The sequence below is a fragment of the Equus asinus genome, chromosome 20, assembly GCF_041296235.1.
Source record: "Equus asinus isolate D_3611 breed Donkey chromosome 20, EquAss-T2T_v2, whole genome shotgun sequence".
NCBI lineage: Eukaryota > Metazoa > Chordata > Mammalia > Perissodactyla > Equidae > Equus > Equus asinus.
This window is the reverse complement of record NC_091809.1, coordinates 112,279,306-112,348,565: the sequence shown is the minus strand read 5'-3', so window position 1 is coordinate 112,348,565 and position 69,260 is coordinate 112,279,306. Positions and strand designations below refer to the sequence as shown.

Here is a 69,260-nt window from a genome sequence, read left to right as displayed (position 1 = left end):
TAGTTGTGAGTCCTTCTAGTTGTGGCATGTGGGAGGCCGCCTCAGCATGGCTTGATGAGCGGTGTCATGTCTGCGCCCAGGATCCAAACCGGCAAAACCCTGGGCCGCCGAAGCAGAGTGCGCGAACTTAACCACTAGGCCATGGGGCCGACCCCCAGGCTTAATATTGTAACAGCTTCTTGTCCTTCCCAGATGCTGGCAGGTGAATAGTCTAGGCTGAGAATAGACTGAAACTCAGAAAGCCTCTCACAGACACCATCCATTTCATCCTCCTAAGAAGCCCAAGGATGGACAAGATCATGAGTCCCACCTCACAGATTTGGAAAATGAGATGAGAAACCTAAGGCTCAGCAAGCGAAATAGAGCTAGTCAGTTGGGTATCCTGACACCTAATGACACCACTCACGAGGGAGAAGGAAGAGACGGAGGAAGGGGGACCTTGAACAAAAACCAAAGACTGCCTGTAAATTCACGCCTGGAAAGTCTGAAGGAGAAAGGCAGGAGTGAGGTGAAGGAAGTCAGACCCCAGTCAAGCTCCCGTTTGCTGCTGGTTAACGAAGGGAGAGCCAGTGGGACGATGTGCGCCCCCTCCTGTGGATCCCTTCCTTGGGCGCTCGCACGCGCCACAGTAAAGTGGGGGTGACCCCAGTCACTACTTCTCTCTCTAAACCTCGTGCTCTCACCTGCGCAGCTGTCTGGGCAGGTGAGAGGTTCCTCTGTGTGACAGCGACCATCGACTGCCTTCGTTTCCCACAGAAATATTTCCCTGAGGAAGTTGAAAGCCAGAGTGGGTGGGCAAATCAGCCAGGGAGAGGCACGGGGACCACAGTGAAGTGAAGCATCTGTAGCCGGAGAAGTGACGGTGGAGAGCGAGAACAGCGTGCCCACCTGTGGACTCCTCAGCTCGCTTTTCACACCGTATTCTCCCCTCTTCCGAGACGCTGTCCATTTCCGCACAGACTGCATTTCCTGTCTTTCTGCTTCTGCAGCCTACTCGAAGTTTCCGTATAGTGCAGGTGACACTACAGTCACCAGTCTTGGCAACGACAGGGCCATCAACACTGCGTGTAGACGTGGACAGCTTGTTGAAAAGCCTGATGCAGACAGAGAAACTGAGTGTGAAACTAGCATTTGGAATTTCAGAATACACGCCCAAGCAGAGGTTCTCAGATATGGCTGCACGTCACAGCTGCCTCAGGGGCTTAAAAAAATCCAGATGATTAAATGGTTATTTCTGCGGGTGGGACCCTGGCGTCAGATGCTCTGTGGTCTGTGTGTAGCCAGGACTGAGGGCTAGTACTTTCCAGAAAGGACTCAGTGAAAAGAAAATGGTACCAGTACCTCACTCCACATCTTGTGTGGATGGTACAATCTATATTCACGCTCATGTTATAGGATGAGGCTATGACAAGGGTATGGATGTTGAAATTACTGGAGTAACTGGTAGTGAAGAAATGAGAACAACCATTCCATCGACCACGCGAGGTACTGGTAAAAAACTGACTGTCAGAGTGGTGCCAGCCTGTTCCACCTGGACACATGTCATGGTGCTGCCAGTGTATTCACACTGGGGGACGCTGGCGAAAGGTAGACGGGAGCTCTCTTACTGTCTTTGCAACTTTCCCGTAAATTAAAATTATTTCAAAATAAAAAGTTTACTGAAAAAAATGTTTTAGTGACTTAATCAGGATTTCTAGGGAAATTTCCTGTGTCTAATACCGTCACTATAGGCTGACCACATTTGCATCCTGTCGTTATCATGGGATTCATAACACCCCAATGAGATTGCTTTTTCCACGAGCCTAACTCTGTGTGCTCCTTCATGTTAATAACAACAGCAATACTTAGTGGCATTTACTGCACACTAGGATCTGTGCCAAGCACATCCATGCATTATCTCTGTAAATCCTCACTGACACTTTTTGTATAGGTGCCCTTATCATCCCCATTTTACAGATGAGGAAACTGAGAATCAGAGAGGTCAGATTATTCACCTGATATCGTACAGTCAGTTAATGACAGAGCTGAAACTCAAACCTATATCTAGCTAATCACAGAGCCTACAATTTGAACCTCTATGTTGACATCATCTCCCAATCCATTGACTGTTTTCTACTGCGATGCCTAGACTGCGAAATCAGAGACACGGACTGTGCAAATCCCGTGTGTAGCGCTGTCCTCACCAGAGTCAGAGACCTGAGGAGGCTCCGTGCCTCCTCCTCCCCCCTCTCCTGCCCTAACTTCCAGCACATTCGCTCTCTCCCCAGGTGTTTCACGCTGTCCAGTCATCGTCTGCTTCAAAATTACCCAGTAGATTAATTTGCACTAAGGTATGAATGATTAATAGCAGCTTCATGTGTTGGTCCTTAGAGGAATAAATACATTTTTAAGAGAATATCTGAAGGGAGTAGTATTTATCCAAAAATGTGAAAATGGTGGAATTTACTCACTGTGGCACCTTAATGGGGGAGATAATTGAGAAAGGGGCCCTTAAAGAGACAAGCACACTGTTATGACAAAAACCACTCCCTGCGTGGAACAGACGTGCACAAGGCACCACGGTTGGCGTCAAGGAGAGCTAAGGACCAGGAAATGAGATGTGTCATTCCCTCCTTCAGAAACTTGCCACCTGGTCAGAGATACCAGAGCACTCACAGGATCACACAGCAATGACCAGGCACCCAGGTGGGGTGCAGCCTTTGCAAGGGAGACAGACAGGAGTTGAAACAACAGCCCAGGTTCACGGGTCCAAAAGCCAGCCTGAATCATCAGGTTTGTGCTGAAAACCATCGCTGGTGGTCTGCCCCTACCTGTGACGGACGTGAATGTTCGTAGCACCGTTTCTGGGCCTTTCTGTCACAACTGATGCTGTTGCTGTGGTGGTGGTTGTTACGGGAGACCCGACTGTGTGCAAACCGCTTTCCTCACACCATCTCACTCTTCTCTCCAACACTCCTTTGAGGTAGGTGTTAAACCTCTTAGATGAGGAGACAGCCTGAGAGAGAAAGCGATCTGCTGGGGTTTTACACGAGTAGGTCGTGGCTCTAGGCTTCAGTTGCTCCCGTGAACGCCTCGCACTGTGTCCCAGCTCCCATGGGTGCATGTGCCCCTGGGCATGGATCCAGCCGGGAGATACGTGCTACACGAGGAATTTGAAAAGGGACTATCTGACACCAGGAATTATCCACCAGCAACAGGGAATTTAATGGTATGTGATTACTCCTTGCTCTAAGAATTCCTGGGGTGTTGTCTGTCCCCAGCCAGACTGTCCTCTCCAGGGCATGCAAGGCGTTGGTGCTCCTCTCAACCCCACCAACGTCAGGCGCAGTGCTGGGCGCTCAGATCCAAGTTTCAATCCTTGCTCTGCTCCTTCCTCACTGGACACCCTCAAGCAAATCACTTAGCCTGTCTGGGAACTGAGAATAATGAAGCCCATATTAAAGGAGTATGGAAAGAATTGAGTCAATCAATGCAGATAACTCAGCTAAATAAGTGGCAGCCCCACTGATATTACAATTATCATCGTCACCAACATTAACAGTCCCAGGTTCCTTGTCTTCTGAAATGCTGCGCCATATAATAATTGGGACAATATTTGAAAGTCAACAAGACATCATTTGACCTCATTTGTAGGCAGTGCTGTCCTTTGCTTGGCCAGAAGGAAGGACCATATGTTAGGCAGCGCTATTTTGAGCACTGACTTTTTTTTGACTGAATGTCAGTGTTGGGTCAGCATCCACCTTCCCCATCAAAAATCTCTCGCGCGCCAGCCTACCGAGCGCTGGGCTTCTTCAATCCCAGAGTGATGCTTCTGTGCCTGTTTCAACTTTCCTTGGGCCAATTGGCTGTAATCACAGGATGTTATTGAAAAAGATTGGGCAGATTATGGGTAGTAATAGAGATAATTGCCAAGGAGAAACAAGGAAAAAAACAAATGAATCTTCCATCTCAGGGAGAAATAAGTGGCTTTATTATGGGGTCAGGAGGAGCGATCCTAAAATGCCCTGTCCGAGAGAAAATGCATATTGGTAGTTTGGGAGTTGGAGAATTTGGCAGCAACAACACGGATCAAAACAGCTTTTAAGGACCAACCTCAGGGGACTGCACTTCTATAAGAGGAATGAGATGTTTTTCTTCATGCTGCAGAAAATGCAGAATCAGAGCCATTGGAAACACAGAGAGCTCATCTGTCACTATTTGCGAAGGACTGAGGAGAAAAATGACGTTCCTCTCCTTCAGGGGGACAGGCAAGGAATGTCTCCAAGTCTTCTGAAACCCATTTGGGCAAGTCTCAAGAAGCAGGACAAAACAAAACACTTGGACATAAAACGTTGTTCAGAGTGAGTTTTTCTGGAGTCATCTCTGTAACATCGGGTTTAAAGAGACCTTTTGCTCCTGAGCCCACTCCCCTTCCTCCAGACACACTGGCCGGCAGCGTGGGGTGCGTCTGTCCTGACCGGCGTTGGGGACGAGCTGGTGATGCGAGTGTTCCCGCACTGCAGGGCACTGTCAACTCTGCACAGAACGTCCCCAGGCCTGCCCCTGGTCAGCGCTCCACAGGCCTCACGTAGGGCTGCCCAGGGGCACTCCATGAATCCCCATGATGGGGACTCAGAGACAGGCCATAGAGTAACCACGTGAACACTACAGGATGCTGTTTCCCTTTACACTGAAATTCTTATCTTCTCATCCACTGACTTATTTCAGGACCACTTTGATTCCTCATCAATATTCAACGTCACGTTTTCTTCCAATGACTTCCTCCATCCTTAGATATTTAAATGCCCTCTTGAGCAGGAGGAGACAGCCAGGACTCTGAAGTGATGTGATCGGTTCCAGCTTGTCTCCAGGGGAAGGGAAGCTGAGCGTCCCTTGACCTCACAGACGAGCTAGCCTGCCTCCCTCTGCTCCCCAGGGAGGCCCACTCAGAGTGTCAGCCAGCCGGGGACCAGCACTCGGGGGTTTCCCGGGCTGCCTCCAGGGACTGGTGACTCCTTGAGGGGAAGAGATCTGAAACAGCGCACTGAGCAAACACCTAACACGGGGCAGAGTGGGTGGCAGGCTTTCATACCCCCGGGAGGAAGAGGGGGCTGCCGACCCCTGGAACTTGCTCAGCTGACTCCCAAGGAGTCTTTTACTTAGTAATGTGGAATACCAAATGCTCACATTCTTTAAACAAATCATCAGCCTTGTTGGTATCTTGGATTCATCTTCAACAAATAAAAGTTCTTTTGTACATTTAGAAATACTTGGAAGACCAGCATTACAAACGTTGAACATGTGGGTATAAATAACTACCAGGATTTGATTACATCTCTCACTCTCCACCAAATGCTGTTTTTTTACTGGAATTCCATAAATCTTGTCATTATTTCTCCTACAATCAGCTTCAGACATCAGGCTTAACTAGAAGGAAACTGGCGCCTTGGACAGGTGTTCCATCCAACATTAACCTGCTGGATCTAAGGCCACTGATATATAATCCATAACATAGACATACCTAATAGCAGGACTGAAAAAATTGTAGCCCAAGTCGCAGGATCTGGTTTTAAAATCCACTACAAGGATGAGAAAATCCATGTATTGTACTGAACTCCATCCATTGTACTGAAAGAAAATGTTCTTTTAGTAACCGCAGAATGCGCACCCCTGGAGAGGTGAAGTGCAGCCGTCTCCCACCCAGGCACCTACGTTCTCTGTGGGTTTAGATTGCCTCCCAAGCGTCTGTTCCCCACACAAGGCCCTCCCTGCTCTGGCTCTGAGCCTCTGGACTCGAGTCCACTGGAGTATCATCCGCACTTTCTCTGAGCGGCTGCATCTACAGGCCTGCACAGAATCACACTGATGACGGGTATGACCAAGTGTTCCTGTGACTGCCATCCAGCGATGAGAGCATCTTCCCGGGGGCTCTGCCTAAGAGCGATCACAGCGTATTACCCGTCTATCGGAGATTCGAGCCTGGGTGGCTTTTAATTTTTTGATGCTTAATGAAGAGAAAATAGAATTGCTTTTGATTGATGCTGCCAAACTCTGCGATGCGTGCACATCTTTTATTGTTCAGTGGATCATAGGAGGCCGTCAGCACAAGGCTGTCTGACTAGAGGGGCCAGTGCAGTGGGAGGACTGGGAGAGGGGCCACGTTCCAGTCTTTGGCCACCAGCTCTGACACTATCTGGTTAGCCTTATCCAAGTTACTTAACATCTCTGAGTCTCAGTTTCCTCGTCTTTCAAACTGTGCTAAACACACAGTTGTTAGAAAGAGCAAATGAAACTATGTGTGCCTTGTCACATATCTATAAATGTGGGGCATTGTGATCATTTACAAAATACAAAATATTCCTTGAAAGATTATGTACACTGTGCCTTACCCTCACCACCAGAGCCCTGCTTTGTTAAACTACAGAGAACGTCGTCTGCTGTCAAGAAGTGTGCACCCATCACCTTAGAGTAGGTGTGTTAATAGAGCTACAGGGAAACCTTTAACAAAAAACACAAGCTCTTGAGAAAATGCAAGGCAGTGTTCCCTTTTCCAAGTTTTGCTCTCCGTTAAATTGTCAGTAAAGGCTGATCTGGTTTCCTATAGATGTCTGAGCCTGGAAGAAGCCCAATTACCTCTTCATTGACAAACAAGTCCACTCCTTCTATAAATCAGCATCATTTCCTCCTGGCCCCTCCAAGAGTCAGCAGCTGTCATAAGGTTGCCAGGTAGAGTAATGACTCGGGACCCGCAGACCACACTCTTATTGAACTGCTCCCAAGCTCACTGGCTCCGGGACCAATAAATCATTGCTTTACAAGTCATCTGGAACGCAAGGCACAGCCCAGAGTCAAGAGTCAAGGTTTCATGATACTGTTAGCAGGTTTATTTTTGAAGGGGGGATAGTATTGTTAGTCACAGAATAACCTGATCCTTTGAATGGTTTCCTATCTGCATATTTTTCATCCTCTGAATATTTAATCACCCCGATTCAGTGTGCAGACACCATTGTGGGTTTTTTCTCTTGACTCTGAAGCTCTTCCAGAGCCCTGCCGCTTTTTTAAATATTGAACTCGGGATTCTTTCTGGTGCGGCTCCCACCTCATTCTCTCCCACCGCCCATGGAGGTGACACACTCAGTAAAGAGTCAGTCTGTTTTGGGTGTCCCTAGCAGATGGAGACAAAGTTATTCTCCACTTTTGTTCCAAGAAACAAGGCAATGTTGCATCGCCAAGTTTTTGCTTTTTTGTATTGAGTAATTGGAATAGTAATAACAATGATACCAACCTCACCTCTTTGTAGGAACTTCACCATTTATGAAGTTCCTGCCCCTCCGTTCTCATACCATCTGGGTCTCTCTTGGGAGAATTGACTACAAAATGTGCTTCATGATGCCAGAGAGAGTATGGGTGACGGATAAGGACTTTGTATTGTTAGCAACATCTAAGACTCCAGAAATTTTGAGATTTGCTGATGAAATGGAAAACACTAGCTTCTCTGTGTCTTGTTAATGTCTGCCTAAGTACTTAATCAGCCCATTTCATTGATGGCACCTCTTCTGGGTCTTTCAACTCTCTTGTCTTAATTTTCAGAAAAAAATATTTGATCTGAAAACTGAGAACTGTCCTTGTAAATTAAGGGCTATGGTTTGACTTCAAAGTTAGGGCTAGAAAAAGGCAAAAAAAAACCCCAAAACCCTGAAAAGCCCTCATTCTCATTTCCTCCAGGATGAATACTCTTCACCATAGGAACAACGCCTCCAGCCTATGAGCAAGAATTTGCAGTCTTTGTACAAAAAGGAATCAAAGAATCCATGAACACAATAATACTTGCTACTGGGCAGGCAAGCTCTCTGATGAATGATAAAATTAGTGGGTGAAATTTTAAGGAGCCGTAGAATAGTAGTATGGACTCAAAGTGTCTCCCCCAAAGAAGTTGCTGGGGTGGTTTTTTTTTTTTTAAAGATTTTATTTTTTTTCCTTTTTGCCCCCAAAGCCCCCCAGTACATAGTTGTACATTCTCCATTGTGGGTCCTTCTAGTTGTGGCATGTGGGACGCCGCCTCAGCGTGGTTTGATGAGCAGTGCCATGTCCGCGCCCAGGACTCGAACCAACGAAACACTGGGCTGCCTGCAGCGGAGCGCACAAACCCAAACACTCGGCCATGGGGCCAGCCCCTGCTGGGGTGCTTTTAACACACGTCCATAAATTGTTTGATTCTTCTGTCTCCAGGTGGTGGGGTTTCATTCCCCTCCCCTTAAAGGGGAGCTCAATTTAATCACTTGCCTCTACCAGATGAAGCACAGAAAGGGAAAATCTGTGACTTTACACGGCAGAATCTGGCAGACACCACCTCAACTGAGGGATCAAGGTGAATATCGCTGTAATAAGATATATCAACAGTGTGTGCCCCCAGATACAACGGGATGGGAAGGGCACATCACCTCCATATGCATCTCCCAAATCCACACCTCCAGAAAGCACGAGGAAACATCAAATAAACCCAAATTGAAGACATCTTACAAAATAGCTAACCACTACTTCTCAAAAGTGTCGAGGTCATGAAAGACAAGGAAAGAGAAGAGAGAAAAAAAATCATGGCTGGGAAGAGACCAAGAAGACATGGTAATTAAATGTAACATGGCAGTCTGGATTGAATCTGAAACAGAAAAAGGATATTAATGGAAAAACTGGTAAAATCTGAATAAAGTCTGTATTTACTTACTAGTGGCAATGTTAATTTCTTAGTTTCAATAAGTGTGCCGTGGCTATGTAAGGTGTTAACATCAAAGGAAGCTGGTTGAAGGGTTTACCAGAACTCTCTGCTATCTTAGCAACTCTTTTGTAAATCTAAAATTACTTAAAAATTAAAAAAATTTAAATAACCTGCCTGTTTATGGGTATGTTTAGTGTATGCATGGGCGAGGCTAACATCCGTTCTCTCATTCAGTTCCTTCTCCACCTGTTTGCTCAGTGTCTGCTCTCTGCCAGGCACTGTCCTAGGGCCTGGGGAAGCACTCATGGACCTGACCCCCGACAGCAGCTGGAGCAGGGATAATGAGCCACACAAAAAACACAGGCTGCTCCAGGTGCAGATAACAGGGCACTCCACCGAAGCTGAGGGTTCAAGAAGGCTCCCCTGAGGCAGACACTGTGTTTAGTGAGACCCGGGCAGGGTCAGATGGGGGTGGGGGCTGTCTGGGCAGAGAGGGGACCCTCCAGGCAGAAGGAGAAGCCTGACAAGAACCTGAGGCGAGGAAAGAGGGACAGAAAGAAAGCCGAGGTGGGGGGTTACAGGGTGGAGAGAGGGGTCTGGATGGGAAGGCAGGGCTAGATCTTCAAGGCCTCACAGTTCAGGGAAAGGATTTGGGATTTCATCCTAAAGTAATGGGAAACGACTGGAGCATTTAAATAAATTATTAAATATGTTGCAATCTCCCTCTGTTAATTCATGTAGTTCCTGGCTTCCTAAGTCAGTACTGCTATGTTTGAGAATGGGTTACATTTCCTAATTGTTAGTGGACTTTCATGGGAAACGTATCATTAATCTTTCCCCCGACCCCATCTGCCCCTTCAGTTCTTATTTTACGGGTGGGGAAGGGAAGGACATGTAGCTAATTGCAGCGGGACCCCGTCCCAGGAAACAAGGTAACCCCATCACTGACTTGAGCCATAGTCTCAAGCCCAGGCTTTGTTGTTCAAGGGATCTTTTAGAGGGAAAAAATGGCCCCAGAAGGTTTCCCTTGGGCATTTGTGCTAGTACAGGGAACTTGCTGTTTGTCAGATAAGCTCTTTTCCCTTCCAGCAACGAGCTAGGTTGAAATCTCCTTTGCTGACTGGCCCCCACTGTGGGTGAGGAGGCGTCTCTGAGCAAGTGAAGGTATTTGCCAGGTGGCTCCCCAGCCCTGGCACAGCCTTCCCATTTGGGGGCACTCTCCCCATTGTCAGAGCCTTGGTGAGAGGCAGGGCCCGATCCCCATTAAAGATGCAAGTGACTTAGCTCAGCTCTCTGGGTGTCCCCACCCTGGTCTTCGACTCTTAAGTGCATGATGCAGGGACATGAGGACTGCCTGCAACTCTTCCTGGGGAGGGAGTAGGTCCAGCTCCAGGGGCGTTGGGGGCGGCAGTACCCGCAGAAGTGTCCCGAAGTCCCAGGTCCTGTGCATGATTTGCGCTGGTTCTGCTGCATCCCTCTGCTCCTCCTCATTGGTCGATCTTAATTCTCTGTGGTTAACCCAACATCGTCCCCAGAATTTCTTTATTTACAGTTCTTTTCCTGACATTGGTGACAACAGACACTGCCGTAAAAATAACAGTTCACATTTATATGGCACTCATTATCTGCTGAGCACATTCTAAGTGCTTTGATAACATATATATTATCTCCTTTAATATTAGTAAAAAAGAGAAGTGATTTCTTTGCTGACAGAGGGAAGCCATGTGGCAGAATAATTTACTTTAATAAGAAAAAACTAAAGTAAGGATGGAAGCCCTTTTTCAGGCCCAGAAATCAAAAAGGCACTTTTCTCTAATAGCAAAAATTGGGAGCAACCAGAAATCTCTGAGAATGGGGGAATAAATAGGCAAATTATACAACCACTCAAGGGACCAGTATGCAGCCATTTAAAATGATAATCAGCAAAACTGACTTGTAAAATGAGAAAAGCTTGTGATGGCAGCGGTGTGAACATGGGAACGTAAATGGTGGAGGAGCAGGAAGAACCTCACAAATGCCCAGAGCTGTGGGTCAGGCAGTACAGGTGGGGTTTCCCCTGTTTCTAAACGCTTTTGTTATATTGTATCTATCATTTCAAAAGGAAACCCTCCCACACCCCTGCTCTATATTTATCCAGCTCTCCAGGATGACTTCTCCCAGTGTGGAGAAACCCCTGTCCTCAGCCCCTCAGCAACCATTTACCACAGACAATGAGCTTCTGGGCCACTTTTAGGTCTCTGCTAGCACAGCAGACACTGACTGCCATGCTGAACTGAAGTTTTCGGTACCAAATCCCAAAATGGACCAAAATTTCAATCCCTGTCAGCTTCTGTTTGAGGTTATACCCGGAATCCAGATGCACGTTTCTGGAAACTTCCTGCTGCCCTGCAGTTTTCGCCTGCACCCGGGGAACTGGACCGCCAGCTTCAGTTCATGAAAATGTGTTGAAAGGAGATGTCACTGCTTTGGCTCACACGTTACCTTCTATGCAGCCTCGTTCCCAGGGCTCTCCTGCAACCTCAGTTTGTGATGCTGTTGTCCAGTTTCCCCACCCTCACTCGGATCTCTCTGCTTCCCAGGCTCCGAGGTCTACCTTCCCTGTGAACCCTCCCCGTTCCCTAAGGAATTCTCCCTGAGATACCAAAAACAAGCTTGATATTAGTTGAACTGCTAATGAAATGGAAACGAAAATACACTTTTTGTAGGTCAAAACTGGTCTAACATCTTCAGTTTCGAATGGTCCAGCCTGATGATTAGCAGGCAGCCCTACCTACAGGTGCGACATTGGGCCCCCAGGTCACCGTCAGAGCCTCCAGGGTCACTCCCTGTGCCATCAGGCTCCGCAGGGCTCCGAGGGTCTGCCTGGACATCACCTTTGACAGGGGGCCCCAGCTTTCTCATGTGTTCCAGAGATTTGTAGTTTGTGCCTAGTTGAGACATTTCCAGAAAGGAACTTTGAGTCCCTTCTGACCTCGACTCTACTAATTTATTTAGCAGGATGCCCTTATTAAATAAGAACTAGTAAATAGTTTTACTTAATCACACAGCCTGATTATCTGTCAAACTTAAAAAACACATGAGCGGGCCAGCCTGGTGGTGCAGCGGTTAAGTGCGCACGTTCCACTTCGGTGGCCCAGGGTTCTCTGGTTCAGATCCTGGTGCGGACATGGCACCACTTGTCAGGCCATGCTGAGGGGGTGTCCCATATATAAAAAAAAGTAGAGGAAGATGGGCACGGATGTTAGCTCAGGGCCAGTCTTCCTTAGCAAAAAGAGGAGGATTGGCAGCAGACGTTAGCTCAGGGCTAATCTTCCTGAAAAACCAAAAAACCAAAAATACATGAGCTCTGTGACCTAGCAATTTCACCTCTTGGTAATTTGTCCAACAAATATACCCACACTCATGCAAAATGATGTATATTTAAGAACATTTATTGCTACCTTGGTTTGTAATAGCAAAAGATTATTTTTAACTGATTAAATTTGGCACATTAATCCAGTGGATTAGAATAATGAGTCTCCAAAATAAAGTATTAAGTGACAAAAACAAGACAGTGTTATGGTATGTTTCCTTTTCCATGAGGCAGTGGCTCAGAGAGAGTGTGTGTGTGCATTGCGATTGTAGGACTAGACACAAAGTGTCCAGATGGAGGCACAGGACAGGGTCGTTGCCTCCTGGGGGGGCACTGGGTGGTGCAGGAAAGGGAAGGAGACATCTTTCAGTGTACAACATTTGGTACATTGTAAATTTCCTACCATGTGCCTGGGTTACTTATTAAAAAAGAAAAGTAATGGGTATTTTAAAACTAGGTTTTTCCTTCAATGAGTAAGATGAGAATTAAGAGCTGAATCTTGCTCTGATACTGACTGAAGGGGGAGCCCCCGTCATTGACTCCCGTATGGTTAGGGTGACCCGTGCCTTACACTCACCTGGTTCACTCCAACCCTCCTGAGGAGAGGTTGAAGTATTTATGCAAAGGGTCATACCTCTCCTGACGGGGGACGCCCAGACCACTCTAAGATTTCCTCTGTTTGCTCTTTCAGGCCAGGGGCGAGGGAGGAAGGGGACAATTTCAGGGGGAGGCAGGGCTCATCAAGCAAGTTTAGCACAGATAGAATGATACACAGACCCGTATCTTCCCGTAAAGCACAAGGCTCTCTGGCCCCTAGGAAATGTCTCCCAAAAGTTACACAACATTCATTTGCTTCTAGAAAATTAAATTGTTAAGACCCTTGAAAGTAGAGCATTTTTTTGAGTAGGCAACATATCTCCCCTATAATTTTGAAAGTAATTTGAGCCCAAATGGATAAAGATTTCCTATTCAGCTACCACTCTCGATTAAGTACTATAAAGCAAGCACATCAAAATCTGGGATAATCTTCTCCAATGTTGTTTTATTTTGGGTTTGGTTCCATGCCTTCAACCTCTAATTGTTGAGTAAAGCTAAATCTAGGTTGATCCCTTTGCAAAGGACCACATGCTTGATCTTTAGGCAGATTTTAGACATGAAGTCTTCTGAGGGGAAAAAAAAGAAACCAAATGATAGTAAAAAGGAATGCACCCAATTATGTCTTTGTTTCGGCAGCCGTGGTGCCATAAGTGCCCAAACTCTCTGTCAAGACAACTGCAATCTCAAGCGGCCTGGGCAATTCATGAAACTTTCGGAGAAGCAACGAGAAATAAGTTTATATTATACTTAGATGTTTCCAGCTGGGCTTTCTTGCCTTTACTTTTGGAAAACACATAAGTAAGTGGCACTGGAACATTCCAGAGCCTGTGGCAGAGTAACTGCCCAGCAGAGCCTTCCTTGTCCTCCATGGGGGACGCTGTCTGCCCTACCTCGCCACCTACTCCCATGGTTCCCTCAGTCAAAGCTCTTAGTATCATCACGACACGGGTATAATTTCCCCTTGAAAAGTGCATTTTTCCCCTTTTAAAGGGAAATGCAAAAATATAATGCTAAAGCTAATTAAAATAAAAACAAAAGTTGAAAACCAGTGGGAAAAATATACGCAACATGTATATGACAGACAAATGGTTACTATTTTTGATAAATAAATACACCAATTGTTTTAATAAGCAAAGAATATGAACTGACCATGAAATATACGAAAAAGTGTCAAACTTCATTAATAAAGAAATGCAAATTAAAATCGGTGTCACTTCACCTATCAAGTTAGCAAAGATAAACACGAATGTTACTCTTCAATGTCTGCTACCATGTGGGAAAATAACACCCTCACAATCTGCAATGGAATTGTAATTCTATACCTTTCTAAAGGGTAATTGGGCAAGTTGTGTCAAAAACTTTAAAAAGGTATAAATTCCCTCAATCCACTAGTTTTATTTTCAGGAATGTATTACATGGAAATTTATAAAGATATGTGCAAAGTTAGCTGTAAGAATGGTCATTGCAATATCGTTTGTAATCACAAGAAAATTGGAAAGATTGTAACTGTGCATCATGAGACACTGGCTGAGTAAATTGTGGTGCACCCATACAATGAAATGTTTATCAACAATAAAAATAATACACATGAGAAAGTGATAATTAATACTTTTGAGTGAAAAAAAGCAGTTTATAAGAGTATGGTCCATATAAATGAGAGTGTTTCTGGAAATACATTCCACCAAAATATTAATGTGATCCTCTTTGGGTTGTTGGGATTTTGCATGTTATTTTTTAAAATTTCTTCATTGCATTTTTCCACATTATTTGATTTTTTGCTGTAAATGTTAAAAAACAAAAATTTCTTTAAAAAAATGTAAGAGAATAAGTGGATCTCCTTTGAAAAACATCTCCTATCTGTATGGGAAGATTCGCTTTTCTTGGGGCCTTTTACTACGCATTACAATGAGCTGCACATTATTTTTACTGGTTGAAGTCCTCTGCATAAATTCATGGGTTTTCTCTTCCAAAGACACAGTCTGGAAAGATTAATCTGTGCTTTTGGCTTAAGAAATGAAGTCTATTAAATGGTCTTAAAAACAAAAGTGGGCATCATTGTTCATGCAAATTATTGGTGCTTTAAAAGTCCTAAGCTTCAGCGGCACTGCCGTCTCTTCCTCTGCGCTTGATTTAAATGCAGGAAAAGGCAATGGGAGGGAGCCCTGTAACAGAAGCGTCCACCTGTCCTGTACATCCGGAATGAAGGCCCGTGGACCTTCTAAAGTTGGGAGTCTGAGGGAGCCTCTGAGATGACAGTGGGCTTTGATTTTGTGATTACAACTAAAGATCAAGGTGAGCGCCCGGTGCCTGAAGACTCTCCTGATGGAAATGAGCAAACACTTGGCTCTAATACCTATATCCAGCTAGAATACAAATAGAGCACGCCACCAGCCATCAGAGCCTGTCGTCCCTGGGCAGCAGCAGAGTGAGCAGCAGACCTCAAACCAAAGTGAAGGGGAGTGCTCCAGTGCCCCCATCAACCGCTCCTCAGCGGGGCTCCCCATGGAACCAAGGGGGGTGACCCCGTTAGGGAGCCAGATCAGTGGAATGTGCCCCAGGACCCAGCAAGGTATCGTGTGTTCACTGCACATGGTCCTCTTCCACCTCCCCCACTGTCTGACATTGCTTCTTGCAGACCTCCAGGAGCGGGCAAGTTGCTGCGTAGGGGGCACAGAAGGGGCACGTTCACGCTGCTGGTGGGCCTGATTTGGGGAGGGGAAAGTTGGCAGTGTCTATCAGATTGTAAAATGTGCATGCAGTGTGGCATGCCAACCTTGCTTCTAGGAGTCTAGCCTCCAAAATTCTAGCACAAGGATGTATGGACAGGGAGCACATTGCAGCATTGCTTGTAATGGCAAAGTTGCAAACAGCCCAAACATCCATTTAAGTAGAGAACGTCACATCCACACAACGGAACAAGGGGTGGCCATTGGAAATGAAACACTATGGCAATGACCAGCAAAGATAGCTCTGTTAAATGATGCCCCTTGAAAAAAACTCCAACGTTTGTTTCCACAAATGAGCACAGATAAATGTGGAGGTAAAAGTCTAGTTAGCATTGAAAAGAATGTGAAAGGTTGTATACTAAACAGTTAATAAGGATTCTTTTTAAAAAAAAAAAAGACGTGGTCAGGATGAAATAGAAGAAGGGGACACTCACTTCCTACCTTACAAATTTCTGTACTGTTTAAATTTGGAATTTTTCCTTATTTTGTTGTTGTTATTATTATGTTTACTGTTTTTGTGTTTGTTTTTGTGAGGAAGATTAGCCCTGAGCTAACATCTGTGCCAATCTTCCTCCACTTTATACATGGGTCGCTGCCACAGCATGGCTGACGAGTGGAGTAGGTCCACACCGAACAGGCCTCCAAAACCAGCGGAAGCAGAGCCTGCAGAACTGAGCCACTACGCCCCTGGCCGCCCCTGTTATTTCTTGAAAGATATATTTTTTTAAGGGACCACAAGCTTATGTCTGTACACTGTCATTCGTGCTGAGGTTCTTTTCAAGGTGACGCTGCCTCATGTCCCCTTGGCTCCTCCAGCCAGGGTTCTGGCATCAGACCGGGTTTGAGGCAGGGCTGGGTCCCAGGGCCGAGGTAAGCATCCGCTCGTTACTGACCTAGACATGACATCAGAGCAGGACCCGCGGAGCTGTGCACCCGGGCCCCAGGCACACTCTGCTTCCTCTGTCTCTTAGCCTAATCGACTGGAGGCTGGGGTGGGGCCGAGCCCACAGGTGGGGCCCGATGGACTGGGCCCCGGGGATGGAGGTGCCCGAGGCAGAGGAGGCGCAGCCTGGGGAAGCTGCGTCTCCACGCGCGCTCCAGCACTCTCTGGCCGCGGGGCCTGGAGCAGATTTCTTGGTTCATCGGTTGACTCCTATAGTGTCCTCAGCTGAGGGGAGGCGGCCTCCGGGGGGACAGTGGGCTGACGTGGTGTTGGAGGCCCTGGAGCTGGGTCTCTCCTCTCCTCTGGGCGACCTTGAGAAAACCACCACGACTCTCTCAATGCCCTCACTCTCGCTTTCCTCAGCTACAAAAATAACCTCAAATGACAGGGTATCTATTCTAGTAGTACATTTTATAAAGACGCTCTCCAAGTCCCTGAAAGTCTAGAATGCAATAATTACAGTCTATATAAACAGAGGCTGATAAGCCCCGAGCAAAACCTCTCTCCACGGAGGGAATTGTGGGCCACCTTTGACTGCGGCTCTTCCCTCAGGGGTGGCCGCCTCTCTCCAGCCCCTCACACCACGGACTGCTCTCCCGCACTTTCCCACTTGTCTCTCCTCCTCCATGACTGGCAGTTCTGACTCTCAGGCCGTTAGATGGTAGCACCCACTGCCCCGACTGGTGCTGAGTCTCAGACCACAGGTCGCTGCCTGTCAGTCTCACCATCCCTCTCTCCAGCACTGATCCCACCCTAATTCTTGAGAATTTCAGGATCTGTGATGCTTCTGGTGCCTGGACTTTCAGTTCCTTGACCTCCTCTGCTCCAGCCACTCACTCTGCTGGTCATGACGCTGACATTAATTCCACCCTCCGCCATCTCCATTTCACCCCCTCTCCAACCACCACTTCCTATCTTCCAGACCACTCCAGCACTTTGACAATTCACTGACCCACTGAGATCTAAACTTCTTTAATCCCACCTCCTCTTCACTGGCCTTCACTCTCAGCTTTCATTTCCTTTCCTACCCAGTTTGGATTCCATAGACTCACTCCCTTGCACACGGAAGTAACTCTCTGCCTCAATCATACTATCCTTGCAAAAGCCCAGCCCTGACCAAGTCCACTTCAGTGCTCCTCTGCAGGGGAGCCGCCTGTGCCTAGAGGAAAGCGTGCACCCACAAAGCTGACCGGGCCCCCGGGAGGCAGAGACCTCGCGAAGTCTCCAACCGTTTCACATGCCCATTCCCCAGATGACTTTCACAACCTCCCCCTCACCTCAAACCCAAACATTTCCCAGTTCTACTTGTAGTTTGCTGTGGACGTGACCAAGCTCTGGACAATGACACGCAAGAGGAAGGGATGTGTGTCACTTCTCCAGTGGACCTAAAGACCATGGGCGTGCCTCCTGAGTTCTCTTTTCACTTCCCTTGAGCCAGAACCTGAAGGAAGCTGTGAGCCACATAGACAAAGGCCATGGCCTGGGATGGAGGATCCTGGGTGTCCAAATAATCATAGAAACAGAGCAGCCTGCTGCCCTGAAGGACACACCTCGAGCTGTTAGAGGGAGAGGAATAAATTTCATCTCCTTTAATCCACCAAATGACAGAAAATTAGACTTATCCTAATTAATCCAAGCACCTCAGGTATAGAACCTAAAATGTACAAGTTTTCCAAGGGCTTGAAAAGATGTTTGAATTTGGCCCTCCCTCCAAAACATGAGTCGCTCCAAAATATGAAAAAGCCAACTGCAAAGTCAGCATCCATAAATATTTACATGACTAAAAAAGTTACATCACGTCAACACTCCAGCTGCAACTCAAATCAGATATTCTGTACGAATGCAATAAAGTCTAAACCACAGACGCAAAATGAATGATTCACTCCCAATGAAATTCAAAATTCTTTGGAAAAGTTTATATCTTATTGTTTGATATGATGTGGGGTAAGGTAGGGCCTCAAAGTAAAATCACCTCAGTCCTGGAGTGGCCTTAAATCGTGCTACTGACTTGCTGTTCACTAGCTGAGTGAACTTCATCAAGTCACTTAAACTCTAAGACTCAGTTTCCATCTCCTCTAAAGTGGGGAGAGAACAGGAAAGCAACAATTATTTCACAGGGTTGCAAGGAGAGTCAAAAAGTGCACCGGTTTTGAAAATACTTTGCACACTTTGTGTGAACATCCGGAATGAATTCTATTCCATTACAGGTTTATGTGGAGTCTCAGTGCCTGAAGGGAGTCAGAACTCAACTAAGCCCATAGGGCTCCACCCAACAGAAGTATCTGGAAAGCTTTCTAAAACGCAGATGGCAAGGCCCCCTCTCTCCAGAGTCTCGTTAACTAGGCCTTGGGATTCCATATTTGGGGGGATAAAACCATTTTTACTGAGAGGTGTCTGGGAGGGTTCAAGGCTTGGGGGGACAATGAGATCCCTGGTCCTCGGGATGGCTGTGATCCCCCCAGCTTCACAGTTCCCAAAAGTGGGATTCTGTAATTTTTAAGCTTCCCCGTGCACCAGAAACTGGTAATATTGTTTGCTTCTAATGCCTAAGAACTGGGTGGCCGTGTGACAGGGTAGGAGGGACAATTATCACAGAATATTTTTTGACTATTTAGAATTCTGAACCACATAAATGCATAATCATATTCAAAAAGTAGTCATAATAAAATTATTTAATATAGTAACCAATAGATAAACAAATGTTCCTAGAAGGATCCTGATATAGCTGGCCCTGAACTGGAGTTTGGCGAGTAGGTCAATTATTCCAACCACCGTTCATGTAGATTTGGCTTCCACTGCATCCCGGGTTCCACTTGAACATTCCCACTAAACTTACCTTACAAAGCAGCCCATTCGGTCACTGGACAGACATAACTGTTAGCATATTGTTTTGTGCAAGTCTGTGTCAAGGTGAGGGATGCTATAAACATCATCACAGAGGTGGGGGCATGATCTGACCCACAGCATAACTGAACTCATCGATGGAGTGAGGTACTTGATAACAGGGTTTATTGGACATGATTCTGGTGGGTCTCCATCTGTCACCAACACAGAAACTGACATTGATTTTATCTTCAGATTTTTGCTTGACCTACTGATGTGATTGTGGCTCTCGTCATCAGGGAGCTCTCAAAGTGGGATATGAGTCTTTGTTTAATCAGCATTGTGTCTATCTTGTCCTGGATTCTTATTATCTAATGCAAATGGGCTTCCTTCTTGTCCAACATAGCAGCTTCAGGCAAGGAGAAGCAAGCAAACTGAAGCTACAAAATTCAAGCCACGGAGCGCTGTCTCGTCCCAGGGACAACAGGCGCAATGTAAAATTTCTCGGTAAGTAAATGCGTCAACACCCCAATCCAAATGCCCTATGACAATAAAAGAGAAAAGAAATCACCCTGAAAGAAATGAGCCGGAAGTGTTTAATTTTAAACTTGGCTCCACGATTTTGGAACAGAAACCAATCCTTTCAACCCAAAAGACCATACCAATTGCCCCTACTTTATCCCCACCTCCGCTAACAAATTCCTATTATTTGTTCTCATTTGAATGGTCTGAAACTGTCAAGTAACAGAAAGGTTGTTATCAGTACTGCATCAGCCCCAGATGGATTAGAAGGAGAATGGTGTTTGTGGCTCCCTGTAATCCCTCCTTCGATTCCAGAATTCTGAGCTCCTCCAGGGAATGTGGCAAAGCCACAGGCAGTCCCCAAAGGCAAGATATTGCAGGCTGCTCTCTGGTTCAGCTGCCAAACACAGGAAAAGTAATGCAGGCAAGAAAAGGAGAAGAAACTCTGCCTGGTCTGTAACTCAGAGGCAGGTGAGAGTGTGGGTTGTCTCATTCCTCCTGAGGTCCATAGCTTGTCATTCTCTAAGGTACACATACTTCCATGCATGTTTTCTGTTCCAAAAATGAATGCCAAAGCCACGTGCTTCAAGAAGCCTCACACGGAGTCAGAGATGTGCACTGAGGTTGCCTCCAGCCCAGTTTTGTTTCCAAGTGGAAAAAGAAATTTGAGGGAGGCTTGGAACAAAATCTTTATATTCTCTGAGCTTGAGTTCCTCTAAATTGAATGGCATTTGCCACTCACTTTCATCATGGAATTGAGGGGAAATACCTGCAATGAGATTTATGAAAAAAGATTCTGGAGCAGATTGTAAAGAGAGGACAATGAGACATAAATTAGCCACTCTTTACTCTTTTAAGAAGTAATTTATATTTATTGAAATTCACAGTGTACACCTAAATAATGGGAAGACAGAGCATAGGTGAGTATTCTGAAAGAAACATAGAATGAAATAGATTAATATCAGCTGAAAACTTCAGTTTTCTTACATATCCACACACAATTAGGATCACAAGCAATATTATACGCAGTCCTAACAATGTTTCCTTTTTTCTGCTTTCAAGCATTTTTGTGGGCGTTGTGTAGGACTGTATTAAATTCTCAGTATCATGCTTTATTTCATTAAAATGAATTTACTATAAATAAAACAAAAATGTTCGGCCTTATTTGTCAAAAACATAGAGTATTTGATTTTAAAAGGACTTAAGGATGCCCTGAATGTTTCATATATCATATTCACGGCACTACAGGAGACTGGACAGAGAGAGAAACACGCATAGGAGTCTTCCCAGAGCAGCAGGCCCTCAAACGGCCACACTGACGTTAACAGTGCGGGTACTTGAAGATTGAGGGTCAGTTGTCACCCCTTTAACGACAATAAGAACAGAGCTAAAATCAACGTTTTGGTACCATATCTGTGTCTAGAAATATTTGACTATACAATTACAGGTACACCAATATTGGGGAATGTTTGGTAGATATTTTCTTGAAAAACACGTATTCAGTGATGCATTATGCCTTCTGGCAATTTTTTCTTCATTTTGGATGAAAAGACATTATTTGTGTCATAGACAGAAACGAGGGAAGCCTTACCACCGTTTTCCTCCTTATTTTAGTTTCTCTGAACTTTGCTTTCTGTTTCAACATATGTGATTTGTATTAAAGACTAAAACAGGAGAAGAAAGAAATCTGCTTCGAATACACAGAAGAGCTAACCATGGCTATAATTTTTCCAAATATTCCTTCCCCTCTTGCAGACTTCATGGACACACCCGCAGCGGGAGAGGAGAGGTGGGAGAGAAACACGTGCAATCTGATCCTACCAGAACCCCATCAAACAACCCGAAGGAGCCGGACAGAAGAAGTCCTTAACACCGGACAATCACCGGGGAACACTCGGCTTCACTGTGCCAACAGGGAGCTGAGAGGTGGCGCTGGGTCTGTGGGATCCTCAGCAAGTTTTGGAGCCAGGAACTACAGTATCCACAGATGAGCGTGCCTGGCGTTCAAAAGGCCCCTGCGGAGGTCTAGTCAAAATATTGACATTCCTCTCGGAGACTGTAACGCCGCGGAGAGGAAACACAGAGAGGACGAAGCAGAGGAAACACTCTCCTCTCCGGCGGCGGGAGGAGGTGTCTGGCGCCGGGTCCCCACGACGGTCCCCTCTCCTCGCTTCCACCTCGTGGGCGACACGTTCCTCCGGGGACCGGCGTCCGCGGCCCGGGGCATTCGCAGAATGTGTGTCAGAGTCAGGGTGGTGTCTGCCTCTGAGAGCATGTGGGAAACAGAACGCGGAAAGTGGGCGTGTTCAGTAGTCCACGCGTGTCCCCGGGCGCCGCACCCGCGCAGTAAACAGACGGGACGTGATGGGCACGTGTATTTTTTCCATAAAGTGCAGCCACTGGCACAAAGTGAGTCAGACTCTGGCCTGGAAGCGTGTTCGTGGCCGGGCGGGGCGGCGGGGAACGAGCGGGCGGGGCCACGCGAGCCCAGGAGGCGACCCCGCGCTGGCCTTGTCCCCAGTCCGTGCATCCCCTCTGGGCGGCCGAGCCCGCGCGCAGGGTCAGGACCGCACCGCCCGGGGGCCGCCTCCCGGCCGGGGCCTCAGGCCCGACGCTGCCCGCGGAGCCCCCCGGGAGGCGCCCAGGGGACTGGCCCAGGGGCTCGGGGCCGAGCTGGGGCCGCAGAGCTCCCCCGGTCCCGGGCCCTCCGCGCGGAGCAGGGGGCCGGGCCGCGGGCGCACGGAGCACGGCCGAGGCGCGCGGGGCGCGGGGCTGCGCGGGGCTGCGCGCGGCCGGCCAGGAGGGGCGCGGGCGCAGCGCCCCGGCCAGCTCAGGCGCGCCGCCCGCGTCCGAGGCGGGAAGGCCCTCCCCGCCCGGCGTGGGGAGCCATCGCACCGATTCCTGCTGGAACGAGTCGCTGCGCGGGTTGGGCCGGAGGCCCCGGGCGGGGTCACGTGCGCGCCGTCACTCCCGCTCCCCTCGCCTCTCCGGTTCGAGTTATGCCATCAAGCTAATATATTGTGACTGCTCTTCTCTCCTGTGACAAAAGCTTGCAGCTGCCTCCAAATCAATAGACGTCAAAGAAATATGAAAACAATCATGACACAAAACTTAAATCCTGGCTGGAGCCTACATAATCAGAACTGTGCTTCTGTTCTCCAAGCCGCCGATTAATTTATCCCAAAGTTGAGTCAAATTTTTATTCCGGTACCTTTTTCCCAGCAGACCTCGCTACATCTGTCGGGTTTGTAATGTAATTTGTAATTACTGCCCTTCATGTGGTCCGGTGCCTTGAACCATCTTTAATTAAAAGCATAATTAAGGGAAGATCTAAAGAAAGACAATTACCAGATGGTCTTTTTTTTAGAGGCGGTCGTTTCGCGGAGAGGGGCGCAGGGTCGGTCCCGGGGACCCGGCGCCTGGGGAGGGGGCGGCGGGCCCGAGCGGCGCTTGCGCACTGCGGAGGCCTCGGCCCCACGCCCACCCCCGCGACCCCGGCGCGAGCCCTGCGGCTCAACCCAGGCTGCGCCCCAGGGTGAGCGCCGGCGTCCTGGCGGTGCACAGAGACCGGCCTTCTTCACTCTTTCCCCGGGGTCGCAGGTGTGGGGTGGCCGCGGGGGAGGCTGGGGCAAGTTCAAGGCCGAAGCAACTTCCAAACCCGCGCGGGGTCCCTGGAGCCGACCCGCCCCGCCTCGGGCGAGCCCAGGAGCTCAGCAGCCGGCAACTCGGCAAGGGGGCCGCACCCAGGCCCTCCCTAGACCCGCTCGGCTTGGGTGCTAGGGTGGGAGCTGGGGGACCTGTTCCTGCGCCCGGAGAACCCCTGGGGACAAGAAGACAGCGGCGCAGCGCCACCGCCCGCAGCCCGTCGGGCAAAGTGGCCCCTTGAGCCCATTGTCTCGGCTGTCGGCTCCTCCGAGTCCCCTGGTCCCTGGACTCTCGGCACAAGTTTCGGAGGGAGGAGGGGACCAATCTATTCTCCACCCCTGTCCCAGTCCCACGTCCCCGAAATGAATAATGCAGGCGGGAGCCAAGATTTCTGCGTTAGCGCCGCGTTGCCCCGGCGGCTGGCGCGAGGATCCCGGTCGGATCATGGAAATTAAACTTGTTGTGTGGCGGGGGTGTCATTATGTGACTGTTCATATTCAAAGTCGGGCAGCAATGAATTGTAATCATTCAATTATCTTCAATACTCTTTCTTTAGGACACAAGTTGTCAAAGATTAAAAAAAAAAAGTACATTCTTGCAGCTCCGCGGGTCCATTTTCCAGACGGTTTGTCGCTCTTGCTGCCTGACTTGGCTTCGGCTTTATCCCCAGCGTCGGAGGATCGCCGAGGCGCTGGCGGGTGGGCGAGCCCGGGCCCTCGCCTCTTCCGTGGCGCTGCGGGCCGGCCACGCGAGTCCAGAATCGGCCTCCGTGCGCTTGGCGCGCGCATTTTGATCGCTTTCAGGTTTAATTAACTTCGAACAACAAATCTGCCTGGAGCTCTAGGTCTGGCTTCTCCTTGGGGACGGGGCCGTCGTGTTATCTTCTGCGTCCTCCCCACCCTGGGAGGGTGGGCTGGCCGCAGCAGCCCGCGCCCCGAGGCCACGCCGTGCGTCAGAAAGACAGGTGCTGGACGGTGCCCGCGCCTCCGAGATCCCGAGGGCCGGGACCCTCTTCTTCCAGCCCCGAGCCTGCGGGAAGAGCCCTACAGCCCAACACCTCCCCTTTGTGGGAACTCCCCCAGCCCGACCTCGCTCCCCCATGTCCCTCAACCTGAGGCAGCCGCAAGTTGGACGAGGTGTCCTCGGGGATGGCAAAGTGCCCTCTGCCCCCAGCCCGGGCAGAGAGAGTAGGGGTCGCCTTTGAAGCCCACGTCCATCGCGCCGATTAGGCCTAATCCCGATCTTTACACTAATATCACCTCTCGGGTTTTTATTATACTCATTTGGGAGGAAATGAGCTCTCGCCAGGCAAATAGCACCCCGCACCCCACTTCTCATAGCTGCGCAGGGCCGGGGCCTGAACAACCCCGCGGGCAGTCTCTGAGCTGCCGATATTATATTTGTGAAATGTCCTTTTGTTGAAGCTTTTAACACCTTCTTATAACGAATCATTTGTTCTTTTCTCTTTAATTTTGATAGACAATTAGCCATCAGAGATACACCAGTTGACTGTAACCGAGCATTAAACTCGCCTTTATGTAACGCTAATTTAGCATAGCCGCTTTGTTTAACTTCGCTATATAAGAACCAGGTTTTGTAGCAAAAAAAAAAAAAAAAATAGGTGTAATTTTATGTGGGGCTTCATTTCTTCTGGCCTGTAGGCAGCGAGCCCTCCTCTTTGTGAGCGTTCTGCTGGGGCCTGACGCCATTTCCCGGCCGGCACCTGCAGGCTGGGGGGGGGGAGGGGGGGAGAGGGAATTAGCATTGATATAGATTTAGTTGAAATGTAATCTCTTAAATCTGTCCAAGATTCGGGGAGATAATTACACTTTCGCTGAATTGCCAGGGGTCAGCGTCTCAGAGGGCCTGAGGAGTTGATTTACTAACAATAGTGTTACATAAAAAAATGGCGTTTGAGATTATAATGTTAATGGCTGCGGTCGCTGGGGAATGCGGCCGCTTCCAGCTAATTCCGTGGAACCTGCTTTTGCCTCTTTTCCTCCCTCCCCTGCTCTCGGCTGCGTCTTTGGAAAGACTCAGAGCTCCGCGGGGTTGGATCCGGCGGCGGGCGCCGGGAGGTTAGGACGCCGGGGCTCGGGCGCTTTTCCCCGTTTGTGGTGACAGGCTGTGGCCTCGACAGCAAGGCTGGCTCTTCCCCACGAGGAGCAGGACGCGGGCGCCGCGGCCAGACTCGCAGAGCCGGGCGCAGGCAGCGGAGGCCACCGCTCCGGGAGGCAGCGCGGCGCCCTCGGCCTGGCTCTCCGGCCGCCTGGAACTGGACCCGCCCCGCTCCCGGCGCCCTCGAGCTCCGGGTGTGTGAGGACGAGGCCCTGCTTCGTACCCTCCTGTCCCGCCCAGCGGCCTCTGATCTGGAGACGGACGCCCCTTCCCGCCGCTGACTGCCACAAGTTCCCACGGGAGCTCGGCGGGAGGCGGGGACATCCTGCAGGGAGACGGGGTACCGACCGACCCCGCGAAGTCCAGATTCTAGTTGGGGGTGAGGGTAAGCTTTTGAATAAGAAGTCAGCTTCCCTCGGGGCGGAGACGGTTAAGCAGTTTACACTCCCCCGCACACTTGTCACACTCACGTCCAACTTTACCCACAGTGGTCTCCATCCACAGACCCTAGACTCCATCCGAAATCCACGGCCGCGCCTAACCGGTCGCCCGCCCGGTAGTGCCGGCACTTTGCTCCTCCTAAAGCCTCGCTATCCGCCACTTGAATGGCCTCCGGCCACCCAGGGACCCGCCCGCGTACTCGTCCCCACCCAGGGGCCAAAGAGGAGCCCTGACCCTGTGTACAAAAATCGAGGGATGAACAGGGAAGAGCAGCTCCTCTTCCTGAGTGGGACAGAAAGAGCTGGTTTTGTGGCCTCCTCCAGCGTGGCGCTGGGCAGGCAGTCCGAGGAGGGGTCCAGAGGCTGCAGACTCCTCAGGCCTCAGCGGCCTAGGCCTGAACCCAGGTCGTGGCCATTGCTGATACCCGGGTCCAGGAACTCCGAACGTGGAAGGGGCGCCTCCGCCCTATACCTCTTGCTCCCTACGCGGCCACCTGCGGAGGCAGAGAGAGCGGGCTGTCCTGCGAGACCCGGCGCAGGCCTGGCCGGGCGCTCCCGTGGCCTGGGAGCTCTGCTTCTGTGAAGAAGGGTGCTGGAGTCGGGACTTTCGGTCCGAGCAAAAGAAGGAGCCGCCCCTCAGCCTAACACAGCCTCACCCACCTCACGGAGCCCTGCGGCGCCCAGGGACACCCTCCGGGCTCACCCGCCGGCGCAGCCCGATAGGCCTGGGCGCCCGAGCCCTGGGCGCCGGGGGGTCCCTGCGCAGCGCGCTTGTTTACGTCGGCGCCCCCTTATCTTATATGTAACAGCAATATATATGTTAATTGAAAACTTCTGAATTTAAAAAGGTTGTGACAAGTTATAATTTGTCCTGTCAATGCCTGGAATCCTTATTTATCTCTTTAGCTTGCCTCCCTCTCTCGCCTGTCAGCTAACAGCTTGCCTAACTCGTTGACTTCCTCACTCATGGCACGGAAATGACAAATGTGCTGTTTTATCCGTACAATTTATTTCATTATTGTTGCCAGCACGAAGCATCACAATCAATCATAAGGAAGTCCAGTTGGCAGGTGTCAATCTCCGTGTGTTTTTGTACCTCTCAGTCTATATTTAATCCAATTATAAGGGTCACGGAGTAAGTGCCAATCCTCTTGTTACAACTCACATCTTATTTAAGATTTAAAGTAAAAAAAAGTCAACTGGATCACATGGACCTTTGGGGGGAAAGGAGGGGGTGCCTTTGAAAACCCCCATCTCTCTCTCTCTCTCTTTGCCTTCTCACCTCCAGCTTAGATTCCCTGGCCGTCCCTTTTTATTAAAGAGTTTCGGGGAACTCCAGTTTTATGAGCATTTGTGTGCAAATGAAGGCTCTCTCGTTATTTTGCTAAAGTGGAAGCAGGCTTAATGATGAGAGATCTTTCCGCTCATTGCCCATTCAAATACAATTGTAGATCGAAGGCGGCCTTGTCACGTTGAGAAAAAGTGAATTTCTAACATCCAGGACGTGCCTGTCTACTTTCAGCGAATTGCACCCAATCACCCCCAGGGAATTCAGCTAATGTCTCAGTCTCCACCCGGACACAGGAGGGAAAGAAATCAGACATGCTGCCACAGACTGACAACATGAAAATGTTCAGAAGGAAGGGAAAAGCAGAGTTTTCTAAAATTGATTGTAATAGAGATTTTCTCGGTGAGAATGCAAACTGGAAGGATTTGGAGATTTTCCCAAAAGTCCAAGAAAACTTTATGGTGGGGTAGAATAGACAGAAGGGAGAAGAAACTAAGTATTTCCTTGAATGAGAGCAGGGAAATAATCGAAGAGCAGAGAAACCACAGTATTGCATACAATGATGCCACTACACAGTCTTGTAGACGTGGATGAAGAGAGTAAATATTATCTTTGCTAAATATTTCCCTTCTTGATGCTCAGATTCACAAAACATTCCTCCAGTTTTTATTTAAAATAAAGGTCTTGTTTAAAAAGATTGCCGTTTAAAGAGGAGAAAATGGAGGAGAGGGTGAAAAGAGCAAAACACACATACCCTGCCCAGTAAATGTAATTCCTAAGAATATATGGCTTTCTGGCTGTGCAGCTATTTGAAACGACACACAATATACACTGAATTTTTTCTCACTTAGTCGGGGGCTTTTCCCTCTCCCTTTATTAATTTTTATAAGGACAATTTTTATTAAACCTCTTTATGAATTAACACCCACCCAAGAATAATTTTTAAAATATAAGTTAACAGATGCGCTATTGTCTAGCCTTAGTAAATGAAATTAAAATACTGAAGTGGAAAAATCCATTTCTACTTTTCAATTGTTGCTAGACTCAATGTCCATTCTCAGTGAAAAGACAAATACTAAATCAATTCCCACCCAGCCCGGAGCACAGATCCGGCGGGAGGGGCGCCGCCAATCTGGAAGCCGCTTTATTTGCATGAAGTAGTCGAGGGCGACCTACCTTGGACAAGAACCACGGATCTCAGCTACAGTTCAGCCGAGGCCGGATCTCTCTACCTCCCCCGCCAAGCCCGGCTCTCCGATCTTCCCTCTCCACCTCCTTTCCCTTCCTCCACCCCGACCCCCCACTCAGGCCCCTCGCCCTCCCCCCCTCGCCTCTGCGGGCTGGAGAGGAAGCTCTGGTCTTCCGGGCAGTCCTAGGCCGGCGCTGACCGGCGCGGCGGAGAGTCAGACTTGGGGCCGCGCTGGGAGTCGGAGAATCCCAGCCTGGCTCGCCCGAGTTGGGGACAGCGGGCAGAAAAGGGGTTCTTTCCCGCTTCCGGCCCTTGGCACCCCGACCGCCCTGCGTCCCCGCCGCCCGGGAGCCCCTTTTTGTGCGCGGCCGGCCGGCGAGGCCTAGACTGGCCTCCTCCGCCCGGGGGGCCGGGCCGGGCCTCGCAGGCTGGGCAGCACGAGGGGCCGGCGGCGAGCCGCCACACGGCCGGGGGCGGGCGGGAAGGGGAGCCCCCGCTCGGCTTCTGGGAGGCTCTTCAGGGTCCTCCCGGGTCACAGGCGACCTTCTCCAGCACTCAGCCCGCACCCTCCCCGTGCGACCCCCGCGGCTTCCCCCGCGCGGCCCCCGCGCTCGGGGCAGGTGGAGAGCGGCTCGTGCGTTGGCCCGGAGCTCGGAAGGGCCGGGTCCGGCCTCGCCCCGCCGCCCGGCGCTCCCGCGCGGCCCGCGCGCGCCCTTTATTGACAAGCAGATAAGCAGGCGGGGACCGCGGCGTTTCCAGCCTCGCTCTCGAGCACCCTGCTGGGTTGCAGGGATCCGCGCGCACTTAATGGCCTGGACTCCGAACAGGCCCGGAGCAGCACTCCCGGCGGCCTCCGGTCCGGACAGAGGGGGCGGGTGAGGGGCGACCCCAGGGCGAGAGAGGCCTGCTCGGTCGGGCCTCCGCGCAGTCCAGACTCCGGGCAGGCGGCGGATGGGGGAGACCTCAGGACACCTGGGGCGCGGGCTGGGCCAGGTTCTGAAGGGGAGCCAGGGCCGCACCAAGAAGCGGGGTCAGGGGACATGGCCGATGGTGGCGAACCCGGGCAAACCCTCCCTGAGGAGCCCACTCCTCAGCAGAGCCAGGCTTGGGGAAACGACCAGGCAGGGGCCTGGCCCGGATTCGAGTGGCCAGTGGGGGTGGCTGCTCCTCGCCCCTGGCACGGGAAGACTTGGGGTTTGGGATGGGGAGAAGTGTGGGGAACGTTTGTAAGAACTCGACGCTTAAACCTCCCCGCCTCTACAGCCCTCAGGCCTCGACCGGCTGAGCAAAAAAAGCCCAAGTCCGGCAGGGAGGTGGTCCGGCCTGGAGGAGCCGGCAGGCAGGCTGCCTGGAGCCGCCGCCCGGCCGGTTGCGAAGCCCCACACCTGTCCAGGTGTGCGGGCGGGGGCGGGAACGCTCGACCTCTCGCGCCTCGGCGCCATCTGTGCCGCGCGCTCCCCTCGCCGCCCTACCCGAGCTAGGGGGCAGGAACCGGTCGTGGGGCCCTCCCCGGCCCGGCTGTCCCCTCTAGCGAGGACACACACGCCCAGACTCCAGGGTCAGGCCCCTCTCCAGCCGCTGAAGGCAGTTCCACGCCCCATCTCTCCCCCTCCCGCCACCTCGTCAGGCAACCCCTGCCCCTCCGGCCGGACCTCTGTCACTTCCAAGTTCGAGACCGGATGGAGGCAGAGAAGGAAGGGATTGGACACTGAGAAGCCCCCTCCCCTGTTACGTTAGGGCGGGGGAGACATGAGAATGACCGCGCGGGGAGGGCCCGTTCCAAGATAGCCAGGCCCAGCTGGACTAAGCCGTGTCCTCGTCCACGTCGCCGTCCAGCGTGTGTGGGGTGGGGACAATCCCAGACCACTCGTCAGTGTCCTGCCGACCCCGCCCCAATTTCGCTTGTTTCCTTGGCTCAAGGGAGGGGAATCCTGACTTCAGAATCTGGGACTTCTCTGTTTTGCTCCTCTAGGCCGCAGAGCTGACAGCTAACCCGGGGGTCCGATTCATAAAATCACCGACACCTTCTACGTGACGGCGCCTTTCAGGCCAGGGGGAGAGCGGAGCCGGCAGGAGCGCGCGGACCCCTCCCGAGAGCCCCCGGCCCCCTGTGCCCGCGGCGACGTGCAGGCGCGAGACCAGGCTGCGGTTCCCATCGCGGGTCCCGAAACGCCACCCGCCGGAGGCCCCTCTCGACTCGCGCGGGCTCGGGGCCCCTCGGAGGAAGCGACCCTCCGGGCTCGAAGGAGGGGCCCGGTGGGCGCCCGGAAGGGCAGCTGGCCAGCGTAGGCGCCGGCCCCCGCCCGGGCGGAGGGGGGCGCGCTCGGGGACCGTTGTCCTTGGGACCGAGTCTGCGCCCTGCTGGGCGAGGGGCAGAGCGGGCCCGCCGCGCGTGGGCAGCCCCGGTCGGGCCCACGAAGGCCGGAGCCGGCCGGACTCGGGTGGGAGGGGAGGCCCCCGCCGGGCCGGGCGCTTGCGGGCGCCGCGCGGAGCCCAAGTCCGGCCGCCGTGACGTCACGCGGGCCGGGCAGCCAATGAGGACGGCGCTGGCGTGGGTATTAAGGAAAGTTAGCGCCCGCCGGAGCACCCTCTTTTCTTATCATTGACATTTAAACTCTGGGGCAGGTCCTCGCCAGAAAGCGGCTGTCAGATCTGCCACTTCCCCTGCCGAGCGGCGGCGAGAAGTGTGGGAACCGGCGCCGCCAGCTCACCTGCCTCCCCGCGGTGCTCCAGGTAACGTCGGCTCCGGCCCGCCCGCTACGGGGGCCCCAGCCCACGCCCGCCCCAAGGAGCCCGGGGCTCGGTTTTCGCTTTTAAAAAGAGGCAAACAAAGATGGAGGGCAGTTCCTGACGGCGGGAAGGATAGGGGAGGGGGGCGTCTTGTCTTTGCCGAGCGCGCTTTTCTGCAGAAGTAGCAAAATGTTTCAGTTCCCAGAGCGGACTTCCAGTTGGGTGCTGGGCTGGGGGGAGGGGGCGAGGCTGCTGTCCGCAGAAGCCGCTGGCGACCGTGAGAAATGCAGGAGGGGGGGGATGCAGTTTGCACCCAGAGCTCCCCCGAATCGCAGTTCAGACATTCACGCGTGGAGGAGTCCCCAGCCGCGCCCGCAGCGCACGGAACGCCCCGCCGCGGGTTGGGGGAAGTGCAGCCAAAGTTTCCCGCGGGTGCAATGTGTAGGTGGTCGGACCGAAAGGAAACCTTAGAGATGGGAGTTGGTTTCTCAGAAAGGAGCGGAGGACGAAAGAATGCTGCCAGCAGAGCTGGGCGGCGCGCGGAGCCCGGCGTGCGATCTGAGCCTCGCTCGGGAGGACCTAACAATTAGCGATGCTCGCTGAGCCAGAACGCGGGCTCGGGTTTCCGCGGGCGGGCGCTGCGCTCCCCGCCTCGGCGCGGGCTCGTGGGCCAGGGAAGCCGGCCGCCCAGGGCAGGGAGCAGCGCCTGGACACTCCTCCTGTCCGGGGAGGGACGAACCCAAAGTTAGACCAACTCGTGGTACCGCAGGGTGACAGTCCGGGGAGTCCAGACCCGAGCAGCAGAGACGCCTGGGTGGGCTAGGGGCAGGGCGCCAGGGAGACCTCCAGGTCAGGCCCCTCGTGCTCCGGGCGCCCCGCTCTAGACCTTCCGGAGGCACCTCGAGGTGCCTCAGGCACCTGTGCCAGGGGCTTGGGACCACCGCCGACTTCGCGCGGCGGCCGCCCCCTGCCTAGGGGAAGGAGAGAAGGGGCCACGGCCGCGCGTCTTACCTGGGCCTGGGTCCTCCCTCCGCGGGCTCCTTTCTCCGGAGCTGGGCCGCCAGCAGGTTGCCCGCTTCGCAGTGGGACGTGGACCTTCTCCTCCAGTCATAAATCAAACCCAGCCATCCTCGGGCCTCCTCCCTCATTAGAGATGTTTATTGGAGATTGTGTTTATTCGGCTGTCACGGCGAGAAGACGCGGTGACATAATTACCTCTGACCAGAGTCCTCGCCCCGCGCCCAGGGCGAGCCGGGACATCCTCTGTCGCCCCCTCGCTCCGCGCCCTTCGACAGCGCAGGGCGTGGGTGGCAGGCTTGTCCTTTTTCCTCAGACCCTCTCACGTAATTTGGATTATTGAGTGAGTTGCTATTCAAACCTCCCGGGGCCTGGGAGCTTATTTGTTTATTTGTATATTTATTTTGGAACTTGAGAGGAAAGCCGAGGGGAGCCCAGCTCCGCTCCAGGGCGGCGGGGACAGCGCAGCAGGCGGAAGGAAGCCCCTCGCCGGCCGGCCCTGGGGAGCTGGCCCGGAGGGAGGCATGGCGGTGTTGTTTTATTTTTCATTCTGAGGCCCCAGGCCCCGGGCGGAGGGTTCCTCGACGCTCCGGCGGACTTGGCCACCTCCTCCCCGCCTCTGGCCGTGGGCGGCCGCGTCGGTGCCCCCAGCTAGCCAGGTTTTTAAGTCACCATCTGTGACACCGAGTCAAGAAGTGATGAAAAGCGCCGAATTGTTCTCTAATTGAAAATACTTTTTTTTTTTTTTTTGGTGACCGTGCTGACCAATATCTGGGATCCCGGCTTTTGATCCCTCGCTGCCGCCTCTGTTCTCCAATCGCTAATAAAACTCGCATTGAGCCCCTTAGTGCCTTGATTAACAGGCAGATTAACTCTTACTGGGGTGGGGAACAGCTTGTCTCAATCAATGTCACTTTAAAAGCCAGTCAGGATACGCTTAGCCCGGTTCCCCGGCTGCCCAAGCGAGCCAGGCATGACATTTGCGCCCTCCCCCTTCCCCAGCCTCAAATCCCCAGCAAGGCCCCCAGTTCCTAGCGCGGGTGCCCTGCTTCGCTGCAGGACAAATTGCAAGACTGGGTCCCTGGCCTTTCAAACAGGCAACTGTTTAGAGCGGGGATCTCCAGGGAGAAGGGACTGAGGTGGCCTTGGTTTGCCTTTCGTTTGAAGCTGAACTCCTGTCTCTCGAGGACGGAGGTTACAGGGCAAAGAGAGATGGGGAACAGGGCCGGGTGACGAAATGGAAAACAAACTTTCCTGGGAACACTAATTGCAAAAATCGGAGAGTGCCACTGAGTGTAAGAGTGCTACACAGGAGTTTTGAACCCGGTGCCTCTCCGGACACCGGCATGGAGGGCCGGGACCAAAGGCTTGGGGAGGACCCGCGGGGCGCAGGGATCTCTTCGCTGGGAGACCTCGTTGGACTATGTTTTTTTTCAAAGTATTTTTCGGGGGAAAGGAGGACAGAAACAGAGACGCTTGCCGCCTAATGTGACTGGAAGAAGACGGAACCCAGAGAGCGCCCTGACACTTGCCAGCGAGCGTGGCCACAGCCCGGCGGCACCTCCCGGCCAGTCCCGGCTCCTCGGCCTCCCGGCGCTCCAGGCTCTGCCAGGCTGCCGGGTGAGCTGGAAAGGAGAGGGGGAAAGGCCCTGAGCGAGCGCAGAGTGCAGGAGGACCCTGAACTGGGCGGCGGGGCGGGCGCCTTTGCCTTTCTTGCTCGTGTGATGCGTTTCGCCAGCTCCCCTCCCAGCGAACCCACCTTCCCAGGGCCAGAAAAGAGAGAGCCATTTCAGGCTCTGCGAAGTGACGCAGGTGTCTGCGGAGACTTTCCTTCTTCAGAGGAAAGCTCGTCTCCACCCTTCCCAGCGCGCCGGCACCGCGCCTCTGCTCGGCGGTGGAAAGCGGCAGCTCAGAGGCGTCGCACACCGGGCGGGAGACTCTTGGTTCCGAAGCCGGAGACGAACGCACATCCCCCGAGAGCTGGGCGCGTCGTTCCCTCGCCAGAGGCTGCCTCCAGGCCAGAAACCCGGGGAGGGGCCCAGGCGAATGCCAGGGACCGCTGGCGGTGGGCTGCTGCCCATCTCACACTTACGCACCAATACCGGCCAGAGGCTGCGGGCACTCGGGCCAGCGGCGGTCCCCCAGCGTGACTCGCTCGGCACAGGCCTCCTCCCCTATCGGGTGGGAGGCCCCCGGCGGCGCCTGCGGGAACAGGCCGGAGAGATGGGGGCGGAGGAAGGCCTGGGGAGAGGCGGGCAAAGGCGAGACAGAAACGGAAGGCGCGATCCCCCCGCCTCGGAGGGCAGCAAGTGGGCCTCGATCGTGTTGGAAGCGCAATTAAAATGGCGACCTGCGAGTTGTCCGAGTTTTGTGCACACCTCCAGCCCTGGCGCCCTGCCCCCTCGGCCCAGCCCCCAGGCGGCCGAGTCGCCCCCAGAACAGACACTTGGCAGAGGGCGCGAGGTGCCCCACGAGGCAGAACGGCACCCCACGCTCCTCGAGAGCCGCCCAGAGAACAGAAAATCTCGCTCCCCACCCATCTCCTTAAACTTTGAAAACTCTGCCTCCCTCCCGGCTGGGCACCCCCCAAATATTGACACATTGGAAGCAGCCAAGTCCTTTTGGTTTCTTGTTGGTGCAGAGGGGTTTCCAAGAGTCCTTCCCCGAGCGCCCCCCCCCCCAGTGACGTCAGCGGCATTCACTCCCAGCTCCTTGCCTCTTATGATTTTTTGTTGTTAAAACTTTTCTGCACAGTGAGGTGGGGGCTGGGGGTGGGAGAAGGAGGCGATTCAAAGAGCCAGTGCCCTGGGGGGAAATAGCAACAAGATTAGGGCTGCTTCTTTCCGAGGCAAAGCTTAAGAAGGTGCTAATCCACTCGGTCGCTAATTGAGAGGTTGTAAAAATGATATTCGCCTCCAGTTCGGACGGGGTCTCTGGGCCTTCCCCCGCCTTGTTTATGGACTTGAGTTCGGGCTTCTCTAATGCTTGTTTGAGAACTGAAAAGGGAGAGAAAAAGAACGCAGACTGTCGCTGGTCTGGACCCGGGCCTGCTGCCGCCCTTCCCGGGCTGCTGTGAAAGTTCCGGTCCTGCGAAGTCTCGCCAGGGGGCCGCTGACCCGCGTACGGCGCCGCCTCCGCCTCTGGCCTGGGCGTCCTGGGCCGCGGGAAGGGCCGTGTGGGTAATCAGGTTGTGCTACCCCAACCCTGACCCTCTCGGGGAGCTCCGCCCCGGCCCCTTGGTGCGGCGTTGGTGGGTCGGGGCCTGGGTCGGGAGGGGAGGCCCACATCAGGCCCGGCAGCCTCCTCCTCGTGGGCCCAGCTCCCGAGCGCGGCTGTGCGCTTGTCAGCGGCGCATTCAGGGCGCTGAGACTTCACCGGTGAGCTCCAACTTCCAACACTTTTCCTAAGTCACTGGAGTCAAGAGTGCCTGGTGGTGGCCTCCTTTCAGCCTGGCTGCCTCAGCTCTTCCAGCCGCATTTCCCTTCGCCGAGTCCTGGAGCGTGTCCCCGGCCCAGATCTTTCCCTATCCTTGGGCCAAGGCCTGGCCTGCAAGCTCGGGGCTTCGCAGGACTGGGCAGCCCTCCCTCCCCCGTCACCTTAACTGCGGGCGCCGAGGGGCGCCTTTGGAGTGTACTGAGGTGTGTCCTAATCGTCGGGCATTCAACAAATGGACGCTGGTGTGTGGTCAGAAGAGAAAAGCCATTTACTTACTTTCCTCCCCGGTTTTCTGGCAACAGCTGAAGGGGAGCTGCCTCTGTGGACTGTGCAGACCCAGGAGAGGGACTCGTGGTGCGGAGACGCGCACCACACACAGATGACCTGTGGTACACACCGACATCGCGGCGAGGACACGCACGCACACACACACAATCGCTCCCAGCACTGGTCATCCATCTCCCCCACCCGGGCCTCCACCCCGCCCCCTTCTCCCCCTCGCGTCCCCTCCTCTCGCGCCCGGAGAAGCGGCCGCACTTAGTCAACAATGGCACGTGGGAGAAGTTGGTGAGTGTTTGGGGAGGACTCTCCAGGGCTTTTCACAAGAACCCTCTGTACACAAAGTAAGTGGCGTGTTTGCTCGGGCCTCTCCAGCCCCGGCTGTGCCTCCGCTCCGCTGCGCACCGCGGCTTCCGAAAGGAGAAAGAACAGAAGAAAGGCCGGGGGCGGGGGTGCGCGGGCCGGAGGCCCGGCGGGGAGGCCGTTCCCAGAGCGGCGGCTCCTCTCGGCCCGGGCTGCGCCGCGGCCTCCGCGAGGGGAGCTGCCCGGACCCTGCGCCGCGCGCGCGCCCCTTCCTCTTCTTCGCAGCGGCCCCGCGGCCAGGTGGGCCGGGGCGCGGCCACACGGTGCTCGGCGTCCGGGCCGGGGAACGGGGCAGGGGCGGGAGACGGGTCGGGGGCGGGGCGGGGCAGCGGGCACGCGGGCCCGAGTTGGCGAGAAAGGCGGCGCGGAGCTGCAGGAACTCGCCCCCGCGGTGAGCCGCGGTCCGGCGCCCAGCTCAGGGGGCGGGGGGCGCCACCCCAGCACAGCGGCCTTCTCTCGACCCTCGCGTTCGCGGCCCCACTGCGGGCCGTGCGGCCTCCCCGAGCGCTCGGAGCCCGGAGACGCTGGCGAGCGCCGCCCCAGAGCCGGGCGCGGGGGCCCAGCGCCGGGAGCCGAGCCGGGACCCACCGGCGGGGGAAACAAGTGTATTCATATTCAAACAAACGGACCAATTGCGCCGGGCGGGGAGGCGGCGCGTCCAATCGGCGGGCGCGAGGCCTCGGCGCTGCTTTGCATAAAGCAATATTTTGTGTGGGAGCGAGCGGGGCATTTGCATGTTGCGGAGTGATTAGTGGGTTTGAAAAGCGGACCGCGGCTCGGCCTCATTTCCCGCTCTGGTTCAGGCGCAGGAGGAAGTGTTTTGCTGGAGGATGATGACAGAGGTCAGGCTCCGCTAATGGGCCAGTGAGGAGCGGTGGAGGCGAGGCCGGGCCGGCACACACATTAGCACACTTGAGCCATCACCAATCAGCATAGGTGTGCTGGCTGCAGCCACTTCCCTCACCCACACTCTTTCTCGCTCACTCTCGGGCGCTGACAGCCCATTTTATTGTCAATCTCTGTCTCCTTCCAGGGATCTGAGCATCGCTCGCACACACTAAACCAGCAGCGTCCGCGGAGAAAACTCTCGCCAGCAACTCCTCCAAAGCACCGTCCTTTCCAACACTGGTGGGCTTTCAGCAGCAACAGCCACCAGAAGAGCCCCAACCGAACCAAACTCTTGACAGGAGCTCTGCCGAGGGAGGATGCCTCGTAAAGGTGAGTCCACCCCTTTCTTCTCGCTCCATTCCCAGGGCACTCTCCAGGCAGTTCTCCCCTCCCCCTCCTCCTCGCTCTCGCCGGCCCCCTCCCCCTCCTACGCCGGAGAAGTTTCCACGCGGGAGCCCAAACTTTCTGCCTCCAGCGGGAGCCCGTGTCCGGGGGCGGCGGGCGCGGGACGCGGGGCGCCGGGAGGGCGGCTGCACCGCGCCGGCGCCACGCGGCTGAGCTCCAGGAGCAGCGGGCTCATCGCAGCGGCCGCCCCGGCCCCGCCGCCAGATGCCCCGGCCGCGGACGAGGACGCAGAGGCTGCGCGGTGCACAGGCCTGGACGGCCGCAGAACCCGGCGGCGGCTTTGTCCAGCCGGGGGCCAGCGGGCGCCGTGAGCGGGCGCCGAGGGAGCACGAGGAGCCGGCCCCCGCGCGCCCGCGCCCGGCTTTGTGCGGCGCTCGGCTCGGCGCCGGCGAGACCCGGCACTGGGGCGCCCAGGGCGCGCCCGCCGCCAGCCCGAGCAGAGCCGGCGCGGGGCGGCCGCCGCCGAGGCCGGGAGCAGGAGCGCGCGAGCAGGGAGGCAGCCGCGGGCCGCCGGCTGCGCCCCCAGGAGCCGGGCCGAGCGGAGGACTGTCAGCTTCCCCGGGCCCCCGGCTCTCCGCCCTACTCGAGCGCGGAGCTCGCGACCTGGGAACTCTCTGCTCCCCGGCTCCCCGATACTCGCCCTCGCCCTGCGAAAGCGGGGTCTCCCTGGGCCCTCCAGTCCCAGCGCTCGGTGGGTATTTTCCCTTGCCTTCTCTGATGAAGCTGCACCCGGTGTTGCCGTTTCTACACGTTTCGAGGTGGAACGGTGGATTTCATTTTTTAAAAAAAATCCAAATCCCTTGATTTTTTTGTGAGGCCTTAAAAGAAAATCAATATGAAAGCATGGGCTTTCTCCTTCGTCCGGGCACATCCTCTCCCAGCTAATTAGTCGGAGTAATTGGAGAGCTTTTCGTTCGAAGACCCCGGGAGGAAAAGTGTCTTTTCAAAGTTCATGAAGTTGTTGCCTCTTCCCTTGCGCAGGTTTCTCAGGCTCCCGGCACCATAATAGCCCTGAATTTTAGCAAGTGTAATTGGGGGGAAATGGAGTCGAATTTCAAGTGGAAATGCTTTCTTTTTCGAGTGCAAAAACCTGGCCCTCCAGTCACGAGTGATTTCTAGAAACTTTAAAAACAAAGTGAACGTGGGTTCTTTTTCCCTCTTACTCTGCAGAGCCCCCTAAGCGATTCGGACGTTTAACTCGAACTTGGGTGGGTTTGAGGAGGGGCGGGAGCGGAAAATGTAATGCACAGCGAGGAGCTCGAAGGCCTAGCGAGCTTGCGGAGCAGCGGTAGTCGCGGCGCGGACAGTGCGTTTTGATGGCCGGTGACCTTTGCGGGCGTCTGAGGCAGTGCGATTACTTGTTATCTTATTTAGCCCGGGAGAGTAAAACTGTGTCATCTTAATCGCTAATTACTCTTTGGCTGGGGGCCGGGAGGGCCGAAAATGAGCTCTCCCCCTCACCTCAGCTAAGGAGTCGGGGGATGGATTCTGAGAGCTAAGTAATTAAAACCACGGCGTTTGAAAGCTGAGGTTGTGCCGGGGTGCGGGATTCAGTGGCCCAGTGGCCTAGTGCACCAAGGCCCGGCGCCTCCGCGGTTTCTGGAGACGCCTCGGTCCCGGCGCAGTCCTCCACCCGGCTCGGGCCGTAGGAAGCCCGGGCCGAGCTGGGGGGCTCTGGCTTCGGCTGGGGGTCCGGCCTCTCGGCGCAGGCCTGCTTCCGGTGTCGGCGTGCACGCTTCCCGGGCTGCTTCTGCACTGAGCGTTAAGGATTACTTAAGTAATTAGGTAGCTGCTTAGCCGCGAGGCGGGTGGGAGTGGAGCAGAACCGGAACTTGAAATGCTTCCACCTTCCCAGCTGCTTCGAAAATTATTCCGCTAGGCCCCTCCAGAATCAGCGAGTGAGTTTTTTAAAACGGCTCGAGAGCGGGCGGCCCGGCGGGGGCCTTCAGTGGTGGCTGAGAACAGTGTGGTTGGCCGAGAACAGAGCGGCAAGTCTCTCCCCTTCCAGGGAGCTCCTCTCCATGCCCGGCTGCCGCCGCTCCCAAGTTTCAGAGTCCCACTTGGGGCACATTCTGCGCGGAGCTGGGGTTTCTGCCTGTCCCGGGCATGACTGTGGCCGCGGGGACTCGGACACAGGAGGGAGGCCTTGGGAGCCAACCCACGAGGGTTGGCCTGCGCCGCCTCCTCTCCAGCATGTACCAGGCCGCAGTCAGAAGCTGGGAAAAAGTCCTCCTCTTAAGTTCATTTTTATGGATTTAGCCGGCCTCCCAGCTAGTTAATAAATTAGACCACGAATGGCCTTGAAGAGAATAAAATGTGTTTCTTGGAATTCTTTGCTTGCAGGCAGGCAAAATTAATAATATTGCAATACGTAAAACAGGGACAAGAATGAATATTTTAGGTTTTTAAATAACAAGGAGAAATGATGCTGTGACTATTTAATTATTTTACCTCTTTTTGTTTTTTCTTTTTGCAAACCTCCTGAATGGGTCTTTATTGTAACTCTCTCTCCCCAATTGAGCTCCCTGCGGTGCCGTTGTATCTTTTTACAGCCCCTAACAACTCACACCAGTAACACAATTACCTCCAGATATTTATAACAAGAAATTACTTTTCTATCCCCCCAGAACCACCTTCTTAGGGCACGGCAGGGAGGGGGTGGTGGAGGGTGAAGCTTGAGGGACCCGCACTGGGTTAGGACTTACAAAGCTAGACGTGTCCCTCCGTTCCCTTTGTGAGTTGGTGGGTTGTTGGTACGTGTGCTGGGAAGCTGTGTTGCTGGTTGGGGAGACTCTTTGCTCTTTGGGTTTGGGAGAGCTAGAGAACAGAAGCCATTGTTCGCTGCCTGTAGGCTTTGTCGACCACGCTCACCCCCTCCTGTTCATACTTTTTAAAGCAGTGAGGCGAGGTAGACAGCGTGTGTCACAGTACAGTAAAAGGGGGAGATCTAAACACCACAAGAGAAGTTAATCACAATAAGTGAGGTTTGGGGGGAAAAAGTTGGGCTTGCCACTTTCAAAGTCCCAGAAAGGCTGGGAGCTGGGTGGAGTGGGGGCCTGACTGGAAAGCTTTGAGGGGCGAGAGTGGAGGATAAAGAGGTAAGCAGAGAGTTGGGTTCTGGGGGCCAGGGGGCAACTGGATGGTGTAATTCCTTGAGGAAGGAGTATGGCTCTGCAGCCCTCTCAGCCGGCCCTGCCTGCACCCTCAGGTCCCGTGAAGTTCTGGACCCCCTCCCCTCCCCTCTGAACTTCAGGTATTAGTCCTCGGCCTCCAATCCTCACCCCACTGTTTCTCCCATCCTCCCCTTTTCCTGGTTTCTGATATTTTTGCAAAATGGGACCCCAACTTGTCAGATTCTCCAATTCTCCCCAAGCCAGGCCAGAGCAGCCACTTCCAAGAGGTGGGGACTTCTGCAGGAGAGGCTGTGGGAAATAAGGGTGTAACTCTGGGATTGGGGGTTTCGTGGCAGTTTGAGCCCTAGTTGCATATTTTTTTTTCCTCCTGAGAGTGTGGCTCATAGAGCTGGTGGGCTTGTGCTTTTTAGCCACAGTTTGACTGACCTTTCTCTCCTGTTTTGTCTTAGGCGGAAGACTTCACTAGGGCGCGCAGATGTGTGAGACCTTTTCTTCTAAGAGTGGACAGACATCCCAGATTTCAGGCAAGTTCTGTGGTGGCTGCTTTGGGCTCCAAAACTCGCAAGAATCAGAAGGCTGCCTCATTGTTGTTCACATGGAAGAAAAAATTCAAAATCGAGACATCATGTCTCCTGATTAAAGGGTTAACTACTAAGAGATTTGGGGGAACGAGGTTGTGTGTATTGGAGGCTTTTATTTGTAGCCCAGAGGGTAGCCTTTGCATGCTCTGGAGAGCTGGATGACCCTCAGATCGCCCCAAGCGACTGAGTGGATCATTATTTCCTAAAGAAGGGGCCTTCTCCTGTCCTGGCTCCAGGCCATCCTCTGTCGGGAGAGAGGCCTACCTGGCGAGGGCCCGGACTGACGCCTCTATTCTCGCTAACAGAGCCCCAGTTTCGAGCCCCGTGGGATCCCGCGGCCCCCAGCCAGCGCCAGCATGCAGAACAGTAAGTGCCTCTGGTCTTTCTCGGACTGTGGGCTGGGGCGCGCTGAGGTCAGGTCAGGGAGGGCGCAGAGATTTGCGGCGTCCGCGCTGGCCAGGCCGCCCGCGAGGGAAGGGGCCCGGGGACCTGAGGCGGCTGCGCCCCCTCCGCGCCTTGCAACCCGAGAGGGGAGGGCGTTTGCTCGGCTGTTCTTGCTCTTGGAAGAACAGGGGCTGGGCCCTTCAGAGCAGCCGGCTTGAGTTTGCGGAGCTGAAGTAGAGAAACCCCATCCCCCCAAATCCTGTAACTCACACCCCCTCCCCGCCCCTGCCCGGGCTCTGACCCCAGAGAGAGAGGGGCTGGGCTGAGCAGGGCGGGGCGAGGCTTCTCCTGGCTGCTCGAGGAGAAGGAGGCCCCTTTGGGCTCAGCCAGGACTGAACGACTCCACCGTCGCGGGGGGCTGGGGGGGCTCCCCTCCCCAGTTACTCTCAGGGCACCTCCTCCCCTCCCCACCCCAGCCAGGGGCCCAGAAGGCGAGGGGAGCGGGCGCCCAGGCCCGCCGTGGGGTGGAGGTGGTAAACTCGCTCCGTGGGGCTGGTACAGTGTTCTCAGCGCTGGGAAGAGAGTGGGGGTCAAGCGGAGGAGTTGAGGAAGCCCTGCCCTGGTGGCTGCAACTGTGTGGGTCCGCTCGTTCTGCCCCGCAGTGCTTTGATTCCTGGGCTCTCGGGGCTCCCGTCCTCCCTCTGCCCAGGCCCCTTGGGCCCCAGCTCGCCTTCCTGCTCAGTCCGTGGGGGCTGGTATGTGGCAGGGCGAGCCTGGGGGCCTGGAGGCCCGAGAGACTAGGCTCGGGTTGAGGTGCGGAGCCTGGACGCGGTTTAAGGGCTGAGCTGTAGCCGGAGTGCTGCCAGAAGGCCTGAGTCTTCTAGCAACCTCCCTTTGCCGAAACGCAGACAAGGAGAGGCCCTGGCCCCGGATCCATCTGTCCTGGAAGCGCTAGCAGCCCCCTGGTGCTTCCGAGGCTGGTGGGCGCGATGCGCAGGAGAGGGGGCAAAGGCGGCGCGCTTTAAGGCGGGTTAGTTGTGCAGAACCTGCCAGGCCCCGGGGCTTGGCCCGGGCGGCACCCTCCTTGGCGAGGCGAAGGCCCTGCCCACCCCTCCTGGCTGCCGGCTTCTCCCCTGCGGCTCGGGCTCCCCAGCCGCAGGCTCTCGCGGGCCGGCCGGGCGCAGCGCGGAGCGTTTGCCGCTGCGGCCTGGCCGGCGGGCCCCGAGGGGCGCGGGGTCGCGAGCCGGCCTGCGGGGCTTTGTGCCGCTCGCTCCCGGGTGTGCGCGAGGCGCAGAGCATCCAAATTGACACCATATGTTTTCCTATTAGATGCTTCGCGGTCGAATTCTAGGCGCATAATCATCGCCACTGGGCGAGAGCGCCAGCCGTCCCTGGGGAAGGGACACAATGATTGAGGCTTAACCTCTGAAGGGGCGCTTAGAGCCGCGCGTCCTCGCTGCCATTTCGATGCTGGCGACGCGGCCTGGCCCGCGTCTCGGGAGCCCCGCCGCGGTGGTGCGCAGGGGCGCGCCGTCTCTGCAGGAGGAGGCGGCAAGGCCAGGGCTAGGCGGCCGCGCAGGCCTGGGCGTTCTCGGCCTGGAATTGCCCAGGCCGGGCGTGAAGTTTGGGACCCTGTGTCGGCCGCGCCGGTACGGCCTTCTCTTTCCGGGAAGGCTCCCTCTGCCAGAGGCGGCTCCGGGGCTGGAGCGCTGACAGGTCCTGCGAGGCCACGGCGGGCAGCGAGGGGACGGGAGGCGCCGCAGGAAGCGCGGAGCAGGCCTCGTTCTGCTGGAGGAGCGCTGTCTCCGCGATGTCCCCGCTCGCGCTGGCCCGGCCAGAGCCCAGATCCCCCAACGCCTGTCACTTCTCATCGAGTTGAGGCTCCGGCCCCCCTCAGTGAGGGCCCCCTCCGCCCCAAGCCTCGGGCTACCCTGAAAACGCGGCTCCCCTGGAAGGGGAGGCGAGCGCAGTTCAATCTCGTCTGAGTGATCTACAAATAAGGACGGAAAGGGTCGTTTTATCACGGTCCCGTTTGTCGTGACGATGCAATTTCCCGGAGCGGAGCACTGTCACAAAGTGACAAGGCTGCCACAAGCGCCCCGACTGATCTTTTCAATTAGCCTTCCATGCATGATCCGGAGCGACTTCCGCCTATTTCCAGAAATTAAGCTCAAACTTGACGTGCAGCTAGTTTTATTTTAAAGACAAATGTCAGAGAGGCTCATCATATTTTCCCCCCTCTTCTATATTTGGAGCTTATTTATTGCTAAGAAGCTCAGGCTCCTGGAGTCAATTTATCAGAGGCTCCAAGGAGAGGAGAGGAGAGGAGAGGCGAGCAGGGAGCCACGTCTTCTCCTGGAAGGGCCGCTCTCTAGAGTCGGGGCTGCAGGTTGGAGATTTTTAAGGAAGTGGAAATTGGCAATTGGTTTTATTTGTGCCCGTGGTTTCTGGGGAGGGGGCTACAGAGGGGTACTACCTCCCTCTCCCTGTTTCCTTAGATTAGACAATGGGCTGAGGTTGTGAGATAAGATGAAGGAGGGATGGGAGACACTGTGTTGTGCTGTTTTCCTTTTCTTTTCGCTTTTTGATTTTTGCTGCTATCTGTCCTTGGCTGTGGGGAGGGCTGAGTTTAGCAGCGGAAGTGAAGCCAGCGGTCGTGGGTGCAGACAGACTCCCCAGCTCGGCCGCACTGCGGCTGCCCGACTACTTGGTGGTTGGAGCTCTGACCCTCACCCTGCAGTGGAGGCGCTGAAACCAGGTTGGGGGTTCACTAGCCACAGATTTGCTGTTCTGGTTCTTCTCTACTCCTTTCTCTTCTCTTCTCCTATCTTGTTCTAAACCCCAATGTTCGTCCGGTGCCTTCGCCAGAGTGTGGAGTGTGACAGCAAACGTGGCTGGACTGTAGCGTCCAAGGGAGCATGGAAGGGCTGTAGAGCTTGCTATCACAGTTCCGACAATGCAGAGACCTTGGAGATTCAGTATGGGTTCTGGAGAACCCATGATTTGCGGTGACACTCAGAGGGGATCTTTGGGAGGATTTTTTTGACTCGAGTATTCGCACCTTGTGGGTTCAGAGGCTGGCTGGGGTGTCTATGCAGAGGGGCAGTGGACTGGGGCACTGCTGGGGTGATGGCGGTAGTGAGGTGTGTGAGTTCTCGCTCCTTGGCGTGTCTGTCTGTTTGGTGCTTCTGCAGCCCGGTGGGCAGGAGCACGGCTGTGTGGGGCTGGGCTGCCTGGTGCCCTGCCTGGCTGTGTGGTCCTGTGGTCATTTGTGATCGATAGCAGGGACCTGATTGCCGAGGTTGGCACCGCACCGGTTGGCAGGGAGCTGAGGATGCATTGTGGTTGTCTTCTCTCCTCCTCCTCCTCCTCTTCTCTCTACTCTCCTTCCTCTTCTCTCCACTCTGCTCTGCTCTGCTCTCCTCTCCCTTTCCTCAGGTCACAGCGGAGTGAATCAGCTCGGTGGTGTCTTTGTCAACGGGCGACCACTGCCGGACTCCACCCGGCAGAAGATCGTAGAGCTAGCGCACAGCGGGGCCCGGCCGTGCGACATTTCCCGAATTCTGCAGGTGATCCTCCCGGCGCCGCCCCTGCCGCCCCCGCGGCCCTCCACTCTCAACGCCCTCTTCTCCTTTCTTACTGTAAACGCTGCCGATTGTGGACCCCACCCCAGTCCCCACCCCCGCCTTCCCGCTTTCCGGCTCCTCCACCATCCTTCCCTATCTCTTTCAGCCTGGGTCAGTCTCCTAAGATAACTCATCCGCTTAAGAAAAAAAATTGTGGGTGATTTTTTTAAGAAAGCAAACATCTTTCTCTTTTCATTTGGTAAAAACATTCGTTGTAACAGTTTATGAACTATATAATAAAATGAGTTATATAAACTGGCATAATTTCATTCCCCTCCCCCATCCCATGCTTACCTCAGGTTTTGAGAGATTTGGTTTCTTCATATTCATGAAGAATATATATTGATTTAAAAAGACAAATATTATTTAACTCCCTCCCTAATGCACATTACTCAATTGGGCATATTTTTAAAGGAAAAATAAGTAAAACTTCAGTTTATTTTTCCCCTTTGCTCATTAAAACATAACACCATTTTAAGCAAGGTCAGCACAAAAAAAATTAATCTGACTTCGTTTTGATGCATCTTCAGGCAGTGTTTAAGAAAACAGTTTTTTTTTTAAAAAAACTTTTAAATTAGTTTTTTTAGTTCAAGCTGTTTCAAAGTATCATCATATTTGTAGTTTTTAGGGCTACAAATGTAATTTTAAGAAAAAAGCTCTCTACAGTAAGTTCTCGTACCATTGAAGGTATATTTTTGTGTTATAGACCCATGCAGATGCAAAAGTCCAAGTGCTGGACAATCAAAACGTAAGCTTGTCATTGTTTAATGCATACTTAAACAATTTTATTTTTGTCTTGAAATTATTAATAATGTGGTTTTCTGTCCACTTCCCCTATGCAGGTGTCCAACGGATGTGTGAGTAAAATTCTGGGCAGGTATTACGAGACTGGCTCCATCAGACCCAGGGCAATCGGTGGTAGTAAACCGAGAGTAGCGACTCCAGAAGTTGTAAGCAAAATAGCCCAGTATAAGCGGGAGTGCCCGTCCATCTTTGCTTGGGAAATCCGAGACAGATTACTGTCCGAGGGGGTCTGTACCAACGATAACATACCGAGTGTAAGTGCCCCGCGCGCTCGCCCCCCCTGCCGTCTCCTCCTCCCCGTGGGGCCCCTCTCCTCCTGCTCCGCGCGTCTCCTCTGTGCCTGGGGTGTCCAGACCACCTTGACCTTTCTATGACCTTCCGCAAAATGGGAGTCAAGTGTGGGGAGCGGTCCGGCTCATTTGCATGCTGCCACGCAGAGGGCGGAGGCCCGGGGGAGGCGCGGGAAGCGAGCAGGGAGATGCAAACGGAAGCAGCTTCCAGCCGCCTGCGGGCCGGCCGTCCACGCCCACCCCGTGCGAACGCGCGCTCTCACCCCAGCGCCGTGTCCTGGGGGCCGGCTTAACAAGGGGCGCCCCGCGAGTCAGGCCCCGAGCCCAGCCCGCGCCCTCCCAGCCCGGGAGGCGGCCGCCGCCTGCCCGCGCTGTCCCCGCGGACTCGCCCTCTGCCCCGGGACGGCTGGGGGCTCTGCGCGGGTCGCGGGGGCGCAGGGCCGAGGCGGGACTCGAGGCAGGGCACCGCGTGCCGGGAGCCGCCGCCATTTATGGCCTCCGGTCCGCTCCGCAGGTGTCCTCCATCAACCGAGTTCTCCGCAACCTGGCTAGCGAAAAGCAACAGATGGGCGCGGACGGCATGTACGACAAACTGAGGATGCTCAACGGGCAGGCCGGCAGCTGGGGCGCGCGCCCGGGCTGGTACCCGGGGACGGCGGTGCCGGGGCAGCCCGCGCCAGGTAAAGAGCGCGCGGCGCCGGGGCGGGGAGAGCGAGCGCGGGGGCAGCGGGCGCGGGCGAGGCCGGGCCGGCGGCGCCGCGGCGCGGACCCGCACAAAGGACGCGGCTGTCACTCGCGGAATCCGCTCCGGGAACAATCCCGGCGGCGTAATTGCTCATTAGAGAGCGTTTTGTTTCTCATTAAGGCGACATGAATGAGCGTCTCGCTGGCGGAGACAGCTGCAGGAGCGCTCCACCGGAGACCGGACACGGCGCGGCCCCGCCGCCAATTAGGCGCGTAGCGCGACGGCCGACGGGGACCGACCCGCCCCGCGGCCCGGCCGGCGGAGGGAGGCCCCGCGCCCCGGCGCGCCCCCGGCGGGACGCCCGTCCTCCGCCTTCCTCCCGGCGCGCCCCGCGCCCCCGGCCGCGCCTTCCCGCCAAGGCCCGCGCGCACGCGCCGCCGCCCCAGCGCCCTCCGCGCCCGGCCCGCCCTCGCGCCGCCGTCGAGGCCGCGCCCGGCCGCGTGGGGACGCGCGTGCGGGAATGTGGGGACGCGTGAGCGGATGTGTGGGTGAATGTAAGCGTGAGTGAGAACGCGCGTGAGGGAATGTGTGAGGGAATGTGAGAGAATGTGATTGTGAGTGAATGTGCGTGCGAACGTGCGCTTGAGAATGTGAGGGAATGTGTGAGGCCGTGGGGCTGAGAACGTGTGTGAATGCGCGTGTGGCACTGTGAGGACGAGAAAGTGCGTGAGCGTGTGCGTGCGAGGACGCGTGTGCGTGCGCGCGCGCGCGCGGAGGCCGGCGTCGGGGGCACCTGGGCGTCCGAGGGGCCGGCTGCGCTGAGCCGGGGCGAATGTTCCAGAAGGGAGCGCGGCTCCTGGACGGCGCCGGCGTGTCTTCCGGAAGCGGCCGCGAGGCCTTCCTGGGCCGGCAGGGCCGCTTCCGGGGGAGCGCGGGCCCGGAGCGCGGGCGGCCGTCGAGGCTGGACCCGGAGAGCTGCCCCCGCCCGAGCCGCCCCCTGCCCTTTCCCTCGTCCCCTTGTCCCCCCCCCCCCCCCCCGTCCCCCATTTCCTCTGCTCCGTCCTCCCTGTTCCCTTCCCGCCTGTTCCCCCGTTCCTCTATCCCCCTCCCCCATCCCCATGTCCCCCGTGTTCACCATCCCCTTTTCCCATCCCTCGTATACTCCCTCCCCGTCCCCTGTTTCCTATCTCCTCTGTACTCCCTCTTCTCTGTCCCCCAGTGTCTCTCATCTTCTGTGACCCCGTGTCCCCATCCCCTGTGTCTCCCGTGTCCCCCCGTTCCCCTCTCCCTTGTCCCCTTCCCCTTTGTGTCCCCATCTCCTCTGTCCCTCGTGTCCCCCGTGCCCCTCTCCACCGTGTCTCCCCTCTCGTCTGTCCCCCATCCCTTCTGTTCCTCGTTCCCTGTCCCCCCCCCCGTGTCCTCCATTCCCTCTGTCCCCCTGTGTCCCCCGTGTCCCCATCCCCTCTGTCCCCCCCGTGTTCCCCATCTCCCCATTCCCTCTGTGCCCCCATGTCCCCCATCTCCCCGTGTGGTCATCCCCTCTGTCCCCTCGTGTCCCCATCCCCTCTGTCCCCCAGTGTCGCCCCCCGCGCCCCCGCCCGGCCGCCCGCGGACAGTGATTGATGACGGCCGGGCGGGGTGGGCGCTGCCCCGCGGCCCGCGGCCGGCCGGGCACAATGCGCGCCGCACGCCCCCGGAGCATCCCTTTGTCGCCCGCCGCATTGTGGCCGGGCCCTCCGCCCGCCCGAGTTTGCCGACGCGCCGGCCGCGGTTTAATGGTTTCCCTTACGGCCGCTTTGTGCGGCTGAAAGGCGCCGCGCCATTCAAGCGCGGGTGGCCCCTCGGGGCCGCGCCGGGGCCCATATGGCGGCAGGGCCGGCCGCCCGCGCCGCCCCGTCCAGCACCGTCCCGGCGCTTTGAAGGCGCGGCCATTGTCCGCCGTGACAGACGCGCCCGGGGCGGGGCCCCTGCGGCCCGACCGGCCCGGCCAGGCGAGGCCCGGGCGGACGGACCGACGGACGGACGGAGCCGGCGGCCCACTCCCCCTGTCCTCGAGCAGCGAGGGAAACAATGCAACTTCCCCTGGTTAGTGATGGAAATCACGTTAAAAGTGGTGGAAATGCCCTAATTAAAAATGTACCGCTTAAATGATATGCCAAGGCTTCAGCTGCAGCCTCGCGTATTTAGCTAGTTAGTGAACTCGCTACTATTTCTTTTTTAAAATTACACGTTAAAAATTTAAAAGAAATCTTACTTTTCTCTGGTGCAACACATTACAAAGAATGGACAGTCCTTTTATCTAAATATAAAATTCCATTTTCAGCAATTATAGCCTGTTCTTGGTGATGATATAATTACAGCTGTGCTCGTAATAGGTGTCAAGGCAAAGCACACTCATACAATAGTTGAATAAAACTGCAGAACAATGCAAGCACTTCTAAATTCACAACCTTTAAAATGAAATTGACTGTGCAGAATTCAAATAAAAACTAGATAAATATTTTTTTTAAAGATTACAAGCTTGGTTTGGTTTCTTAATAGCATTTTCTACAAACCTATCAACATCTAATTGATTAGATAGGAATTACTGATTATAGATCAGCTGAGATCTTGAACATCAATCTTCTGTTTTCCCAACATGGCCATAGGTAAATAAATTCCACAGGGAGAGGGAACTGGGCGAGGCCCTGGGCAGTCAAGGAGAGTTATGAGAGATCCTGCTAATTGGAAATTCAGTGCTGTTTCGTCATTCAAAGAAATGCCACTTTGTGTCTGTATTGTACAGTCTCATCTTGATAAAAACAGAAAGAAAGAAAGTGGTAGTCAGGTACCGTGTCCCTAACGCCTTTTGTTAGAAGAAGCCCACGCTCAGTTACCTTGGGGATGCTTTGGTGAGACGGTCAGAATATGCTGCCTTGCGGTTTTTGGCTACACAGACCCCTTCTGGAGGCTCCGAGTGATTCCGAATTTCTCTTACCGTCCTCTCCTTTCTGTTCCAGATGGCTGCCAGCAACAGGAAGGAGGGGGAGAAAACACCAACTCCATCAGTTCCAACGGAGAGGATTCCGATGAGGCCCAAATGCGACTCCAGCTGAAGCGGAAGCTGCAGAGAAATAGAACATCCTTCACCCAAGAGCAGATCGAGGCCCTGGAGAAAGGTGACGGAGGTTTTCAAGTAGAGACACAGGAAGTCAAAGTAATGCCGCATCTTCAGTACAGAGAGCGAAATTCAGCAGGCCCCTTCGCAGAGACGGCTGAAAACCTTCCTTTTTTCCTTCTGTCTTTTTTTTTTTCTCCTGGGCATCTTTTTAGTGTGTGTGTTTTCTTTCTTCTTTTCATGTACCAGTAATTCAAAGACTAAAAGTCTGACTTCTCATAAAGAAAAGAGTAATGATCTGCCTAATTCAGGCCACAGAAGCGTCCTTGAATGGATGTAATTCCAAAGGAAATTTAACTTGGTTCTGGTGGGATAGTTCTTCCTAGTACAGTGAGTGCTAAGGGCAGCGGCATTTTAAAGGGAATTGGTTGGAGGTGATGGAAGTGGGGAGGCGGGAACCAGCTTGATCCAGGGCTTGGTTGCCACATTTCATGTAGTTCTGGCACAACACAGAAAACTCAACTTACTCTTTCAGAGTTTGAGAGAACCCATTATCCAGATGTGTTTGCCCGAGAAAGACTAGCGGCCAAAATAGATCTACCAGAAGCAAGAATACAGGTACCCGGGGACTGTGTGGTCTGCTTCTTTGTGATTCAGACCATCTGCCTTTTCCAGGGACAGTGATGCTTCTAAGGAATGCCATTTGTTTATAGAAATAGTAACAGGTTCAGTCTGCTGAATACTTTTTGTGGGGAGGAGGGGCTGGTGGAAGAGCCAGGCAGGGGTGGGGTTGAGCTAGAAGTAGGCACAGGGCTAACCTGTTCCATCTGACTTCCAGGTGTGGTTTTCTAATCGAAGGGCCAAATGGAGAAGAGAAGAGAAACTGAGGAATCAGAGGAGACAGGCCAGCAACACACCTAGTCATATCCCCATCAGCAGTAGTTTCAGCACCAGTGTCTACCAGCCAATCCCACAACCCACCACGCCTGGTAATTTGAATATTCATACTACTAACCTGTATGTCTAAACCTGTGTGCCCTCGCCTCTGACTCTCGCGTCCCTCTCCTCGCAGTTTCGTCCTTCACCTCTGGCTCCATGTTGGGCCGAACAGACACAGCCCTCACAAACTCCTACAGCGCTCTGCCGCCCATGCCCAGCTTCACCATGGCGAATAACCTGCCTATGCAAGTAAGTGGGGCCAGTGCCGCTCGCCTAGCGGATGGAGGGGCCCTGAGACCTCGCTGCTGTGCATGCACCCCTGGGGGCCTTGCTCACAGCAGTGGTCGGCTTGACGAGTCATGTCTGGGATGAAAACAGTCAATCCAGTCTTTTAGTTGGTTGGTTGGTTGATTCATGCCCATAAAAAAATGAAAACCTGATGTTTGGTCAAGTCGGTGTGCCTTGTGCTCAAAGAGGATGTCAGCTCAATGATGTGGGTGGAACTGAGGCATGTTTCGGGTGCCAGTGAAACTTGTACCAGAAAATGGCAGAGATGTGGGCACGTGATTAGATAGTAAGGGGTTAGTATCTATGAAATTTGGGTTATATTCATGTTAGATCACATTAATGAATATGTGATCTGCGTATGCATTTTGGACAACATTTAGGGTGTATGTGATAAACTAGTGAGGAAGAAAAAAGGGTCAGAAATTGGATTCATGTTTGCATAGTGGGATATAATTAACGTAGAGGGAAAGCTAGTTTTCTTTCTACGTTTTATGATAAAAAAAGGAATAGAAGGCATCTGCGAGAAATGTGTGTGTCTTCGCTGTGACTTACATGGTGAGTCGGGCGCTCCTCCTCCTACCTGGAAAGCTGGGTGCTGTTCACTTGGTATGACAACTGGCCCACCTCTCAGTCCCCCCAGATGTGCTGGGCCCCGTCCCAGGTTCACTCTTTACGATGGCGGTCGTATCAGGCAGGCAGGATGCGCCAGACCTTCGAGTGCATGGATTCTCGGTGGGAAGGAGATGGGTGCGCCTTTTGCAGGGACTGCCCCAGGAGTCCTGTTTGTGCAGCACTTAGCGATGTCGATGGTGTGAGGTGGGCCAGCGCAACCCCGGCTGGGAGCAGTTCTGGGGCTACCCAGATTGCTTATTCTCCACTGAACATCTTTTGCTGGATTTCTGATCCAAATAATAGCAAAATACATGTTTCATAGTCTTCAGACTAATACAGGAGCAGCTAGATAAGCAACTTCAGAGGGATTATTCACGTTTATTTTTACTGCATCTGGATATTACTGGCCATAGTGCAATTAATGTAAATTAAAGGATTAACAGTGCATTAGTTGGTGTTGCTACAGCTGCCTTGGAATTTTCCAGAAGTCAGGTTGCCTAGAGGAAGTAATGCTGGGAATTAGAAACGATGGAAGCTGAAATTCTGGTATGGCCCTCAAGGCCTGCTTGCCTCCTTGAACCAGGCATTAGCAGTCATCCTTGGACGTTAGTAAGGCCACCACGAGTCCTGTTCATTTTGTCAATTGCAGCAACATCTAGGTTTCTGTGAGGATAACAAAATGTGTGAATGGGAGGATGATGACAAACCATTAACTAGATGCTGCTTTTCTGTTTGGGTTGTTTCCACATATAGACGGGTGTGGGTCAGCTTATTTCAAATACTGACTTTTAAAAATTACACAACTTATATGATTCAAAAAAACATACATTTATAAAGCACAAAGAAAATAAAAATTATCAGTGATTCGACTGTTCAGAGAAAATCACTCTTTGAATTTTGGGGTGCGTAGGGGGCTGGGCTGGTCTGTCTGTCCATCAGTTCATCCTGTTGACCACAATCTTCAACCATTTTACAGAGGGCGAGTGTCTTCCTCTGAGCCTTCCCTCCTGTGTCGCCCTCTCTGAGGATGTGGGTCTTGGAAGGTTAAGCATTTCTGCAGCTTGCAGAGCAGAGCAGTACTGTCATCTCCTTTGTTCCTGACTTTCTTCTTCTGTTCGTCCCAAACTTGCTGTCCTGGCTTAGCCCATGAGCACTCATGAGGGCTTTTGTTGCAGCTCTGCGTATTTCTTACTTAGTGGGGAGAAAGTTTGCCTCCTCAATACCACCACTGCAAGCACTTAGAGGGGAGCAACACAATTTATGGATAAAACCCAGTCTGGGTTTTTGGGTCTGTAAGGAAGTTGCAGCTGATTCTCAGGAGGGGCTGGGCAGTTAGTCACACTTCTGACCACTTGAGCCTGAGGTCGTTGCTGACCTGCCTCTTCAGAGGATCTTTCACCCCATGAGTCCAGCCATGAGTGGCCCCCTGGTCCCTAAACCGAACTTTGCAGAGAGCTGCTCCCACTGTGCTCTGCCCCAGAGCTTGGATGTGGGGTGTGGGGGCCAAACAGACTGGATCTGCAGGAGCAGCGGTGTGTTTTAATGGAAGTCCTCGCACTATAGGCTTTCTAAGGATGCCAGCAGAGGTCTAAGACAAAAGTGGACAAAAATCCTGTTAACTTTATGAATAGTGCCAACCATCCAGCTGGACAGCTGTCTTTAGGGCACTTTAGAAGTTTGGTGCGAGGCGTCTTTACTCTGGCTTGGCCAGTGGATGAGCTGGTGGGAGGTGTCATCTTAGGGTCACCACATGGAATTCCAGCACTTTCCACAAAGGCGTCTTTAATGGTCAGACCTATGGGCAGAGCTCCTGGGGAGGGGGGAGCGGGGGTGTGGCTGTGATGTGCTTCTCAGTAACCACAGGCTGCCTTTCTCCTCTCAGCCCCCGGTCCCCAGCCAGACGTCCTCCTACTCCTGCATGCTGCCCACCAGCCCTTCGGTGAATGGGCGGAGTTACGATGCCTACACACCCCCGCACATGCAGACACACATGAACAGTCAGACCATGGGCACCTCGGGCACCACTTCCACAGGTGAGAGGCGGCCTTCGCAGCTCCTTTGGCCAGGTGATCTCCCTCCATTCACAGCTTACCTGAAAAGAAGCTCCTGGCCTTGGGGGATGGTGTGTTCAACTCTGTGTTGCTGGCTTCTCTGGGGAAAACTGGTCGAAAAGGGAAATTCAGTCAAGCTAGTTAGTAACTTGACACCATAGAGACGAAAAGCAAAGTTGTTTTTCCTGAATGTGGCCACAGAAGTTGTCTGTGAGGACAAGGCCTGACACTGTTTTCTGGGGAGGTACTGTTAGCAAAGCTGGACGGCGAGGCCCGAGCTGTGGGTGCTCTTGGAAGACTGCGCGCCCTCCTGGCTCCTCCGTGCCGCCCACTCAGCTGGAGAACCACCAGCCCGGTGTTCTAGATCATTTCATTGCTAAACGTACAAACAATGAGAGGGTTTCTTCTTTTCTTTTGGGTGGGGGACTTGGGAGTCAATAGGAATGTGTAAGAACATTATCTGGTTTCTAAAGGTGCTACTTTTGTTTGTAACACTTGAAGTATTTTTTTTAAAAGCACAGTTAAAATGTTAGAAAGCATTAGAGGTTTTTTCCTTAACCTGTAAATTCATACTCCATGCCTGTCTCTTGAAGGGAATATCTACATGGCTATTTCTTTCATCCACTTCTAGGACTCATTTCCCCTGGTGTGTCAGTTCCAGTTCAAGTTCCTGGAAGTGAACCTGATATGTCTCAATATTGGCCAAGATTACAGTAAAAAAAAAAAAAGAGAGAGAGAGAGAGAAAGGATCTATCATGTTAATTCGGTCAGTGACTATGTGGACGCAAAGCTGGGCGTTCAGGAAGGAGAAAAAGTGGCTGGCTGGAAGCACTTCAGTTCTGTCCTGTGTTGTACCACCGGGGAGCGGACTTGGATCAAGGACCTTTGTATACAGAAGGCACGATATCAGTTGGAACAAATCTTCATTTTGGTATCCAAACTTTTATTCATTTTGGTGTATTATTTGTAAATGGGCATTTGTATGTTATAATGAAAAAAAGAACAACGTAGATTGGATGGATGTTTGATCTGTGTTGGTCATGAAGTTATTAAAAAAAAAGGAAACCATGACCAACAAGCTTTGCCATGAATTTAAGAGTTTTATCAAGATATATCGAATACTTCTACCCATCTGTTCATAGTTTATGGACTGATGTTCCAAGTTTGTATCATTCCTTTGCATATAATTAAACCTGGAACAACATGCACTAGATTTATGTAAGAAATATCTGTTGGTTTTCCAAAGGTTGTTAACAGATGAAGTTTATGTGCAAAAAAGGGTAACATATAAATTCAAGGAAGAAAAAAGTTGATAGCTAAAAGGTAGAGTGTGTCTTCGATATAATCCAATTGTTTTATGTCAAATGTAAGTATTTGTCTTCCCTAGAAATCCTCAGAATGATTTCTATAATAAAGTTAATTTCATTTATATTTGACGAGAATACTCTATAGATGTTTTATACACACTTTCATGCAATCAGCGTTTCTTTTTGGTCAGCAGAAGTTAATTGTTCTTAGATATAGTTGTATTACTGTTCACAGTCCAATCATTTTGTGCATCTAGAATTCATTCCTAATCAATTAAAAGTGCTTGCAAGAGTTTTAAACTTAAGTGTTTTGCAGTTGTTCACAACTACATATCAAAGTTAACCATTGTTGATTGTAAAACCATGCCAAAGCCTTTGTATTTCCTTTATTATACTGTTTTCTTTTTAACCTTATAGTGTGCTGTTACCAATTTTGTTTCCATGTTAGATTAACACATTCTAAACCAATGGTTATTTTCATACATGCTCTATTTTAAATCCTGATGAGCCTTAAAGATACAATTCTTATGGTTTCATAAATCAAAAATGTGTTTGTTAGAAAAAAATCCCACTTAAAATGCTGTGTGTAGATCTATACCCATTTATATCCTCTACGTACATACAAGATGGTAACATTTCCCAGTTAGCCGTTTAAGTCAAAAGCTCAAAGTCTAGAAATAATTTAAAAATGCAACAAGCTATTAAGGAGGAATTGTCTTTGGAACTAGGATTGGCATTTTCAATGGGGGAAGATTTCCATTGTCAGCCTGTTTCAACAATGATTTCCCTGAAGTATATTCAAAAGTAGATTTCTTATAGAGACCCTCAGAGAGCTGTCGCCCTTCCCGAATGGGCCTCCGCCCTGCTCTCTCTCCCTCCCCTTTGCACAAGAGGCATCACTCCGACTGGAGCACTCCAGCTGTCCCCATTGGAATCTCGCCTTCTCCGCGCCGTGGACGCGCCGTGGACGGGTTGAGGGTGGAGGTTGCATGTCAAGGAATAATGAGCACAGACACGTCAACAGACAACAACGCAGACTGTGACCGGCCGGTGGGAGTTAAAGGCCGTCAGTCATTGGTGGCTTAAGCCAAACATTCCCAAATCTGTGGAGCCGGCCCATTGTTGGTCAGTTGTTGTTTGCCGTGAAGCACGGATCTGATCATGTTTGAAGTGCAGGCACGCAGGGCAGGAGTGCTTGAGCCCAAGCAAAGGAGAGGAAAATATAAGCCTTTGTTGGGTGGAAAAGGCCTGTCTGAGACTTTTGTCTGTCTGTTCTGTGCAACATATAAGTCAGTGTGGCTAAGTTTTCCTGTGCAAACTTCAGTCAAAGCCTGGGGCTCTGGCAGCCTAGATTACACGTCTGCAAGGACAGAAATCTCTGGGGACGAGGCACACTGCCACTCGACTGGACTCTGCTCTTTTGTTTGTTTTATTTTTAATTCCCAAAGGTAAATGATCAGAAATGTAGAAATTAATTGGAGACTTTAAGAGAGAACCTTCTAGTTCAACACCCACTGTTTTCTAGGTAAGGAATTACTTGTGAACAGATCACTGAGATTCGTCTCTCTGGCATGCTGTGTATTAGTAATTTCACTCCTCCAGAGTTGCTGCACCTTTAGAGACACCATTCTAGGTTGACTGCAGTTTTTTACGTGTGCACGTTGTTTTACTCAGTGTCAGCCTGCACGGCACGCTCGCACACTTCTGCAGTGGATTGCACACACATGCACTGCTGGTACGGTAGCCCATGCAGGTATTTCCACCTCCTGAAATTTTTGCAGCCTCCATTCCCCGAGGGAACATGTGCCCAGAGAACTGTCAGAGAACGGCTCTGTGTGGCGTGTGCTGCAGCTGCTGCTGGCTGGCTTCTTCCCTGCAAGAAGGGACAGTTTGCAGCTGACTATAACTTGGGCCGGGGTCAGGCAGGCGGCCCCAGGCCACGGCTCTGTTGTGTAGAGCACAGACTTTGGAGAAGCTGGTGTGGCACTTTGGGTGCAGGAGCTGGGGAGGGGAGAGGGCAGCGTTGTGGGAGCGGAGGGCCTGCATGCATGCGCTTGGGCACGTACACGTGTCCTCTGAGGGTCAAGCTGGCGGGGCGCAGTGGCCTAGCCTGGGTTAGTCTGGAGAAGCGGGTGCTCGGCTGCAGAAGCCCCCTGGCCCAGCAGGACACAATGGCTACTGTGCCTTCTGCCCTCACCGTGGGGAGGTGAGCTGTCCTTGTGAGTGGAGCTCCAGGCGCTCTCCTGGGGACAGCCTGGCAGGCGTGGAATCCTGTGCCCAGGAGGTGGTCTCTGACTCATGGAAATAATTTATTTTTGCTTATTTATTTTCTGGTGAGTATATTTATGTATTTATCGATGGGAGCTCTGCATGGACGCTCTGATGCCACCTTCCAGGATGGTGACCGTCTGTGCATGATGTCCTTAGCATCAGACTGACAGCCTGTGATTTTCCTCCAAACTTGACTGACTTAGGGAGACCAGGTGAACAGAATTAGAGCTGAATGTCCGAATAAGAAACATTCAAATTACTCTGAGTAAAAACATGCTTTTTACTACAATGAATTTCTAGAATATTTTCCCCCCAAGGCTGTGCCTCCTGACTTTTAAATGGTAAGCAACTGGCTGCTCAGTGTGGCTCACATAATCATTTCTTCCTCCTTTTTCTTAAAAATCATAACCAAGTTTCCTAAGATTCCTTTGTGCAGTAGCATTTCAAGATTCAGCTCTGTTTTGTGAATTTTTGTCATCTTAGATGGTATCTATATTCTGCTTATTTCTTTTTGCTCTGCGCCTTAATGTTAACGAGATTTAAAAGAAGGTTTTTCTTCTCTGTATAATGTTTGGCTTACCAAGGCAAAGCTCAAGTCTTTCCTTTTCTGTTCCTTAAGAATGCTCTTTTTTTGCATCGGTCCCGAATTACTTCACTGCCCAGTTTTAAAGTTCACAGTGTAAGTACCGAGGGTTAGTAGTGCTTAAATTCGATGGGGTTGATGTGACTGTCTTTGGAAAGCACTAGCATGGTGTTTAGGAAAGACGTTCACCTGGGGCCTGCAGAAAGAATAGGGTCCCCCACTTCCCTTCTGTGTGTGCACGTCTGGTTCTTCAAAATGAAAAGATGGATGAGGAATTCATTGCAGAGTGTTGCTTCCTTTTGAAGTCGTTTTATTTTGTCTAGTATTAGTATTTGCAGATGCTGGAGGTGGAGCTAAAGAATAAATGGAAGAGGGGAAGAAAAAATGGACAACTGTCTGGTGACTATTAGAGAGAAATTCAGAGGGTCTAAGAACCCCAGGACCTGCAGCGGCCAAGACATGTACCTCCTCTTAGAGAAAGGCACATCTAGCCTAAGACATGAATGCCAGCCAGGCTTTGCAAGTTTTAGGAACATTTAACAGACAGGAAGACATTTCAAATACTATGTTTGGCATTGTTACTTAAGTCTATCTTTGAGACAAGTTGATAATTGAAAAAAGATCTGTTAATAGAGTATATTTCATAACGTATCAAAATGGTCTATACACCTACAGTAGCATTATTGAGGACCAGTATTTTCATGTAGTAAGTTATTAGCACATGGATGATTGATAATGTTTCCAGAAGGAGAAAAAACCATTTTTAGAGTGGGTTTTTATCGGAGGAAAACAAAAAATGTACATCCCTCTTCAGTAGCTCATTTTTACAAATCCTGCTGGTGAATGAGAACAGCAGAGTCCTTGGATCTGAGTTTTGGAAAGCCCAGGTACTACTATTGTTCGAGATGCACTTTTACTGAGTTTGAAAAGTTTCTTTAATATTTAAAATAGGGTTCGAATACGCACATTCAACTATTTTATAGTATTTATCTATTTGCAAAGCACAGATTAACTAGACATTGGCTATTAATTTTATAGACATGGTAGCCAGGAAGGTAAATCAGTGACCTAGCAAGTATTTTGACAAGCAGTTCACATATCTGATGACCTCACATTTCCTTTTCAGAGTCAAATGCTATGTAATTGTTCCGTTGTGTGTTTGTATAAAATGAATCACAACACAGTAAGAAAAAGGTTAGAGTTATTAAAATAATAACTCGACTAAAATACTCATTTGAGTTTATTCAGATTGCTCATAATGCTTTCAAAGGACACAGCAAAGCTTTTGTGGAGTATCTGCACATTATTTATTATCTATGGACTAAATTGGTTTTTTTGGAGTTGCTTTAAATTTTAAAAGCACCTTTGCTTAATATAAAAGCCCTTTAATTTTAACTGACAGATCAATTCTGAAACTTTATTTTGAAAAGAAAATGGGAAAGAATTTGTCTTTCGAATTAAAAGAAGTGAAAAAAATAAACCAGACATTCTAAAAAAAATAGAAGAAGAAACCTGATTTTTAGTACTAATGAAATAGCAGGTGACAAAATAGTTGTCTTTTTGATTTTGATCACAAAAAATAAACTGGTAGTGACAGGATATGATGGAGAGATTTGACATCCTGGCGAATCGCTGTCATTGATTCAATTATTCGAATTCTGAATAAAAGCTGTATACAGTATGTGTTTATGCTACAGTGGGTTTTTTTTTAAGTGACTGACATTCATCACGTTGGTTAGACAGTTTTAAAAACCTAGTCTTTGTTTTCTACAATGTTGTCAAGAACAAATAAAGTATAATTTGTGGTATATTAAAAGCAAAGTACTTAAAAATGCTAGTTATAACTGCTTCAAAATATTCTAACATACTTGAAAATGTATTTTGGAAATTCAACTTCTAACAAATGTTAAACAGCCTTTTAAAAATTGAGAGTCTACTTAAATATGCAACTTTTTGACTTTTGCTTTTTGTCAAAAGCTTTGAGAATATGGAACTATGATTCAAAAACCTTATGTTTTATCTGAAAACTGGTTCAGTATGCTATATACCCCAAAGACTCGTTTGTATGGTTAGAAACATACCAGCAATGCTCATAGACACAAAGGGCTCACCTGGTGCCATGGCAATCTGAGGGAGCTTCAGATTTCTGCTTTGCCTCAGCCCTACGTTCTGGAAGATCTCTCACCAAGCTTCAGTGCATTTTCCTCAGTATCCTGGCCTCAGTGCAGCTGTCAGTTTGCATTTCAATCCTGAATTACATCTGTGGACAGTTTCACAGTGCTGCCTTCAGTTGTTCAGGGTTACTAAACAGAAGACCATCAACTTCTTTTGCTTTGCTTTCCATCTTTCAAGTTCTTTATTAACTACTAGTTATCGGACTAATCATCTTTAATGGAGTCTTAATCCCAAAATATTATTTTGTCTTCATCAATTTAATAACAGGTTGCATAAATGCAAATTCATTTTATTATACAGGCTTCATACATTAGCAAATTTTTCACTTTTTAAAAAACTTTAGCATTTTTGGTGGCAAGTGACTTTTTCAGAAATAAAGAGAAAACAAGTTTTTCAGAAAATACAGTTTTGAATTTCAGAATGTTTTCTGAGCATTCTGAAACATGCACTTTACCATGAGCGAGGTGCCCTAATACATGTACACTAATGGCCACTGTAAGGCATTTGAATTCTTGACATTTTATTTGCTTTTATTTAAAAATAAAATCACCTATTTTCTGTAGATATAGCATAAAACAAAATTTTAAATGAAAGTGCTTCTGCTGTACTGATTCTGTATAAAAAGTTGGTTAAAAAAATGAACAACGGTGGCCTCATTTTGCAATACTGTTTTTTCAAGGACTGAAGGGTCAAATCATTAAGAAAAATATTTACATAGCTATTAGCAATCGTAATTAGAGTGTCACACAATTCTGCACGCGGCGACAAAGGGGGGGCCACTAGAAGTCCAGGTGCTTCTTGCCTCCGGCCGTCACGCCACAGCCGGGGCCCAGCAGCTTGGTGGGTTCTGCCAGATCCTGTTTGCCTGAGCGGCTCACGGTGTCTGACAAGTCTGGAGGCAAATGCAGTCGCTATGGCAGAAGATTTCAGGAGAAGGAAAGAAAGAAGAAAAAAATAATTAATTTTGCTCTTGCGAGCACACTCCAGAATACAATATTATGCTCTGTTGATCAGCATTTAGTCTTGCATATAAAATTCCTGCTAAAACACTTTTCAGGCTGAAGCCTGATGGAACCTCATCCTGTTCCTACTGGATTTCACAAAGATGGCTGTTCCATCGACTGGGCCAGGAGGCTCAGTGCAACATGTCCAGAGTCCAAACCTAAACGTGTTAAGGTTTTTCTGATTTAGGTAGAAATGAAAACATGTAAATAAACAAATAAAAGCAAAATTAAAAAAAAAATCACATGATAATGGCAGAGTTGTTTTTCAGCTTTGTTTTGTTTTGGCCAGGATTCCAAATGCTATTTTTCAATTGAATATAGCTTTTCAGCAATTATGGATTCCCACAAATGCTTATTTCCCTTTATCCGTTAAGTTGACCTGAAGATTCTATTTCAAGGCAATACTTGCTCTAGCAACCTACACTTTTCATAGAAATATTGACACAATGAAAAAAATGCTACCAGTCAAAGGGTCAATACTTTTCACATGCTCAAATAAGTCAGCTGTAACCTCTGTTACAGGTCTTGGTAAGTTTGTTACTATGCACAATGTTGGGTCATGTTTTCAAAAGTATAGTGTAGCTTGGAACATCTCCCCATCCTAACTGTCTTTCTGCAGATACAGGCTGATTTAAGCAGACTCAGAGTGACTGACCATAATTACAGAACAGTTACTGTAATTAGCGAGAAATATGGATGTTTCAAAAGAACCCTTTTGGTTTTCAAAAGGATCTCTACTAAATTCCTTTAACTGTCAGTGCTCTCAGCCCACATGATCTGTTTCACAAAAATCCAAACCCAAAGGACCCCGTCTGTTGTGTGAGGCGCAGAGTGTGTGGAGGCGAAAGGTGAGACAGACAGGAGGGGCCGTGCACTGACAACTGGCCACAGCCTGCAGAGGTGAAGCGACCTGGAGGCAGCCTCCGGGAAACCCTCCATTTGGAAAACTCCCTCCAATATGAAGAAAAATGAAGATGAAAAAGGGTAGAGCCATTTCTTTTTTTTTGGTCAAAATATTGTGATCCACAAACATATGTTTTGGCTAGTTTCTTTCCAGATAAAAGGCTTGTTTATTGTCATGTAAACACAAGCTTTGTGGAGAAGATCAAAATATTTTAAAACATTAAAAATAATTTATGAAAATATTCTTTCTTGATTTCAGTTTGCCTGTACTTACTCTTTAATGCAAATGCATCTAGGATGAAAGACACTATTATACAGATATATGACCAACAAAGATGTCAGAAGGGTCAAGAGGAGCCGTAAGTCCACATAGTAATGTTCATAGGGTATCGTTCACTTGCATCCGTAGCACCCAGCCTGTCACATAGTAAGTAATTAAATGTCTATTTCTTGAATGATATAAAAAACTCAAATAAACACAACTTTGTTTCTTTGATTTAAATAATTCCTTCATTTCTTCATACCCTGCTTTGTTCCAGAAAGGATTTCAGGCAAAAAAAAAAAGTGAGAGGCTCAGGAATCCTAAAGACACGCAGGGCTCTGGAGCACGAGGGTGTGAGTGTCTCTGCAGTGTTGGCTTACCAGTGCTGGGTGAGGAGGCAGGCAGGAAAGAGACATTTAATCACGTCTGAGTTTCAACGTTTCTCTAAGATCCTGTCGTTATTTCTAATAAGCAAAAGAAAGATGACCAGGCTACATGCATGATCTGACAGTTATCTGAAACTTAACATTCACCATAAAAGGCATGTGTGTGCAGACCTCTGGTCGGGACCTCACAAAGATGAATCAGATGGTGACCAGGCTGTTTAGGAAATCAACTGGAGTCAACAAATATTTGGAGTCTACTGGAAGCAAGGCGTTCTGAAAGGCGGTGGGAAGAGAGCGGCCTCCCCACCGGGCGAGTCCTTCGCTCCCGTGAGAGGAAGAAGGCAGGCACAGGGTCCCTCATGGGAGCCCTCCAGGGTCCCTCTGCAGCACAGGTGGGGACAAAGCAGAAATGGGAGGGGAGGGAGCAGGACGGAGCCTCCCGAGTCAGGCTGGGGGTTAAACAACGAGCCTGATGCTGACATGCGCGCTCAACAGTAGAACTGACTCATCTTTACGAGGCATTTGGTTGAAGGGTCATCCTGCTCTGATAATCTACGTGAGGAAGGTATAGTTTATTCAGAACCAGCAGGATACAATTATTTCAGGAGCTTATCTATTTGCTAAAAATTTCTCTTCCTCTGCTTCTCTAGGCAATGAGAGTGAGCCAGTTGGCTGAAAGCCCTCACAGCAAAAGCAGCTAAATGTGGTGTGTGACATGCTTGGAAATCTTTCAGGTTGAACGGCTTTGAAGAAAACTCAAATATCATTTGTGTGTAACTTCTGAGCACAAAAATTTTGGGTGACGTGATTAAATGCTTCTAACCAAATGCTACATTGTGTAGCATATTTGCATCCTCGTGTCTTCTGAGAAAGCCCAGGGATGGCTCCTGCAAAGCTATGAAGCCACGTGTGACTGTGCCTGCATCGGTGTGTCGTTACTTGAACGAGCTCACGGCGCAGTCCACATTCTCAAGCAGTGGGTTTTGTCTTCCTCCTCCCCAGCCTCCCCCCGTGCACCGCGTCAGTGCGCCGTGAAGCAGCGAGGAACAAGGAGACTAGGTTCCAGGCCTGCCAGGTGTGTCCGGGACTTTCCCCGAGAGGCTTCCAGACTTACACGCTGACATGTAAGTGTTCAGAGGCTGCTGGACCCGGATCTGTCTTTCGAGAAATGTGCTGGAGACACCTGGCTTTGCACGGTGACCTGCTTTAGACCAAGGCCGCAAGGCTGTGAGGGTGTATAAACTCTTAGACTGTGAGGTTTCACTGAGCAATGGTTTAAATAAAAATCAGACTATAAAAAATCATACTATTTTCAACCTTACAAACCAAATCAAGGCATTCATCTTACTCATTTTTATGCCTGGGGTTCTGAGGCAAGGCCCAAAGCACATCTTACATCTTGAGCTGAAATGTTTCCACCTGATCTTCTTTCCCAGGTTCTTCGCGGAAGGGTTTGTGCTGGTGATGCAGGCGACGTGTATCTGGCTGGCTGCCTGCTCATTTTTTCCATTAATGCCTTGTCTCAAATGCTGATGTCCATGTAGGCACAGGGACCAGGGAAAGGCGTGACAAGCCCCATGTTCCCCCGAGGCAGCAATTGATCCCACTGGATTAATGGGTCCCTTCTCTCTAGTGCTACAACGTGGGAACAGCGAGGCTGGCAAACACTCCGGCAGATCAGGGAGCTGCTGCCAAATGGCCCCCTAGGCTCAGCGAGCCCTGGTCACATGGAGCGGCTGTGGCAGAGGAGCCTGGCTCTGACGCAGGATGCCACGGAGCCAGACTTTGAGACTCTCCCTCTCTGCTACCTCTGTCCTCTGCTTGGCTGAGCCACTGTCTATGTTTTGTTCTCCTTGAGGTGCAACTAAACTGACCCAAGATACACAGGACTGGATTTCTCAGCTCTGTTGCCTCCTCCTATGTCCTCTGCTCCCAGCCTGCCCGGCTGGCGCTCAGCACTGTTCCCAGACAGAAGGAGCAAGATAAGGAATCTAGATTATACTGAGTTTGAGACAGATTACAGGTAAATACCCATTAAAATAAGTTCAATCAATTTATATTTTTCATATTTTGCCAGGACCAAACCACCAGGTACTGTTTGTTTTCTGAAAACAACTGATGTCATACATTTTACCCTTGAGCAGATGAAGAGATTTATTTTAATCCTTTTTAAATTTCTGACATTTCACACCTTGTATTTATAATCACAGAAAGACGTATTAATATTTCAAAATGCTTCCTAATAGATTTTTTCTCTTTTCTTTAAAACATAGCCAACTTAAATTAAAACTTATAAAGAGCTTAGAACACACCTTGGTCCCTTAACAGAGGCAGCCAGGGACAGTCTGACTCCCCATCACTGATTCTCAGGTTTGTGCTCTCAGCTGGAGGGAAGAAGGGGCCCAGGAGGCCAGACCTGGAAGTTGGACACACCCTTCCACTCAGGTCCACAACTCAGATGTGCTGCCCCTGGTTGGGGGGGAGGCGGGGAAATGTTTGAAGATGTGTGAGGATATGTAACAAATCTATCACTGTGGGAGAAGGAGCCAATGGATATTGGGAGCCAACCAGCCATCAGCTACCGTTCTGGAAAGGCTGGGGCTAAAGAAGGGCATCCAGAAGCTCTCACTAGTGTGTGAGCTGCAGCCCCTGCCTGGGCTCCACTCTTAAGTTTCTGATCAGGAAACACAGCGGACACCCTGCCAGCCGGGAGAGCACAGGTGAAAGGAGTGTTCAGAGTCTCTCTCGCTCTCTATGTAAAAAGAGGACACAGCCCTCTCCCTCATGCACAGACCGACTTCCTTCCAGGAGCACCAGGGGAGGACCGAGGGCAGGAGGCGGATGGAGCGGGCCTTCCCCAAACCACCACCCATTGCAACATTTCTTCACAAGATTTCAGAGTGCTGTTTCACCTTGTAAAAAAAGCTATTAAATAATTATTGTATTTTTACATTGTTAACATTTATATTATTCCATAATCATTACATTATTACAATATAATGTTACATTGTAATTTTCCTACATCTGGTTAAAATTTTGGAAAGTGGAAGATGCATTTGCCTGATTTTGGTGAATTTTGTGTTACTCTCACATATAAATAGTCCAGTGGGAACAATGCCAGAAACAAATTTTTGCTGTTTTTGGATCGGTAAGTGTACATTTTGTAGTGGCTGAATATTTCTGGAAAAAATTCTGCCAAACATGGTCAGCTTTTGGGTTTTAGCTTTTGTTTGTTTAAGATCCAATCCATTCTCAAGGTTTAAGATTAAAATTGTTTTATCGAATGTCATAATCATACTATATCCTTTGAACTGAAAAAAATTCATTTGGTTCTTCCTGATTGATCTGAAAATTAGACAAAATTTCAGAGTTGGAACACTGCACATTGGCTGCCCATTGAAAAATGCTCCGGTGTGCAATTATTTTGACCGTCAATTATAATTGACAGTATTGTCTTGCCTCCAAACTCACCTCTCTGAAAGCAGATTGTGAAGAACTCACTTGTCTAAACAGAAGTGTGATTTGTGAAAAGGCATGTGTCTGTGGCAGAAATTGCTAGCTTACTCCCAATATCTATTCTCTTCCTTCCTTTGCAGTGCATAAAAGAATCTTTGAATATTAGCAGGGCACGTGGCCTCCCAGAGCAAAGGTCACATGTCCCAGCTTCCCTTTGCCAATGGATGAGGCGAGTGACTATGTTCTGGTCACTTTGTCTGGAGCGGAAGTGCTGTGGCTAAGCTCAGGGTCAGATCCTTGGGGGGGTTGGGGGGGCTTCTGCTCCGCCTCTCCTTAGTGCCGATATGCCGCTATTCGTCTCAGCAAGAGGGGCCCCCCCACCCCCTCCTGAGTGGCGAAGGGGGTGTGCCATCCAGAACATGTACCCTTGTTTATGGGACACCCTCTGTGGACTCTGAACCTCAGCACTCCTGTCCAAGTGGCCACCAAAGCCTGCACAGGTCCCTTGGCCAGGTTCGTCCTCTAAGTGTGGACTGTGTTGTCAGTGTGCACACCCTGGGGCCCCAGGAGTCACCAAGGGCTGTGCAGGCGGGGTGTCCCCAGCTGTGCACACGGCCTGCTGGCTGGGGAAGGAGGCAGGAGGAGGCCCGCAGCCTGATTCTCCTTGCATCTCCATGTTCTCAAGTGGGGCCCTGATCCTAAATTTAAACTTGGCTTTCCAGGAAGACGAGTTTGTGAAGGAAGGAAGATCAAGCATTTTCGATGGTTTGCTGGCTTGATCCTTTTAAGGATTTACGCATAGAATAATGTGGCCCTTCATTTGCATTCTTGCTCCAGGCTCCACACCTGCCAGGGACAAGCCTGACTTCCCTCTTCCCACTTGCTGAAATGTGGGTTTGGGGTCGGTGCTGAAGTGGCGTCGCAGACCATCAAGTGGAAGCTCTGGGTTGAGGAGGGCGGAGCACAGTGACAGAATTAGTCTCGGTCTCCTGACACCATCTGGCCACCAAAGGAGCCCTGGGTCACCAAACTGGGCTTTTCTGTGAGAGATAGGTGAACTTCTGTGTTATTCAAGTCACTGTATTTTTGAATCTCTGTAGTAACAGTCTAACCTCTATCTTGTTTATAGAGAATTTGCTACCTGAAAATGGAGCATTCAAGTTCTCTGATCTAAATACACATTGGCTGAGTGGTCAAAGGCAGGCAGGGAGGTCAGACCGCAGAGGGGAAGAAAGTGACCCCTGTTTGCCTGTGACGATGGGGACGGCAAACCTCACGCGTCCTGATCAATGGCTTCAGGCGAGATGCTGGAGAAATTCAGAACATTGGCGTGTTAGCTGCTTCTTGCCACGTTCAGTAAAGTTCTTTATAAAAGAGAAATGAACTTAGGCCCGAGTGACAGAGTTTGCAGGAAGAGACAGCAGGGCCACAGCTCCTCGGACGAGGCGCCCTGCCTGCAGCCACGGTCTACACCGACCAACGGCTTGGCAGGTGCACGGTTTCCACTGTTGTGCATGGAGGCAGGTGCTCCCCAGCGGTCTGCGCCCCTAGGCCTTGGTAAAATGTTCCCGTGAGAGGCTGGCCAGAAACAAGAGCCCACCAGAGACCAAAGTCAGATTAAGGGTGCTGTCTTCCCTCTCAAGTCGATCATTTTAGATGGCTTCAAGCTGGTTACCAATAAGATGAAGGAGACGGAAATGGGTAGAACAGAGGCCAGGAAACAAGACTCCAGTCTTAGAACGCAGCAGTCGTGGGGCAAGCATGCACTCCGACCCCTGGCGGCGGGCCCTCGGGAGCGGGGTGGGGAGTGGGGTGGGGGTGGGGCAGGACGCTGGGAGGCGTGAGATTTTGAGAAGTGGAGAGGGGCAGGCGTGGTGGGTCTTCCCGAAGCTTCCACTGGGCAATTGGCAGCACTCCTGCGTCCGCGTCCTGACTAGCTCACAGGAGTTGAGGGCAGCTGCAGAAGCGGGGCCAGCCCAGAGCTTCAGCGTGCAGTTACTGCTTCATGGGGTCCAGCGCGGTGGCAGCGGAACTTACCGACCTGCGATGACAGGCCCCAGGGTGTGCACGCCTGGTTAACGGCTGGGGGCCGCCTGATTCCTCGCCTTCCTGACTGGTAGAGGCAGCAGCTCTCCTGGAAGCCAGCTTGGGGGCAATGTCCTCCAGCCCTTGTGATTATTTCATTAGCCCCCGAGCTTCTGGTATGAGCTTTCTGATTGCACAAAATAATTAGATGTGATCCGTTTCCCATTCTGAATCCCAGAACTATGTCCAGACAACTCTTCAGCTGCGATTACTTGCATGTGGAACCAAATGGAAGCAAATAGCCTGGGAACCTTCTAAAGTCTTGAGGGGATTGTATTGCCAAAGAAACCACAAGCCTGGTCAAAGTCTAGGATTATATCACCCTCAGAGTAACCTTCGGTCCCCAAAGCTGATCTATCAACAAGCGGGCTGTGAAAACCAGGCAGCCTCCACAGGGCATACTCTCCAAGGGTGACCTCGTGCAGCCATCAAGGAGTGACTTCCCAAAGGGGCACAGAGGAACATGGAGAGGGAGCTCCTTCCAGAGAGCAGACTGGGGCTACGAACTGGGCTGACATTCTCTCCTGCCAGGGCGGAGAATTTTTGCAGTTTCTAGCCAGTAGGATCCCCACTTGCCCCCGAAGAAGGGTGTGTGGGAAGAAGGCTGTGCATGGATATCTGGGTTCCAAAGGGTTGTGGGCATGACAGAGACTGACACTTGTTGCCCAACATCTCCTCCCGCCCCTCCTTCAGTTGAAGGACCCTTGAGCACACGGCATCCTGAAGGAGACTTCACTCCCACACCTCCCTCTCAGCGAGCTGGGGAGCAAGTGACCAAGTCTGAAAGCTCGAGTGGAACTGGTGCTGCACTTGAGGACAGCCAAGTGGAGTCTGAACCCAGGCAGCCTGGCTTCCAAGTCCACATTCTCACCCACAGTCTACGCG

At 51.8% G+C, this 69,260-nt stretch overlaps 3 protein-coding genes across 12 annotated transcripts in view; 2 read left to right on the top strand and 1 right to left on the bottom strand.

Moving 5' to 3' along the window:
• The first annotated feature begins 30,923 nt into the window (after window positions 1-30,923).
• Window positions 30,924-55,663, top strand: PAX6 (paired box 6). 8 transcript variants are annotated; one of them, XM_044752967.2, is made up of 14 exons: window positions 30,924-31,068; window positions 37,193-37,377; window positions 41,036-41,110; window positions 41,473-41,533; window positions 44,990-45,120; window positions 45,884-45,925; window positions 46,020-46,235; window positions 46,786-46,951; window positions 49,956-50,114; window positions 50,589-50,671; window positions 50,892-51,042; window positions 51,126-51,241; window positions 53,775-53,925; window positions 54,575-55,663. In XM_044752967.2, the coding sequence occupies exons 4-14, from the start codon at window positions 41,524-41,526 to the stop codon at window positions 54,658-54,660; spliced, it is 1,311 nt and encodes a 436-aa protein (XP_044608902.1). In that variant the 5' UTR covers window positions 30,924-31,068; window positions 37,193-37,377; window positions 41,036-41,110; window positions 41,473-41,523; the 3' UTR covers window positions 54,661-55,663. The 8 variants fall into 8 exon arrangements, with proteins under 8 accessions (XP_044608902.1, XP_070347507.1, XP_070347505.1 ...); XM_070491404.1 differs by lacking the exon at window positions 30,924-31,068 and adding an exon at window positions 36,873-37,001; XM_044752971.2 differs by lacking the exon at window positions 30,924-31,068 and adding an exon at window positions 36,883-37,095 and having other exon boundaries at window positions 46,020-46,034.
• LOC139041248 (collagen, type I, alpha 1b-like) lies at window positions 31,658-38,744 on the top strand. Its single transcript, XM_070491529.1, has 7 exons — window positions 31,658-31,835; window positions 33,539-33,702; window positions 33,850-34,717; window positions 35,077-35,459; window positions 36,172-36,910; window positions 37,413-38,147; window positions 38,623-38,744. Exons 1-7 carry the CDS (start codon window positions 31,658-31,660, stop codon window positions 38,742-38,744), a joined length of 3,189 nt encoding a protein of 1,062 aa, XP_070347630.1.
• A 2,735-nt stretch (window positions 55,664-58,398) lies between the features above and the next one.
• Window positions 58,399-69,260, bottom strand: part of ELP4 (elongator acetyltransferase complex subunit 4) — a 239,262-nt gene continuing 228,400 nt past the window's right edge. The window contains exon 10 of one of the 3 annotated variants that reach the window (XM_044751764.2): window positions 58,399-61,190. In XM_044751764.2, coding sequence (XP_044607699.1) covers window positions 61,059-61,190 — 132 coding nt within the window. In that variant the 3' untranslated portion in view covers window positions 58,399-61,058. The remainder of the gene's footprint in view (window positions 61,191-69,260) is intronic. The other 2 variants (XM_044751762.2, XR_011495973.1) reach the window with 2 other exon arrangements.

Bases quoted from the DNA above. Each gene is read 5' to 3' on its own strand.
- LOC139041248 (XM_070491529.1), top strand. From the start codon at position 31,658: ATGCTCGCTGAGCCAGAACGCGGGCTCGGGTTTCCGCGGGCGGGCGCT. The intron at 33,703-33,849 runs GTGAGCTGGAAA...CCACCTTCCCAG, and splicing joins AGGCTCTGCCAGGCTGCCGG to GGCCAGAAAAGAGAGAGCCA. The intron at 38,148-38,622 runs GTATTTTCCCTT...CTTACTCTGCAG, and splicing joins CCAGTCCCAGCGCTCGGTGG to AGCCCCCTAAGCGATTCGGA.
- PAX6 (XM_044752967.2), top strand. The intron at 46,236-46,785 runs GTAAGTGCCCCG...TCCGCTCCGCAG, and splicing joins CCAACGATAACATACCGAGT to GTGTCCTCCATCAACCGAGT. The intron at 53,926-54,574 runs GTGAGAGGCGGC...ATCCACTTCTAG, and splicing joins CTCGGGCACCACTTCCACAG to GACTCATTTCCCCTGGTGTG.